At 39.0% G+C, this 53760-nt stretch overlaps 1 protein-coding gene across 2 annotated transcripts, besides 1 other annotated feature; it reads right to left on the bottom strand.

Moving 5' to 3' along the window:
- Window positions 1–13538: 13538 nt before the first annotated feature.
- Window positions 13539–33041, bottom strand: RND3 (Rho family GTPase 3). 2 transcript variants are annotated; one of them, NM_005168.5, is made up of 6 exons: window positions 32895–33013; window positions 32614–32801; window positions 32040–32127; window positions 20221–20330; window positions 16973–17107; window positions 13541–15584 (listed from the first exon to the last, which is right to left on the bottom strand). In NM_005168.5, exons 2-6 carry the CDS (start codon window positions 32761–32763, stop codon window positions 15333–15335), a joined length of 735 nt encoding a protein of 244 aa, NP_005159.1. In that variant the 5' UTR covers window positions 32764–32801; window positions 32895–33013; the 3' UTR covers window positions 13541–15332. The 2 variants fall into 2 exon arrangements, with proteins under 2 accessions (NP_001241667.1, NP_005159.1); NM_001254738.1 differs by having other exon boundaries at window positions 13539–15584; window positions 32614–33041.
- Window positions 23561–23855: a silencer, noted in NCBI's record as "tiled region #9612; K562 Repressive non-DNase unmatched - State 24:Quies". NCBI's record gives its function as "represses a minimal TATA promoter and a strong SV40 promoter by Sharpr-MPRA in K562 cells {active_cell/tissue: K562}" and the evidence as "EXISTENCE:reporter gene assay evidence [ECO:0000049][PMID:27701403]".
- Window positions 33042–53760: the final 20719 nt, after the last annotated feature.

Here is a 53760-nt window from a genome sequence, read left to right on the forward strand (position 1 = left end):
GATTTGATTAAGCTTAATACCAAGAGTTTACGTTATTTTATTTACTAGAGAAAAGCAAGCTGGATCTCTTATTCATATTAGTTCTACAAAATATGGAGTGAGACAAAAGTTAGTCTAGGTTACAGCCATAACATATCTTTCAGTGTTTTTACTTGGTGGATTCCTAGACACTCAGCTCAAGTGATAATAATAATAATAATGTTATTTTCCTGTGGGGACAATAGGAGAAATTTCCTAGCCAAGATATGGCATTGCCAAGAGGCTAGACACTGAACTGAGCATGTGCTATGGTATGTCTCTTAACCTTTAGTCATGGATGTATTCATTCATTCAACCAAAATTTATTGAGCACCTATTAGGTTCCAGGTACTGGGCTGGGACACACATTAATCAAAGAATCACTTTTAGGCCAGGCGCATTGGCTCATGCCTGTAATCCCAGCAGTTTGGGAGGCCGAGGCGGGCAGATCACTTGAGGCCAGGAGTTTGAGACCAGCCTGGCCAACATGTCAAAACCCTAAAAATACCAAAATTAGCTGGGCCTGGTTGTGCGCGCCTATAATCCCAGCTACTCAGGAGGCTGAGGCAGGAAAATCGCTTGAACCTGGGAGGCAGGGGTTACAGTGAGCCAAGTTCACACCACTGTACTCCAGCCTGGGCAACAGAGTGAGACTCTGTCTATAAAAAAAAGAAGAAAAAAAGAATCGCAAATATAAAGTTACAGCTGTGATAAATACCAAGAAGGAAGGGCACAAGGTTCTCTGAGAGTGTCTGATGGGGAAAGTAACGTTGTCAAACAGGTTAAGAATAGTTTTCCTGGGATGATGCTAATCATGCTAAGATTAAAAAGAAGTTACTCTGTTCATAGCAAATGTATGTGATGTTATCATACCCACCTCTAGAAGAGAGAAATGCATCTCAGGTATATCTAGCAATGGAGGAGTGGGTGAGCCAAGATTTAAACCTGTCTGTGATTTTTACAATCCAGTGTGTGTCCATCACATTGTGTAACTGTGCCTCCTTCAATTAGCATGTTCTTGCTCTGTTAGAATTTTGTGTACACATCGGTTCTCCCAATTAGACAGAAATGTCCTAAAGGGCAGGAACTGTAGTTTATATAACACAGTTCCAGATACATAAGTGTAATTCTCTAAAAGTTGACTAGATGATAAATAATCAACATATTCACTGCAAGTCAGTTTATTTTAAAGATCCTTTTTTAGGGGAAGGTGATTTGAATAATTTTTGTATTGTAAAACAAAATGTCCATGAAATTTTGAACTGATACTGTTTCTTTTCTTTTCATTGAATTATAGAAGTATTTATTCAAATTCATTCTATTGACATTTAAAGTTGTATTATTCTTTTAAAATGGCCTCTGTGGCCCATAGTAATGTGAAAGCTCCTCTCTTTGTTTGATTTACTAGAAAAATCAAGGCAAAATTGTCATTTATTTTAAAGCAATTACAGATCTGTGTGATATAGGCCTTGATTCTATTTATTTTCCTGTCCCCATTTTTTTCATTTATTTATTTTATTATCTTGTTTTGTGTATTTCTTACAAATCACCTTTAATTCTTCTTGGAATGTGGCAAGACATAAATAAATACATAGTATTTTAGAAGGCCTAGCAGACTAATTCAGATTTAGGGAACTAAACTTCCATAAGACTATTATTCCCATTATCATTCTTCTATGGTTTATTTTTATTTTAATCTCTTTATCTGGGAAAAACTTAAGGAAAGCCCTTAAAAAGAAAAGAAAATAGAAAAGAGGAGCTGAAAGGGATGTCTAGAGACAGAGATATAGCAGCAGTTAAGTCAGTGTCTTGATGATGGTGATGATGGTGGAGGTGATGGTGATGAAGGGGGTTTATGGGATCATTGTGTGGGTATATTCTGTAAGACCTTTGTACCAACAGTAAATGGTTCTGTCATCTAGTTGATTCACTGCCAAGTGCCAAAATAGTATGGATAAATAAAGGTAATAAAAAATGAAGTATATGAGTAGTAAGGCAGGTGAATGAGCAAAGTAAAATGTGAAAAAAGAGACAAAGCTAAAATCTAGACAGGAAGAGGAAGAGAGGATGGCCCTTGCGTGAGGCTGATGTTTTAAGGGACTTTGTTGTCTATGTCGTATTTTCCTAAAAGAAGAATACATTCATTAATTTCCTACATAATTAATTTATTTCTAGAGCAGATGCCTGCAGAGCAAGCTTTGTGGCTAGGCTTTCTATATCTTAGAAGTTCACTGGCATCACAGTCATTCCATAAACAGCAGTTTAATAAGAGGTCAGACCTTATTTTCTCTAAAATCTCCAGGCAATTTTAAATCTTAAACTGAGCATCCCCAGTTCTCAAAACTGTTAAATCTGGTCTCATAGTAGAGATACATAACTAGGTCTTCTAAAACCAAACAGCACCTAGAAAAAACCTGACCTAAGAGAAGGTTAGTTTCTAAGTCAGATGCAAGATTTTGGCAGAACTCAGTCATTACAGGAAGATTTTAAACACAAAATAATTCATTCAGAATCACCAAACAGAGGAGACAGTACTGGTTTAAACGGAGAAAAGAACTTGAGTTTCCCTCTTGACTAATTTCACTGTCTAGTTTTATACATAGCTATACTGAAAAAACTGAAAGGAAAAATCAGGACTTTCTTCAGTGGTATTTTATATTAATGTGTGAACAAACAATCCTCATGCCATGGAAGATTTGTCTTGATTCTGTAACAAGCCCATATCGAACCATTCCCTTAAAGAGGAAATGCCAGCTAATGGTTTCCGTCAAATCACATTGTTCGTAAAAGCAGAAAGGACAAGGAGGTAGACGAGAAAAGATGGGTAAATCAACTCAGGGAAATTCCTCTGCATTATTTATTCATCAACCAATAAACCAATATTTAGTGAACATGCATGAAAGATGCTACTGAGGAGTATAAAAAAGAATGCGACCCAGTAACTTGAAGTAAGGGCACAGTTCTCACTCTTGAGCACTCTCAATCAATGCTCTATGCTTTAATTTTAGTAATGATCTTAATAACAATTGAAATCCCTTGTAAACTGTCTCATAAATTTCTTATATCCTTGGGAGAGGTATGATTTTTGCCTTTCTTTGTTACTCTTTGCTTTGGTGACCATGAAAAGGTAGGGCTGGAAAACTTCAGAATTCCTTTCCATCTCTAAAATACTGTACTATGCTATACTACAATGTAATATAACTCAATTCTTTTTCACATAGAGCATAAGTGCATGCATCCATTTTTTATTTTATTCAAATGTACTTCTTTGATAAAATATACTTTCTATAAAGAAGACCCATGTTTTCAGTGTATAATAATTTTTATTGTTCATTTAGCTAATACAGATTGAGTAAGCATTATCCAATACACTTGATTCTGTGGTCAGTGCTGGAATATAACATAGATCTTAAAATTCAGTGTTTTTTTTTTTTGTTTTTTTGTTTTTTTTTTGAGACAGGGTCTCACTCTGTCACCCAGACTGGAGTGCAATGGCGTGAACATGGCTTACTGCAGCCTCAACCTCCTGTGCTCAAGTGATCCTTCCACCTCAGCCTCCTGTGTAGTTGGGACCACAGGCACATGTTGCCATGCCCAACTAATTTTTTAAATTATTCATTTATTTATTTATTTTGAGATGGAGTCTCACTCTTTTACCTAGGCTAGAGTGCAGTGGTGCAATCTTGGCTCACTGCAACCTCCAACTCTTGGGTTCAAGCAATTTTCTTGCATCAACCTCAAGTAACTGGGATTACAGGCACATGCTACCACACCCAGCTAATTTTTTGTACTTTTAGTAGAGATGGGGTTTTACCATGTTGGTCAGGCTTATCTTGAACTCCTGATCTCAAGTGACAATCCCACCCCGGCCTCCCAGAGTTTTGGGGTTACAGGCGTAAGCCACTGTGCTGGGCCATTTTTTTTTTTTTTTTTTTGGTAGAGACAGGGTCTCACTATGTTGCCCAGACTGGTCTCAAACCCCTGAGCTCAAGTGATCCTCCCATCTCAGCCTCCCAAAGTGTTGGGATTACAGGTGTGAGCCACTGTGCCTAGCTGTAGTGGTCTTTTTTGTTTGTTTGTGTTGTTTTGTTTTTTGAAAGAGTCTCTCTCTATCACCCAGGTTGGAGTGCAGTGGCATGATCTTGGCTCATGGCAACCTCCATCTCCCAGGCTCAAATGATTCTCATGCCTCAGCCTCCTGAGTAGCTGGAACTACAGGCATGGGCCACCATGCCTGGCTAATTTTTGTATTTTCAGTAGAGATGGGGTTTCACCTTGTTGGCCAGGCTGGTCTCAAACTCCTGACTTCATGTGATCCGCCGGCTTTGGCCTTCCAAAGTGTTGGGATTATAGGCGTGAGCCAACACACCCAACCGTGTAGTGGCCTTTATTACAGCAATACACGTGACAGATTTTGCGAGGCCTCACAAAGGAACTCAGATTTTGAGAGCCATGTTCTCAAGAATTTAGTTCTAACCTGCTTTGAAAAACATTGTTAATTTCTTTATTCTGTAAAAACAACAATTAGAAAAACCATGATCTTCGTTTAGACTCAACATTACACTAAGGCACTACGAGAATGTTATAAAACAGAGAGACATAAAACTATGGTGAGTTAAACATAGTAAGAGAAGCAGCTACTTTGGGTTAAAAGAACAATGACCATGAGACAGTGAGAAAAAAGCAGGGTGGATGAAAAATTATAGATATGCTAGCCAGAAAAAAAGTCACTACTGTGTAATTATCTGTTACTAAAGGATGTGGGCCCTGTGGTTTTGGGTAGACTTGTTTGAGGCATGTTTGTCTGTAGGGTTGGCTGAAGTTGTAGGCAGGGATGGAAGGACAAAGAAAGATAAATCTCTTTGGGAGCAAACACAGAAGAAACTATTGCGAAGTCTTCCAGCTTCTGAACACTTGCAGTTTTCTGCTGGACTATCTTGTGGGCAGCTACAGAAGTTACATACATTTCTGAAGAAGCAAGCAAGCAAACAAACCAAAAAAAAAGTCCTGATGGTATATTCCCATGGAAAAAAAAAATGGGAGAATTTGCCTAGCAAACGATATGGCTTCAACCAAGAGCTGCAAGGGACCTTGCTTTGGGAAAGCTTCATCAACCTCACCTCTGGACAGGTGGGAGCCTGTTTTTGAATTCTAACACTTTCCTCAATGTCCTTGCTGCCATTTAATATTTTCCATTGGCAAGCTCTCCTTTGCAGAAAATTGTATTTTAATTGCTTTTCTGTTGGCCTCAATTATTTATTTCCTAACCACTCTCTCATAGTGGAATAATGACAATATTGCAATAAAGCAGAATTGCATGAGCCACCTTTGCAAGACAAGTCTTGTTACTGCCCTTTCCCATTCTGAAATCACATGGATTACCTGAAAGCCATAATGAGGATACTTCTCATTTTTTAAATATTCTCATTTGCCTTGAGCTTGTTCTATAATGAGGTCTACTCTGGGTCTTTCTAATCCCTCTTTTGTTTGAGAGGTCTGATTCCAGTGTTACATGTTGCCCTGAAATGTCCCTCTGAAAATTTAGTGTAAGGTGAGGTCTGGCTTTCCTGAAGGGAGACTTTTTTTCTTACTGTTACCTCGCACTCCAAGGTTGAATGTATTTTCTTAGACAAAATTGCTTATTTTTTAATGTATTCACTTAGGGTCATATTAAAAATACCCTAGTTTCTTTACTTATTTTCTCAAATGTAGTTAATTGTTCTATTTTTATAGTTTTTTATACTCCCTCACCCAACCCCAATTCTATGTTCAACTAGTACTGCATTTCCAACTCTTGGCTTTAGATGAGCGATGAGCATAGCCATGGCTTATCTCCTCCATTCTGCTGGAGTGGGCTAGAGGGAAAATGACAGGGTTATACTAGTTTTGCTGTTTATTTAATAAACACATATTTATTAAAGACCTAGGATGCGCCAGAAACCAGGCCAGATAGTTGGTTATAATGAGGAATAAGGCATGTATGTTCCTCTTATGCTGCAATGTACCCTATGGTATGAAAAGTACCATAGATCCAGATAACAGGAACATCTAACTCAATTTGTAGAGTCAGTAGGAAAATATCTGAATTTATGATATCTAAGTTGAACCATGAAGGATCAGAATGATTTTTCCAGGTAGCCATTGCCAACCATGAGAAGAGAGAAGAGTATTTCTGGCAGAAGGAACAGCATGTGTAAAGGTCAAAAGTGAGAGAACACAGTGGCTGGGCCCTACTTTGTCTTTGCTTTATTAATTTTCATGCAAGCTAAGGAACGTAGAATAGTAAACATTAATACTTTACTGTTTTATTTGGGAGGGAAAATACTTTTACCTTGTGTATTGTATTAGTCTGTTCTCATGCTGCTATGAAGAACTGCCTGAGCCTGGGTAATGTATAAAGGAAAGAGTTTTAATTGACTCACAGTTCCTAAGGGATAGGGAGGCCTCAGGAAACTTGTAATCACAGTGGAAGGGGAAGCAAACAGCCTTCTTCACATGGCAGCAGGAAGAAAAAGTGCAAAGCAAAAGGGGGAAAAGCCCCTTCTAAAACCATCTGATATTGAGATAATTCACTCACTATCACAAGAACAGCATGAGGATAACCACCCCCATGATTAAATTACCTCTTACTGATCCCTCCCTTGACACATGGGGAATATGGGCACTACAATTCAAGGTGAGATTTGGGTGGGGACAAGGAGCCAAACCATATTATTTGTAGTATAAATGATTTCCTTATCAATTGCCTATAAGGTTTGAGATCAGATTATGATTCATTTGTAGGTTCCACTTGGAGGGAGTAGTGTTCCATGGACCATGAATGCTACAGATTTAGGAGAATTTAAAGAAACATTTTAAAGGCTGGAGCAAAGATCACAAGGAGAGGGAGGGAAAGGATGAATGTGGTAAGAGATGAGGCTCGGCTGGTGAACAAGGAGCAGCTAGGCCTGAACCTTATAAGCCATGCGAATAGGTTTGAGCATGATTATAAGAGTAATGGGAAGCCACAATTTTAAGTCAATTTTTGTTGTTTAATTTGGAAAAATAGCAGCGGTTGTATTCCTTTCATCCCTTCTTCTCTTATCAAGACCTTTTCTCTAACTTAAACAGTAAATAACAGCAATACAAATGAATTGACATGATATTTTCTCCTGTCTCAATTTTCCAGGGAATAGCCCTGTGATGGTTAATACTGAGTATCAACTTGGTTGGATTGAAGGATACAAAGTATTGATCCTGAGTGCGTCTTTGTGGGGGTTGCCAAAAGAGATTAACATTTGAGACAATGGGCTGGGGAAGGCAAATCCACCCTTAATCTGAGAGGCACAATCTAATCAGCTGCCAGCGATTATAAAGCAGGCAGAAAAACGTGGAAAGGAGAGAGATGGGCCTAGCCTCCCAGCCTGCATCTTTCTCCTGTGCTGGATGCTTCCTGCCCTTGAACATCGGACTCCAAGTTCTTCAGTTTTGGGACTCGGACTGGTTCTCCTTGCTCCTCAGCTTTGCAGAAAGCCTATTGTGTGTGATCGTGTAAGTTAATACTTAATAAACTCCCATATATATATTTTATATATATGTATACACACACACACACACACACACATATATATCCTATTAGTTCTGTCCCTCTAAGAGAACACTGACTAATATAAGCCCCATTGATGATTCTAGGTTTTTTGATTAATTTAAACAAAACCATATTTAAATTATCATCAAAAAGATTTTATCAGTATCTAATTGTGGGCAGCACTTAAGGGAATAACACATACAAAAACTAGAACCATCTAGGGTCTACTGTTTAAAAACTTACGACTTATGGCCAGGTGTAATGGCTCACACCTGTAATCCCAATACTTTGGGAGGCCCAGGCAGGCAGATAACAACGTCAAGAGATCAAGACCATCCTAGCCAACATAGTGAAACCCCATCTCTACTAAAAATACAAAAAATTAGCTGGGCATGGTGGCGGGCACCTGTAGTCCCAGCTATTTGGGAGGCTGAGGCAGGAGGATCACTTGAACCCGGGAGGCGGAGGTTGCAGTGAGCTGAGATTGCGCCACTGCACTCCAGCTTGGCAATAGAGTGAGACTCCATCAAAACAAACAAACAAGCAAACAAAAACAAAACAACAACAAAAAAACTTATCATTTACTGTTCTGCCTGTGTCTTTCCCAAACTGACATAATTCCTCTGCCTTTCCTCAATCTGTTTTGTCTCATTAGGGAACTGGAAATGCAACCCAATTTTTCTCTCGAGTGATGTCAAGAGATGGCAAGGAAGGTGTTGCAACATTCTAGCCAGAAAGCTATTTTCTTCCCACTTTGGAAGGGCCTCAGAGAATGACAGAAGTGGCCATGATATGAAAGGAACAACTGACAGATTTTGATTTCTCTTGGCTGACAGCTTCATTTTAGGACTTTGTTTGTCAACGACATCCAGACCTATGCAGCTGGAAGACTGACTTCAACAAATCTAAATGTCTCTTTAAGAGTCTAAGCAACCTATTCCTTTTTTTCCAGGTACCCATTTATCTATAATTAAGTCAGCATTAAAGGGATTTCCCACCAACTTCTATCTAAAGCTGCAAAAAGGATGACTAGCTACTGCCTGAAGTGGGTTTAACAGATCCTGGGGTGAGCACTAGGAAAGCCTTCCATAGAAAAATGGCTGGGTATGAAACATGAAGAAAGATGTCATTCACATTGTCCCTCATTACTGAATTGATTATTTTGATTTGAATTTCTGAATTCTGTTCCTTTGGACAGCTCTGTTCCTTAGGATTCTGTTCCTTAGAATAGCAGGTGTTACTGCTATTATGCTCTTGAGGTTAATTGGTCCTATCATATAGATACATACATATGTGTGTGTGTGTGTGTGTATCTCCTTCCTTCCTCACCAATACACGCTCACACTATAGGCTTGATGTCTTTATTGAGAAAACATGTTACTCCTTTTATTACTGATTGTGAAAAGTAATACCCGCCTGCTTCTGCACATGGCATTAGGAGAACACCTGAACCTTCTCCCTTTGAATCCCAGGCAGAATGCGAGCTTGCATTTGGAGGATAAAGAAACACATTTTTTTCATCAGCAGAATTGGACTATTAATTATCCTCCATAGAATTACAGAGGGAAAAAAATCAACTAAGTGCAATCTGATCTCATCTTATTTGTTCTTTAATCCTTCTAAGAATCAGTCTTTGATATTTAGGACATGAGCAGAGAAGAGCAACAACAATAATGACGGAGGAGAGGACTGTCTATTTATACTCCCCCAACATTTCTTATCACTCTGAATTGTGATTTTATTTGTATTTGTCTTTCTCACCCTAGACAGGCATCTATAGAACAAGGACAGGGTCTAATTCATCTCTCTGTATGCCCAGCACAGAACACAGCATCTGAGACATAGAAAATACTCAGAGAGTATTTGTTGACTAAGTAAATGACTGGGTCTGCAAAAGCAAAAGGCATCACCCAAACAACTATTTCCATTGTATTATTTTCTACTCTCAGAAAAACTCCACTGCACTTGCCAGCAGTACCATATCTGGATTTGGAGGAAACCACACATTCTAATCCCATCAAATGGCAAATACACATTTGATTGGGCCTCTGCAAGCAATAGCCTCCTCGTTGGCCAGGGTCAGGGAGAACAGAGATTGAGAATCTGAAGGCCTGTTTTTAGTCTCTGCCATTAGCTTAGCCACCCTGGGCAAGTCCCTGAATGTAACTAAACTTCCATATTCTTCTTTGTAAAATAGAGAAGTTTGACACAGAAATATTTGATCTGGGTACTATAGGTTCATGAATGAATATCAAGGGAAGTCTGTGAACTTCCTGAAATTGTGTGTAAAATGTTATGGCTATCTGAGTCATATGTATTTTTGCATTTTTAAGGAACAAAGGGTTTATAGCTGTCATTAAGTTTTTTAAAGGAAACCAACTTTTAAAAACAAGAGGTTAAGAAACTCCTGAATAGTTAATTTTGATATCTCTTTTTTCTATAAAATGTCTACACTTCTAAGAAAACATCTAAAACTGCTTTAGCCCACAATATATATTTTTTCCTCTGATTGTCCATTCTCCCCATGATCAGTCACCACCTCAATATACTTGAAACATTTATGCAAGGCCAGGGTAAACGTCATCTACCTTAGCTGAATCTGGAGCTAGGTCTTTGACTTCTCCAAATTCCACACAGTAATTATCACAGTCATGCCCATAGTAAATATTGGATGAAAACTTTCACAGATTTATTTTATCCCAGAACACTGACTCTTTTTCCCTCCAATATTCTATGCCTTGCAGGACCAGGACCATAATTATCATCTATCTCAAAGGTGCTCAGGAGGCAGATATTAGAGGGAATATTTACTATGAATGTTCTCATAAAAGGCCAACAGGATGAGGTGATTGTCCAGGAGCTTTGAGGGCACTAAGTGAAAAGAGAGTGATTTCTGATCTACTCAGGTGCGGCAGGGAGGCCATGTGTGAAGGGAGTGCCCAGGGTCTGTGGTAGCAGCTCCATGAGTAAAAACCATTGCCTCATCATCTAAAGAAGCCAAAAGCAAGGGGTGAAGGAAGAAAATAGTTTTGTTAGTGTACCTGTATTAGTTTCCTATTGTTCCTGTAACAAATTATCACAAATGTAGTGGATTAAAACAATATAAATTAATAATCTTACAGTTCTTGAGGTCAGAAATCTAAAGTAGGTCCACAGGGCTGCAACTCTTCTGGAGGCCCTGGGGGAGAATTCCTTTCCTTGACCGTTCCAGCTTCCAGAGGCCAACTGTATCCTTTGGCTCATGGCCCCCTTTTTCTGTCTTCAAAGACAGCAGCATAAGCCAGGCATGGTGGCTCATACCTGTAATCCCAGCACTTTGAGAGGTGGAGACCAGGAGTTTGAGACTAGCCTGGATAACATAGCAAGACTCCATCTCCACCAAAAAAAAAAAAAAAAAAAATTAAAAATTAGCCAGGTATGGTAACATAGACCTGTAGTCTCAGCTGTTCAGAAGGCTGAGGCAGGAGGGTCACTTGAGCTCAGGAGTTCAAGGCTGCAGTGAGCTATGATCATATTACTGCACTCCAGCCTGAGTGACAGAGAGTGAGACTCTGCCAAAAAAAAAAAAATCCAGCAGCATAGCATCTTCAAATCTCTCTCCATCCTTCTGCCTGACCCTCTGTCATCTCTGTCATCACATTGCCACTGTCTGACTCTGATTCCTCCTACATAATTGTTATAAAGGTCTGTGACTACATGGGCCCTCTCTGGATAATCCAGAATAATCTTTCCATCACAAGATCTTTAATTTGATCACAACTGCAAAGTCCTTTTTGCTATACAAGGAAACATTCACAGTTTCTGGGATTAGGAGGTGGACATGCTTGGGGAGTCATTATGCAGCCCACCACAATACTTTATGTTGCTTGAGTCTATTTATTTATATGCTGTAGTTTTGTAGAAAGAGTCATATTCATGGAGATTATGTTCAGGAAAGGAGAAAACAGAAAGGGAATTTATGTAGCCAAGTATATGAACAAGTGGTAAGAGGCAAGAACTATGTTCCCAGAGCTGAGAGGAACCTAAAGTTGTAAATAAGTTACCAACTGCCTCTGGGAGACATAAAGAACGAAGGGAGCGTCCTCTCACTAGCAATTGATCATCTTCCGTATGTGGTGTAACATATGCGGCTATTGCATTAATGTGCCTGGCTATGTATTGGAATATTTAGTGCCTACTCACTTTCTTTGATTCAGTTTATGTCAATGGAAATGACAACCAGTTCTGGTGTACTATAGTTTGGTAGTGACTGTCTCCCACTACTACATTATAAATTCCCCATGTGAGAGACTGTATTTAATTCATGATTATGAGCCAAACTCAGAAAAGTGACAGGCATGTAGTAGGCACTCAATAAATATTTGGTGAATAGAAAAATGATAAAAATAAAAACTTTGAGGTTAAAACAGAATGCTGGTGTCAAAATAACCCAGTAGAAAAAGGATAAGCAGCTTTAAGAGTTTCAGGAGAGTTAGAAGATGAGGTCATTTAAAAAAATTCTTTCTAATAAAAATAACTCCCTGAGTTATTTCTAAGTTTGTACTCAAGACAGACTCCCTGCAAGACTAGAATCTTCTAAGAAACTATTCCTGTAAAAGATTAAAATGAGAGAGACACAGTGTAAGTCTTACTCAGAGTTTGAAAACCACCTTTTAGTATTTAAAAAGGCATTAACCATGATCATTAATCAATAGAAAGGAATGTTCACAGAATGCTTAGAAGAAATGTTTGCTAAGGCAAGAAGTCAGAGAAAACGAAGGCATCCATGCCCAAGGCTGAAGACAAACGTTTTTCTTTTGCTTCAACAAATTAAAGCTGCTAGGAAAGAACAATTGACCAGAGAGGAACATTACTGTACAGCATATAAAATACTGCCAAGGTCAGCAAAACCTCAGCTTTTTATTTATTTTTTTATTTTTCTGTGCCAGTGATTGTTGAGAAATGAGTTTCTTGCAAGCCTGACTTAGACATTATGCTCCGAAGTTACTCAACACGAAGGATTTGGAAAGTACTTTTATTTCCTTTACTATTTGATGACGAGAATGAGTTACAGACATTTTCAGTAAATCTCTGTGCTTAAAATTGTTTATAAGGCCATTTCATAATGTCAGTGTGCTTTAATTTGTTCACTCATGCTGGATTCTCTGCTTCCCCCTTTGCTTTGGGCTTCTGAGAATTATTTCCAAGCAAATAACTATACCTCCAAGATTCCCAAAGCCACTCAGAAAAAAAGAAGCCACAAGGATGCATTTTTTTATATGAAGTGACTTAGCTGTGTAAAAAGAAGCACTGTTTTAAAATCCCACAGAGTATCTTTGGACACTTATGTAAAACTTATATGTAAGTATTTTAGCTGAAGACTGAGAATCAACTGGATTTATGGGGAGATAGTCCTCTCTTTTAAGCTGTTCCATGCTTACTGTACATCTCCCAGATCAGTGGGGTAACTTGTATTATGTTGTGCTGTGTTATTTATCCTTCCACGAATTGCTGCAAAAGCTGTGTTCTGGGTCATCCCCACAACTGCTGTGAACAAGGGCATGCCTTGCGAGGTGGCATGGGTTAAGGACCAAGGCTTAGGACCCCACAGGGCAGAGAGGCAAACTAGGCTTATATTAGTATTAAACCTGTGACTTGAGACTGCATCATATTGCTTCATTCTTAAAGACTTGAAGGATTTCCATCTTTTCTACAAGTTAATCTTAGGCAGTATCATAGCTCTTTTTTGTATATGATCAAATCACTTAATCTAATTATGCCCCATTTTTTTCTTGTGATTTGAAAGCATCATGAAAACTTTTATATATGCAGGTTTATCTGTTACTACTATGAAGAATCAAAAAATTCCAAAGCCTTCTAGTTCAGAAAACGTTAGGCCAGATTCTGTAATCACCTATGTTAAAGAACAAAGCTAAACAGCTAAATCAGGAAGTAGATAATAAAAGACAGATCACATTTAGACAAAGACATGGTTACTTTTTTATTTGAAGAAAAAAAAAGTATGTTTTAATAAATACTGCGGAAACATTGACCAAACAAACATACACAGTGACTTCAACAGTTTAAAAAATGCAACAAAAGTTCTGCTTTATAACAGTTATAACTTATTTTCTTTTTACAATATTTAAATACAGAAAGCACTCGCCAGCTATTTTGTAATACTGCCCAAAGCATAATGCTGCATCAATCAAAGCATATTATGTTGGTAAAATGTCTGTATTTTATGGGAAATGACTGGAATCGAATTTTCTTGCAGAGACAAGACAAAGTGCTTGTAAGACATAGAACTGAGTGTTGTAATTACCTTAATCTCTCCTGCCACGATTTAAGGGGAGCACAGCTTCAACACTTCAAAAACGAAGCACTATCATGGGAAAGAAAGCTCGTTTTCAACAAGCGCCAACAATAAACAGGTCAGATCTGGTTTCTTCTCTGAAAGAATCTCTAAAAGGAACTGGTCAAAAATATCTGTAAACTATTTTAAATGCTTATTATTTTACGTAACAACAGAGACCAAGTGCTGAACACAGACCTTGGCTGCATCTGTTCAGTGAGGTTTTAGCAATGACACTCTAGAAATGCCCTAGTGTTATGTCAGGACTGAAAGTTTATCATATAATCTTCCACTAGGGATTCTCTAAAGCTTGGGTAAGTGGCATCTTCTCTCATCAATGTTCATTTAATGAAAAGTGAAATAAACCAACAGATTATCAGATGCTGTCAGTTTTGGAGCTTCAACCCAAAATAATAGTCCTTTTGCTTTGTATTTTTGGTAACTTAATTCCAGACAGCTTTACTCACAAACTGTGCTTTCTGCTACTATTCTTTCCTTCACTCATTACCTTTTCTGGTGAAAACAGTAACTACCTTTTTTCTCTCCTTGGATCATTCTATGACATCAAACCAAGACACCTTTTATTTGACTTTGCATTTTTATCAACGATGGCAAAAAATCACACAACTTCTAAACAGCGCACAAAAATATTACATTGAGCAATTTACCACTTTTTAATGACAATCACAATGAAGAACAGAACCATCAGACTGAATAAAAATCGACATTTTTTTTCCTATTTGATCTATGCGATCTTTGTAGTGCTGGTCTACAAATCTTGCAAGATTGCAAAGGCTTTCCTTAGAACCATCCTACTCAGCTATCTTCAGGAAGGCAAGATTTCAAAGCCTCATAAAGTTTGCCTCTGGATATATCCCATGGGTCCTGATACAATTTCCTTTTTAATGATGAGCTAGAAAGAAATTAGATCACATCCTCTAGAAAACTAAATGCTAAGGTCACAGTGCCAGTTCCCCCTTGAGGACGGTATATTAACGTATACTTTTTGTAAAGGAGATTAAAACATTTAAAAATTAAATCAAAGTGGAGATCCATGAATAGATTATAACAAAAAAAAAAAACCCAAAAATGCAAGCACCATTCAGAGTGTGATTTTTCTTCTTGGAGGTACTCGCATCCCCCCTCATCTTCCTCTAGCTCATTTGTATCTCTCATTTTTTGGCATATTTTTCAAGTCACACTTAAAAACTCTTCCATGTATTCACTTCTCATCACTTGGTCTACATGCCGAACCTAAGGTCAGGATTCCAAAAAGATGAGTATCCTCTCAAACGCCTCCTAAGCCTCTGGTATACATGACTTTGGCTGTGCACTTCATTTAGACTTCACCTTTTTGTTTGCTGTTGTTTTTTACACTAGATTCCTTTGTCTTCATTAAAGATAATGAAAGATTCACATCACAGTGCAGCTCTTCGCTTTGTCCTTTCGTAAGTCCGTAGCAACTGCCGAGAGTTCTGGTCTGCTAGGCATGTGTGAAATCCGCTTTGTGGCTCTCTGTGATTTGTTCCGCTTAACGTTTTTATTTGTCTTATTTACACATGCCAAGGTGGCAACGTGAAAAATGTCTCTGACGCTATTTTCCGACTGTAAAGCTGAGCATTCGATATAAGTAGCTGCTCCAATCTGTTTGGCCATATTTGCCCCCTGAGAAGCAAAAGAAGGGATTTTAACCAGCAATAAGACTTTGGGGGAAAGTTAGCTAGCATCTTCTAATACCACAAAATAATAACACATTGCAAAACGTTTGCTGATATGTTAACTGAATTTTCCAAGTGTCATTGCAAAAAAAAAAAGTTGTTAAAATGTAAACTGCCTTATTTATTACTTCATAACTATTTGCAGTCCAGAGCCCATCCCTAAGATGCCCAACTCTCATGGCTCATTAGAGGTGTTAGAGCTCTGAATAAATGCTAAAGGCTGATCTTAACAAAGGAAGACCCTGGTTATCAAACACTTAACATGAGGTGATTCAAAGAAGTGTAGAGTGGAGCTAACGAAGTGATTCATCTTCACTATCAACTGCAAGCAAGAGTTAACTGGTTATTCAGGTTTTCCAGGGTCACAGCAAGCATGGAATGGCGCAGAGAAGCTTACTAGTGAAGTAAGTTAGCTGAAGGTCATGAACATAAACTCTGCATTTTCCACACAGCTCTGGCCGTGGCGATGTGGCCTTGAGAACCTGTTCCAGCGCCTCATGGTGCACTTCATTTCTCTTTTCTTGAGGGTAAATGGCATTCAAGACTAGTGACTAGGTTGTACCAAAAACAGGGGCAATGAATGAAATTTAAAATCGATTTTGAAATGTATGTGATTGTGTCTTACTTAGGGCCGAAATGCGTTGAGGAAAGGAATAATACTATTGTAACATCTGTTACTTTATGAAACACAACATATGTAATTTCTAAGTGTGAACCATACCACCAACGTACACAACAATAAGCATGTGCACATTAACCAAAACTACTTATTTAAAATACCAAATTTTTTGCTAATGAGAAATGGAAGACTAAGAAGACTGCGGTATTTAAAATGATGATTCTTAATAAAATTTTGGTATTTCAACATGAACTCTCTTTAGAATCTGGTTGTAGGTTTTATGAGAATGAGCTTTTGAAACTGATTCTCATTTCTAAATACTTGGGGGAAATGCTTACAGAAATGAAGACTCTCTGAAAGATGGTGTTATGGAGTGTTCCACTTTACTGGCAACAGCCTTATTATTGTACTGCCGACTGTAAAATCAGATTACCCCTCTTAAAGAGTATTACTGATTTTGACCACATTCTCTCTTAAACCTATTTAACTTTAAACCTACTGGGAGGTGCAGAAATATACAAGGTTAGCATATCAACTGTTTATGTACCCGAATATCATGTAATTACACTAATAAATGACAGCATTTTAAATTTCACAACTGACCACTGGGTGAGCCTTTAGAAAAGCAGCTACTTTTTATTTTATTTATTATGAGTGATAGTCCATTTCTTTCACTCTTTCTAAAATCCAGTTTTGCACATGGGCAACATACATACCTGGTCATAGGACACTGGCGTCTGCCTGTGATTGGAGAGCTCTACTAATGTACTAACATCTGTCCGCAGATCAGACTTGCAGCCGACCAAGAGCATTTTGGTATTTGGACAAAATTCCTGGATTTCACCTTTCCACTATGAAAGAAAAAAAAAAAAGATTAAAAATGAACAAAGTAACGGTATCCATATCATGAAAACCATTTCTCCACTGGCTGACATTAGAATGAAACTCAGAAAAGATGTTAAAAATGGAGTGTCCCTTGAGATGAAGAAGCAAACTTTGCATTTATCTCCTGAACAGATGTGAAGTTTTACTACTTTTTAAGCATTAGAGAATAATTATGTATATTATGATTGATTCTCCCTCTCTGTGACTCATCTGTTGCTACTGAAAGAGACTTGGTAGATGTTGTCCAAAGGTAGCTTCAATAATGTCTTAATTATTGGTGTGTCTCTTAAAGATAAATGTGTCTTAAGAATAATTATATATCCTAACAAGTGACCACATCCTTCGATGTGTGGATCTGATCCTCCTTCACTAGAAGGCTGGGGATAAGGCAGAGGCAACACTAGCACAAGTATGCATTCCCTGATCCCATCATGAAACACTGAAGCATGCCACCACGAGCTGAGGCTCTATTTTAAGTACCTGAGATAGTTAATAAAACAGAACATCCTGCCTTGAAGGAGTTTCTGTTCACATGGTTGCATCAACACAGACCATGACATTTGCAAAGGAACATCTCTTGGGTCATCGGGAAGGCAGCTGGTCCTGTAGCTCATATGCCTTCAAGTTAGTTTAAAACTATTTCAATCTATTCCAATTTGTCTAGTTGTTTCATGATCTAACAAGAATTATTAGAACCTTCAGCAATGCCTGGCTTGGAATTCCAACTGTCCTCTTTAAGAACAAGCAAGCAGCTTTTTGTGGCTTCATTTCCTCAAGCTTGAGCTCTGCAACAGCATGGGAGTCAAGAGTTCAGGGCGGTCACAGGAGATCTTTGGCCTTTGAGGGCAGGGCCTAGAGAGGCTGAGATGGGGAAGTGGCGCCTGACTCTTCCCACCCACATTCACAAATATGTAAGTGTTCTACTAAGTACTGTGGCAGTGACAATGATGACTAAGACATAGCTGTGTCTTCTGGAAGGAAATTCACAGAATACTGGGGGTGATGAAGTCATGTATTAAGTATAACACTAGATAAGAGGGACATCCTGCAAGAATAACTTAAAAGATCACTAGAGGAGACATCTCCAAATCTAGGGGTGTACTTTGGGTAACGAACTCTAGTGCAAACTACACCAGAGGATTCAAAGGAGTAATATACTTTCCATAAGAGCCCATTTTGTCCACTTATTCCTCCCTTCCTCCCTCCCTCCCTCCCTTCCTTCCTTCCTTCTTTCCTTCTTTCCTCCCTCCCTTCCTCTCTCCCTCTCTCCCTCACTCCTTTCAGAATTATGTAGGAACACCTACCACATGCTAGGTGGCACTGGCATTAGAAGTGGAAGGTGAACTGGAAAAAAAAAAAAAAGAAATCCTCCCTACTTCAAGTCATTCTAACCTCCTCTTTGATAGTGAAGGACTTAAAGGGTTCCATTAATCAAGACAAACCGCAGGGGTTATCATGAGCCTTAAACCTCACAGGAATGTAAAACATACTCATTAATATCTATAAGCCCAAAGTCACTATTCATTTGGTCTTAGAAGACAAAAGCAAAATAAAACAGGAGAAAGGCTTTTCATCATAAATTATGCATAGCCTGATACTACATCAAGTAAAATCTCTAGTAAATAAGCAACCCCTTTTATCTCCAGACAGAACTAGACATGTTGTTATGTTGCTCTTCAGCTGTGTAATGACTTTGGCCTCCCTCTGCATGTCTAGCAATTGTTTACAAGCATTAAAGACAGGAAAGGTGTATTCCTGCCTGGATTTGACAAGCATTAGCATTATTTGTGTTAGATATGTATTACTCAAAATTGAAAGGAGCTAAAAAGGAAAAAAGAGTCTTTGATCTATTAAGAAAGAGATCTACTAAGAGTTTTATTGAACTCTGTTTGTAATATTTAGTAGAGACAGAAGGATTATTATACTTCAAATCCTGATTTCACAATGACACACAAGCCAAGCAATCAAATATAATAGGGGAATGTAAACTAATAAAAACACACAAAATACAAATAAATTCCACTAAAAATTAAAATGAAAAAAACAAAACCAACCTAGCCACACCTGCATGTTTGTCTTTCTCAATCCATACCATACTCAGACTGGGCTGCATGGGTCACCCCTCAGTTGACACTGCCTTGCTCTCAGCCACATCCGGTGTTGAAGCCAGTGTGTGGAGGAGAGGGAGTGCTCCAACAAGGATCTGATTCTGAAACCCCACAGCACACAGGCCAGGGCTGAGAAAATAGCTAGTGGCTAATAAATGCTGATCCATGGACTAACACGGCATGTGCCTTCTACAACTACCTGGAGGCTGAGTCTCAACTGCTGAAGGTCAAGAAACGCCCCTTCCTCCCACTGGCCTCCCTAGTTCCTGTGACCCATCCTGTAATAGGTCCTCTTCCTCTTGATCTCCCCCTGGTTCCTTCCAACCATAGCTTCCTTAGTTAGGTTCCTACGGAACCTGACTTACCTTTGCCTCCATAAACTATGTGTACATTATAATATATAACATGTTTACAAGCACTGCTTCCATATTACTAGAAAGATACCTGGTCATAATTACTAGACAGATACCTGATCATCAGACAATTCACATTGGACACATCCCTATTCCTCCTACACTAGTTCCATTTCTGTTTCTAATAACACCATAACTAAAACACAGCTTCTTTGTTAAAATAGCCATTATTGCATTCCTTTCACTATCTGACTTGAGGTCAAATGTAAATCTGTAAACTAAGATGCAATCTGTTGAGTCACTGAAAGAAGGAAGGAACACATGAATATGATAGTAATCAAATATAACTGTTGTTAGCTGTACCATTTTTCTCCCAAAGGACAAACATGAAGGCCCTTAAAAGGTATTTTGTTTCAGAGCTTCATGAAATAAAATTTCAAGCAAGTTCATCATCAAAAAGTGGAAACCCCATTTTGGTGTGAAAGGGTTCTTTCTAGTGTTTAATTACAAATTGTAAGGCAGGGAATTGATTAGAGTCTTTGAGCTTCCCAACAAACCCCACGTTTCTATTTATACATCACCCAGTACTGAAGTGTGTCATCATTTCCCAGCACTTGCCTTTTTGAGGACACTGTCCAGGGTCTCTGGTCTACTGATGTCAAAGCAAATCAGCACAGCATCCGAATCAGGGTAAGAGAGGGGGCGGACATTGTCATAGTAAGGAGAACCTGAGAAGAAACAAAGACACACAAATTTTCAGATGAGAGTCCCCTTGTCTGTCATGCATTAACTCTACCCTTTCCGGCTAAGTCCTTTGACTGTCACATCACGACCCAACTCCCACTTCCCCTAATTCTTGGAAAAGAATTCAAACAGACACACAAAAGCCTGCTTAGAAATATATGATGAATGAAGCCTCACATGTGTCTGACATAAATTCAAGAAGAGGGCCAGGATCTTAAGTGAAATCTGTATGGTTCAAAGACTAGGGCCTGAAGTTACCTGGGTGAAGTAGGGAAGCACCTGGGGCCAGGTGGTCTTGTGTGTAAACCTGCCTCCACCACTAAAAAGGGAGGGGGCAAGGTAGCTTTAGGACCCTGTGCCTCTGATTCTTCACTCATAAAATGAAGATGCTGACAACATACATACCTGAGATTAAGTAAACCCAGGCAGGGCCTGGCTTTTAGTAAGGGATCAATACGTATTAACTATGGGCATTATGGTTGTATTACTGCTGTTAAAAGCTGAGTGGTAGCAAGAACCATAAACTGAACTACTTCTTGGGAAAGAGACCAAAACTCAAGATCAATTCTGACAGCAGGATAGGGGTGAATGAGGGAGAGAGGAAGAGGAAGGGTTCAACTATGCAAAGAGAAACCACATCAGTGTTACCCATCTCCAAGATGTAAGTTTACATAGGCCATTGACCTTTGAGCTTGCTTATTTTAACTTATCGCCAAACCCTATATAGATTTTCTTCCTGTTACAATCAAGAATGTAATAAATGTCGTATAGGATCATGTCGCTTTTTTACAGAGTCCCATCTCTGAGAGTGACACTGAGGCATGATCTAAGGATCTTAACCTGAATTAAGTCCAGGGTACCCTAAAGGTTCAAGGCACCAGCCAATTAATTTAACCACAGAACTCTCTAGTCAATCAAGGAAGTTTCTTCTATTTCTTTAAGAATTCCAAAGGATGGGCAATTACATGAGGCCTATAGTTATGAAATGATTGACTAGAAAACTAAATACAGCCTGCCAAATGCCGCTTGTTTAAGAAATCATTTTCCGTATGCTGACATTTCACAAGCATCACATGAAAATGATTTTACTAGGCAAATATATACACACGTATGTATCTGACTCCAGAGTAGAAAAAGAAAATCTAAACCACCAAACTCTTTTTAAAAGTCTATTTCATTTTGACATCACTTTCCATTTTGAGCAGAAAAACAGGACATGTTGTCCCTTGATAAATCAAAACCTCAATAGGCAAAGTCAGGAAGAGAGACTTAAAAAGCAGCTTTAGAAAAAATGTCACTGTTTATATTTCTATCAAAACAACATTTGCTTGGAGGCTGTTCTTGTGATCTAAAAGGCACTATAGTCAGGGGGCATCGCCCTCTATTCACACAGTACACTCTGGGTCCCTGGCATCTGCTATGGAACCCCAGGCAACAGTGCAGCTTTTTCTCTAGCTCCTTTACGATGGAGAGTGACAACTTCAAGCCACGTGTGTCTGCTAAGCAAGGAAGAAAAGAATGTTACAAGAATCAGGAAGAAAAGTGTGAATAAATAGAGAATTAAGTCAGAGCTGTTCATGAGCTGCAGCAGCTGCCTACCCACATCTGGAACCAGGACCCTGGTAGAGCAGAGGCTGACAGCTGAAAGATATTTCCCAGAAGCTTAAAGCGTTTAGAGTTTAAAAAGTCAAGTCATTTTAAGTATGAAGGTATATTAGAATGAGGCCGTCTCTGAAAATGACAAGCTGTGGCTGCCTTTTCAGTCGCTGAAAGTACTCTGAGGTGAAGAGAATAATTCACAAATAGTTCACCCATTTGAACATTCGAAAGGCATCAGAAACGAGATGGTTGAACACTATTTATGGCTACATTAGTATTTCCATATTAGTTCTAAGAAGTTCACACTTTCTCAACTAGAACCTTTCCTGTTTCTGTGTCCAAAGTCTAACTCTAGCACGGCACCTGCTGTAAACATTTGAATGACTCTTTCCAAACAGGCAGTCAGAAAATTCTAGATCATAGAGTGGAGCTCCAAATACTGGACATATAAATGAGAGTTTCCTCTACTCCTCAAAGTCCGCGAGAGACAACCTGATCCCAGACCCAGGAAGGCAAAGCTGCCAACAGTTAGGATTGTCAGAAACCTAACGAGGCTTCAGAGATCTCCTTTCCCAGAAATCACTCACATTAGGAAAAACCACTCTCTCCCTGTGGAGAGCTTCCAGTACAAGCAGACCTGGTATCTTTAGAGAACTGTTCCAGGTGCCTACCAGCTCCTTTCAGGATACGATTTGTATGATGTTAGAGTACTCACTGCTAATTCCAGATGTAATACTGCTCTATGACAATGGAGACCATCTTTTCCAAATAAAAAAATTAGGAAAAGCGATTGAAGAAATACAAAGAGGATAAAAGAGTTTAATTAAAATTGAGACTGCCAGGAAAATCCTGAGGAATGGTTTCAACATTCAGGCCACCACATGACTGCTGGGAATACCCCTCCCCCCTTTGTGGACTATGTTTCCCGTCCCCCACCCATTTTATGGCCACAAAGGAGATCTGGCTTTGTGCTCAGCCCTGAGTCACCTGCTGGAGACTGCTACCTACTAAAATCAAGTGGGCTGGCTTCTGTGCTTAGTGCATATATCTAAATATCTGCAAAATTTAGACTCTGGCCTGATTTTAAAATGAAACGGAGTTCTCCAGTTAAACCAGATTTTCAGGGAAGTTTGTATCTGCTTTTGTTTTTATCCGGTTAACAGTATAAGTGAAAATACATATGTAGTGCAAAGGTTTATGAGAAATAAACCACCGTGCTTGTGGAGGTAGACAGGTAATTTTTAAGAGGTTTAACATGATCTAATTAGGGATGACACTTTGATCCCATTCTATTACTTTTGCTAATGAACAGTGCTGCTTTTAGATCAACACGAGTGTCCAAAGGTAATAGTAAAACTGATTCCCATATTTCTTAGTTATAAGCATAATTTGACTGCCAATGACAAGAGTAATTTATTTAAAATAACAAGACCATTTATTCACTATATTTTTGATAGGTTAAGTTTATCTTGTCTTAGATAGAAATATCTATTGTCTCTATTTATTCACAGTGAAAAATATTGATATAGAATTATCAAGAACTGTCCCACCAGGAAAGATGTAAGTCATCAGCTCAGCAGGACTTTCAGGATAAAAAAAAAAACAAAGCAAAACAAAAAACAAAAACACTCACACACAAAAACACCTCCTGTGTAACTTTACAGTGTTTACTCTGTGTTTAAGCACTTGGAATCCTTCCTTTTCTTCCCCATAAAGCCCAAGAGACTGCACAAAGGAAGTAAGGCAAGCAAAGCTGGAGAGGGCACGGTGGAATCACAGGTATGCGTGAGACAACGCATGCCAAAAAAAAAGGAAGAGGAATTCCAGAAATGACTCTGTGAAGTGAGAAGCAATAAAGAGGGGCAGAAATGACACCAAAGGAAGGAGCTGAAAGTAAGTGGGTAAAGCAGGAACAATACCTGCCCCTAACTCCTATATCCCTCCAGAAAAGTCTTACAACACCCTGTGAAGCCAAACGGCAAAAAAAAAAAAAAAAAATTAACTTCTATAGGTGTTTTTAAAAGATGCACATGAAAAACTCCCAAGGTGCTAACTGTAGAACTAAACACAGCACAAGCAGGAGGGCTCAACAATTTTTACTAAGTATGAAAGTATTCAACTTTAACTGCAGTACATGGTAGGTATTGATATACACAGAGTATGTGCTCTAGTACCTAAGAATGCACTAAAGTCCAATAACATTTAGGGACTGCGTTTGGCTTGTCAAATGAAACTCTTTTTCAGCATGTGGAATAGGCTTCATGCATATGGAAATTCTCAGATGCAGCATTTCTCTGGTACTATATGAAACTTTTAAGCTCGCAACCCTATTCCAAGGTCCTTTTTAAGTAACCTGCCACACCTCTGAAGGAAAAACTTAGGGAAACTCTATATTGTAAAGAAACAACTACACTATATATGCAAAATGTGTACCCCGCTCACCCAGAAAATATAGTTGAAAGGCTTTGCTGGGGGTAGATTGGAACAAGTGTACACTTGGGGTTCTCTGAGTTGCTCAAGTTTGGCAAACATCAGCAAAGTTCTAGAGAGCTTTTGAAATTTCAGATCTACCCATCTTTGTATTCAAGATCATTAATTCTGGGTGAGAGCAAAATTTCCAGCCAAAGAATAGTCACAACGTGCCTCACCCAGAAACTAATTCTTCAGACACATACCTGCCTGCTGAAGTCACCCTTTCGCAAATATAGAACACACCATATATGTACATAATTAAATGTATATGTAAGAAGATTCATGCCCAAAAGGAAGGCTTTATGGAACCTTTTGCAAAGTACCAGTTTAAACACTGTGAGGCTTTAGAGGAGTTGGAGAACTGAAAACTCTTCTTGTTGAATATTTCATAAATATAATTTATTTAACTTGAACCTTCATCTGAAAAGCTTCCCTTTCCCCCTTAAGAAATTTTTACCAAGAAGAGTAAGCTAAAGCTATTGCATATTTTTGGCAGAGAAAAGTAGATTAACTTTTGGTATATTTAGTGACCACCATGAGCACATCTGAACGCAGCAGCAGCTAACATGTGAGAGGGCATGATCTGCCCAATTATTACAAGATTGCATTTCCTCATGCCATCTCTAATCAGAGGAAAAGGTTTAAATTAGCAGCAATCTCAAGAATGTGAATCAAGTCTGGGCAGAACTTTTGTATCTGACTCAGTGTAAGACTGTTTAGTTCTTGTTTCAAGTAGTCTGCACAACAAATACCATGCCTGCAAATATGCAACAAACACTCCCAGGAAGAATATGTTTGTTTCTTCCATGGATTCAGGTAATAGGAACTATGAACAGATCTTATAAAATTTTGTGGGCATTTATGTGTTGCTATTAAAATGGAATAAAGATTTTCTATTTCTGGGGGCAATGTAGATACAAAATTAGAAAGTCAGACAGGTAGATATGTTTGGCCTTTAAATAAAGTTTAGCTTTAAACTCCTAATCTTATTGAGGTACTTAAAAATATGTAAGAATCAAAATATTTTACTGACAGTGGAACCATGGTTAAGTCAAGAGCTTTAGGGAAAAGAGTATATGTATATGAATATGCCTAAAAGTAAATAGGGATAATGGATTCAAGTTTTTGTTTCATATGATATCTAAGAATCAGATTTCTTGGAGTAGAATCCCATGAGTGAATTCATCTTTCCACAAACTATGTCATCAGGCTCATTTTTCAAAACCAATGTGCACAACACCTGGTCAAACTTCTGCGTCAACTACATTCCGTGTCAATAAAATGTTTGCTTTGCCAAGGGAGACTCTGAGAAAGTGACCAATATGTAGCAACTGAGAAGTCATTTAAAGGACATCAGAAAATGACTGAGCCACGACTAATTCATTTGGCAGAGCCCGCCAGGCACCATGAGCTAACTGGAGAAAGTATTGGTTCTTGGTGTCATATTTACATGCAAAAGAACTGGATTAATGAGGAAACATCTGGTTATTTCGGGTGTTATCAGAATGACCAATTTGGATGCTTCATTGAAATGTGCAACTTAGCAAGAAACCAGATTGGAAAAAAAACAGCACTAAATGCGGCTAAAAAAAAAAAATCTACAGACAGATGTAGACTTAGAAAGAGCATTCATACTGCCCCCTCCCCTTTTTAGGAGGTTCCTTGGTTTAAATGGAAATTACTGCATGGTGGACAAATCTCCAAATGCAGTTTTATGTACTGCTTATTGGAAACCACCATACAAACTATCTGTTTTACCTTAACCCAGGTCTTTTACATAAGAGTTTCAGTGTGAAAACTCGTTAAGAATTAAACCTAGTTTTGAAACCCTAAGCTCCAATGGATCATTACTACCTGATGAAATGCTTGGTTTCCTGCAATTTCACAGTTGATATTCAAATCCCAAGCATCCATGCTTCTCTGGCTCCTTCATAAATTCTTAACCTCTTCCTTTCTCCAAGAACGTTAATTTAAGTTATAATTCTCAGCTTCCAGAATCTTGTTTTATCTGAGAGCCACTAAATGTAAGCGAGTTTCCACGTGGAAGAAACGTTAAAAACTTCTTAGAACTTAGTCAACTTCTAGAAAGGAAGGGAATTGTGGTGGGCCTCAATGACCATTAAGTCATGAGTTAGGGAGCCTGGGCTGCCCTTGTGGCCTTCAAGAACTCTTTGGATCTTGTTGCTCCTTGAAAAATCCAGGTTTAGAACCTCCGGGCTCACCATCCTATAAACAGGTATTACAGCACTAGACAGGAGGAAGTCTTTCTATGTCCTCTGTTTGTCCTGTGGGTATTCAAAGAAGGTTGTCAGGGAAGAAGGATGTCTTTACCCTGTTCAAATCTCAGTCTACTGGCATCTCCTCTCACCTAAACACCTGACACTTAATCCGGGCTTCTCATTTGATTTCTTTTGTTAGTTTGGGAAAGCCTGAATATTTTAAATTTTATTGTCACTCATGTTTTCACCATGTCTGTCTTATCACATGGTGAAACTGTGAGTACCTAAGGGCAGAAGCTGCTCTCACCCAGCTCTGTACTCCTCCCATAGCATCTAGCAGATTGTATGCACACAGAAAGCACTAAACCATGTTTACTGGTTTTATAATCATTTTTATGTCTTGTCTAGATGTGTTCATTTATATGCTAAATCACCAAAAAAAAAGGGGAGGGGGAGAGAGAGAGCAGTGATCCCCTTTTAAGCTGCTTTTCTGGATTAATTATATACTAATCTCCAATACTGCTGAACCATTTCCATCCCTGTTAAGAAATATTTCATTAGAGAGCTTGTCACCAAGACCATTCTTCATACTTGATGTACAATAATCTAAATATAACAGCTTAGATAGACTTCTGTTTATAGAGAAGTTTGTCCTCATATTAAGGCCATTAGGTAACTAAGATATTTTTCCTCTCTTTTTCTCTAAGAAATAAAGGATACCACCTTAAGTGTTAGTAATGCTAAAAACTAAAATAGGAAGTACTAACTTTAGCACTCAGGGCTTAAAAGAAACTTGGATCATGACAAGATTCGAAAGAGTGTTCATGAGGCAATAGCATAGTTATTGTGGGGAATTTAGCAGCTGAATTGAATATGTTAAAAGTAATAATAAGCCTTAAATAAAATGTGCATTAACTTGCCTTGGTTAAAAAGCTGGAATGAATGATTATTACTCCCTAAATCACATGTGCTGAAATTACACTGCAATCAAATCTCTTAGGAAAAGATACAGTGATCCTTAAATGACTACATTTCTATTATTAGTAGGCATTTGGCTTCATGCTACAAATTACTTCTATGCTTGGCAAATGTGGCCAATTTTGAAGCACAAGATATTAGAATTACTTTGGTCTTACTTATTACTTCACAATTGAAACTATTACCCATTGTTTGGCAGAAACTCATTGGGTGAAATTTGAAAATCAATGGGAGCATTTCTGCAACTATTAAGAATGTTCATTTTATAATGAAAAATATTTTTTAGGAAAATGAAGAAGTTATGGGCCTTAAAAATTCCCTCTTTTAGATGATTCCTACAGCATTTTTACAAAGGTTTTGTTTACTTTTGTTGGGGGGGCTGGAGTACTGTAGCCCTAAGAATTGACTGGCAAAATGCCTTTTGTAGTTGCTTTAACTGGTGTGTGCAATGGGCGGGGGTGGGGGGGGCGGTGCGGGGGTAGCTGTTTCCTATCTGAAGAGGATCCAGAGGATCTATAAGCCCTAGGATGTCTGACAAAGGAAAAACATTGCAACCAAGTGGAAAAGGGCACTGGGGTTCAAGGACCTGACAAAATTAGGTGCATCATGAGTTGTTAATGAAATACACGCTAAACCAGAAGAGCTTCTTTTTCTCCATTACCCCACCTGAACTGTCTGCTTCTTAGGAGCAGGACCATGCTTAATTAACACTGTATCTCTAAGGTCTTGACAGAGGGCCTGTTTATAGTGGATGCGGGAAAAAAGGAAGAGATGGATGGAGAAAGGGAGAAAGGAAGGAAATATTAAGTTACTGTGCCTTAAAAAGCAGGAAATTATTTTTTTTTCTTGGTGCAAAGAGACTTCACATATCCTACTTTCACTTGGTAGTCTTTCTCACATCCAAATTGGCAGAGTTTGCCTATGCATGATCATGACTGCTGGGGGCAAAAGTAGACCCCTTATGAGAAGCTGTCCAACTAAAGAGGCCAGATAAGAGAGGAACTGTTTCTGTCTTCTAAATGGTTGCCCTTCTGCTAGGAGGGTAAACAGGACAGGAAATATCATTCAAAGGACAATGTTCATCCCGTATCTCTCCCTATATAAGAGCAGTCAGGCACACCCAATTTTTCCTATATAAGTCTCTTTCACAAAGTTCTAGGAGGGAAATAAAAAGTGCAATTTATCTGACATTTAGAACTTTACAGACTTGGCTGGGATCTTTTCTCCAGAGTTATATTGATGGCCTTTGGAAAAAATAAATGTATCAAGAGGCATAAGGCATATGCAATTATTTTTACAATCTGAACTAAATAAATGTTTTAGTGGGCAAAGAAAATGTCAAACATTTACCAAAAAATAGTCCTGTCCAGAAATTTGCCATGAAAAGCTTGGAATTAAATGGAAAAATGTTAAAGATCCTTGAAATAATTAGTTGCTGATTCAATGGTTCCTGCTAGATATAAACAACAAATCACTTTTGATGGAAACAGGCTATTCTTAGAATTTAAGTAAGCAGTGCTTGGTGACTGTGTTTAACTAACTAACATTTCACCTCATGAACAACATAATGGAATTCTAAATAATTCCCTTATGCCTCTTTTTTCCATTTGTTTAAATCTAAATTCTAACTAAGATTTCATTACCGGATAATTTTGCAGTACAAAATTTTCTTCATCACATTTTCAAACCTTTATATTTTAGTTAAACATACATAAGTTTTGGTTTCATTAAATAAAAAGACAAGTGATTATTTCACTACAAATTCATTTCAGATGATTATCTTTAATTCGATGAAAGGCAATGTTTATAAAGTTGCCATTCTTTGTGCACAGGTAATTCAGTGTGAATAAATGTCAGGGAACCTCATCTCCTTGGCAACTATGCATATCATTACTCATTTACTCATTCATCAGATTTTATTGGATAACTGCTGTATGCAAGGCATTGTGCTATGTGTGCAGAGTCTACGAACTGCAGAGTTTTGATTAAATGCATGAAGATACCTGAAGTGGTATTTACCTGCACATACGAAGGACAGCCTCCAACTACAAACTGCCCACATTTTGGTTTATGTTCTAGCCTTTATCAAACAATGTGCCTTTTCTCCCCTAAAAGAATCAATTTAGCCCTTTAGGCATCTATTCCGAAATATCCATTGGTGGTCCTGTCACTCTTGAAGCTTGAGATAGGAAATGTATAGCCCAGCATTCCTATAAGCCCACCCATTCCCCCTCCCTGTCCAGATGGGTTTCATTCCTAAATCCACCAGGAAGCCTGGCTCTGCCCAGAACCTGGCTTGCTTTGCAGGCTGTGAAAACCCCAGCACGGGATGCCAGATCCCCTAAGACTAAGAGCTGAAGCCAACCAACATCCTGGGAAACAAAAAGACCTGCCTGTCCAGCGTAATAAAGCCAAGAAGTGTACAGCTGGGAGAGATCCTGCACATCATCTAGCTCAGTGTCCTCTTTTTACAGATGATGAAAATGAGACCCAGGGAGATAGGGGATTTGCACACAGAAATCCATGGTAACCAGGAGCTAAGATCTAAACACAGCTTTGTATCAACGACTGGTTCAGACACACTGCTCCACCCCGTGCCAAAATAATTTTTATCGTGCATTAGGTCCAAACAGGGCTGCCGGTTGGGGCAGGGAGTACTGGTGCTTATTATCGGTACCACACCAGCTGTGCCATCCAGTAGGCATAACAAATACATACCATGATATGTCTGGGAATCAGAGCCCATTAAGTACCAGGCTGTAAAATAATTCTGATAGGAACTACTGAAATAAGGAACCACTTGAATTCTGTCTACCAACACCTTCTCCAGAGTTTCGAGTCTGTGTACCATCCCCAACAGAAAACACGGCGGCAAAGTCCTGATTCTGCTGCCCTTGGAACGGCTGAGAAAGAGCCTGACTCCAGGGGGAAACAAAATCAGCCCTTCTCACTGCAGCAGTCGGAGCATCTGGCACCGACCATGAGAGGCGCTCGCTCGTGCGAGACTTCTCGCTTGCCTTTGTGCTGGGACTGCCTCTGGCGACCCTGTCAGTCTGGTTCCTTCCTCTTGCTCTCTGAACCCCCGCGTCCCTCGGGGGCTCCAGCGGTTCAAGCCCAGCGGTTCTGTGGGAAGCTCACAGAAACACCTCCACGAGGCCACTCCCCGCTGGGCGCGGCTCCACCTCGGGGCCTCCCCGCCTAACAGCAAACCTGCTTGTTGGCACTTGCGCGTTCCTCCTCGCCAGTTTCACCCGGATTTGGCTCGGTCCGCCAGCAACCCAGCTCCTTGCTAAATTCCCAGCCCTAAGCGCAGGGGCCTTTACCCAGCCTTCCCAGTGGGTCCTGCTTTTCCATAGCCGACACCCTTCTTGGAAACAAACTCGCTAGACACCGCTGGTTAGGGCGGCGGGTGCCTATGTCCCAGCCCAAGACCTCAGATGGTGCCCCCCTGCCACTCCCCGGCCTTTGACCTGGCCTAAACCCCTAACTCAGCCGGGGGGCCGGATGCCTTCCCACCGGGAGGGTACCTAGCCCTCCCTACCACCGCGCGCCAGGTAGGTGGGTGGGCGCATGGGAAAGCAATAACCCGGCCTTGAACCTCAGACCCATGAATATAACCCACCGCGGCGCCAATAATTCAAGTAGACTGGAAGGTCAAAGGCGAATAGTGTTGCCCGCGGCCTTGGAGGCAAGCCGAGTGGGGGATGCAATAGAGGTCAGGAGGGGCTGGTGTGGTGAAGGGGAAACGGACGTGATCACTGGGATGGAGTGGGGGAAAAAGGGAAAAGCTCGGTACAGGTGGGCACCGAGGCACCGCGGGCGGCCGGCAGCGCGAAGAGGAGGTTCAGCTGCTGCCCGGCCCCTGCGCCACCAGCGCATTCCTGGGTGTAGGCGTCACGGGCGCCGCGGCTGCCTGCGCTCAGTTTCTTTCCCTCAACAGCGGCAATTGCACGTAACCGCGTCGCCTCTGGGATTTTCTCCCGCCTCCCATCACCCCCGCGGCGCTCCCCGCCTCCCCGCCAACCAGCAGGTTAGATCTAGGAGGGGCGCCCGCCTTGAGCCGGGTGGTTCCGCCGAGGCGCACGCAGCGCCCATGCAACACCCCACAGTATCGGGCCACCTCGGCCGACCCAAGGCGACTTGACCACGACTCCGCGGGCGGACTGCGCCTGGCCACTAGTGGCTCCAACCGCGGGGTCACCCTGCGGGCACACAGCGCTCTCCTCTCCCCACTGCTATCTCCTCGTCCACGCTGTCGTCTGCCGCCCCCACCCAGAAGGGATACAATTTTCGCCCAACAGGGACCGTGGGAATCCCTTGGGAGGGGCGCAGACGGCTTGTAGCGCGCGGTTTCCCGAGACCCGCCGCGCATCCCCCAGCGACTGGAAACCCGCCCCAAGCGCCACGCGGTCCTCCCACTCTTACCCGAAGTGTCCCACAGGCTCAACTCTATTCTTTGTGTGTCGATTTCAAAACTGGCCGTGTAATTCTCAAACACTGTAGGAACGTAATTCTGGATAGACAAAATGGGCAAAAGAGGAAGGAAAGAGGGCAAAGAGGTTACGTTTAAACGCACGACACCCATTGAACACCCTTCCCCTCCCCGCTCCCCAGTTAAGAAAGAAAACCTTCACACATCAGACCACACACTAAGCACATGGACCCTTTCCGAAACCCCTGTCCTACTCCCCACTCACCCCACCCGGCTCTCACAGATCTGCTGACCCGAATCTCCCAACCCCAGGTTATGCACACAGGAACGAACAAGTTTCAGGAGCTAACCAGCCCATGTGCAGGCGCGTCCCAACCCTAAAAGCTTCCAGCGCACTTTCCCTTTCCCCGCAGTCTAATCAGGGGAAAGTAGTAAGGACCGAGAAAGACTTTTTTTTTTCTTTTTTTTTTTTTTTAAGGGAAAACGGATGAAAGCGGGGAGGCCCACCTCGGGACTGGGATCCCACTGGCCGACCCCCTCGTGGAAGCCGCGGCCGGCCACACTCACCTCGGGGAAGCAGTCCTTGGCGAAGACATGGAGCAGCGCAGTTTTTCCACACTGACTGTCTCCCACCACAACTATCTTGCATTTCACGTTCTGATTAGGATCCATGATAGATTTGCTGGATAATTTCTGGCTGGCTCTTCTCTCCTTCATTGATGTTGCCTTATTTTCTCTTGGAACAGGAATTTTCTCTTAAGAAGAAAAAAAAAAATATATATATATATATATATTTCTCTCTTTATAAAAAGCAGATATAAAAATAAATCACAAGGCTGATGGGCAACCTCTGAAACGCGGCGCAGACGAGGAGGAGAGCGAGAGGAGCAGGCTGGTTACTCCCCTCCAACAAGTTTTAAGCCTGACTCCTCACCGCGCCTCCCAAGTCCAATTCCGAGCCGACTGCTTTGTTTCACGCTCTCTGCGCGGCTTTATACGCCCGGCCTTCCAATCCTCTTCTTTCTCAATGAGAGGAGGAAACTGATCTGCCTCCTCCCCTTTTATGGAGCCTGGGAGCGAGCGCTGTTGGCGTTGCATGCCGAAAATGTAAGCAGTGCGCCCTCTAGGGTGCCCATTCGGGATCTATTTTAGACCAAGGCTCTTAGACAACATGAAGATCCCAAAGATGCTTTGCTGACAAGTCCACAGGGCAAGGTGGGAAACTGGTATCTGTGCATACTGATTTGAACTACAATCCCTTTAAATATAGTTTAATAGGGGCTTATCTGTAGAAGCCTCATGAGCATTTATGAAAACAAAAACATTTCCCACCCAAGTTAAAGGACAGTGATAAAACATAGGAAGCAAATCTTGGGTGGAGAATAGTTGAGTGGTTCTATTTTTTTTTTTAATGGTTTGTATCAGGTACATAGGCCATGGACCAATAGATCAGCCTCTTTATTCCAGATGCAAGAACAGGCTTGCCTGGGTCACGGTAGTAGACTGGCTTCTGAAACCTGTCAGTTTCAGTCGTACAAGTGGAGGCAGAAAGGTTTCGAGGGGTGGGTACAGGAGGTGGGAGGGGAGAAGAAAGAGAAGTGGAAGATGCCCATGACTGAGTGACAAAGGCCATTGGAAACTCAACCCTACTGCGCTAGGGACCCAAACACTTGTCAGCTTAGTTGCACCTCCCCACATTTGCAGTGAGGGGACTGGTGGGGGGGCAGATTTTGATACTATTAATTCTTTATCTATAGCCTCCATCTTCCCGGAATCAAAGCACCCTAGACTGGACTCAGAAGGCACAAACATCTTTAGCTGAAAAATGCAGATACAACCCTCCACCCTCTCTTCTGTCCTCCTCCACATCCATCTCCCTAGCCCTCCAACTCTTCCCCGCAAGCAAAAATCTTAGAAAGGACCAGAATAGCCCGCACATTTGTTCTTTTTCTATGAGAAGTCTTTCTTTTTCTCATCTTCAGCTCCTGCACCCTAAATGCTCAGGAGGTTTCAATTGTTACAATGTAGTAGCACACTGGCCAAAACCAGCTTATATGGTCCCCTGTGGAGACTCCTAGGCTTGTAAATGAGAAGATAAGGTGAAAACAAACAAATCAGAAAGTTTAACATGGGAAGTGAAAAGGCACAATGAAGAGTTGTCAAAAGCACTGATGTAAGTAGTGGACTGGTAGGGCCCCTGAAGCCTAGGGGATCCAGGAATGATGTCCTATTTGGGGCTGAGAAAATTGGAGCCCCCTCAAAGATCATTGACTCAGACTCCATCGGTGGGTCTGTGTTTACACAAGGGGAGGGTTGACCCACAGAGAAGCGGGTTGCTGGCCCTGCTAGGGTTCCTAGAGCAGCCTTTGCCAATGTTTGTTCTTCTGAGCTTTAGTTCCCTCCTGACACAAAGGGTGCCATGGCCCAATTAGTGAGGGCGACACTGTACCCACATCACTCACTGAAGATTCGCCAAGCACACTAATGTTACAAACATTTAAAAATCCCAGAGAAAAGCAGACTATTTAACATAGTTTAACCTAGCATTTCCCAAAACTACTTAACACAGGAAACATTAATCAAATTATTCACGTTTGTTTACTTGTTTAAAGAGCAATGGGCATAGTAGTTGGGGCAGGAGATCACAAAGAGGTGTATTTGGGTCCCCAACTTCACATTTTCTGTATGACTTTGGATGGATTATTTAGCCTCTCTGAGCCTCAATTTCATCATCTGTAAAATAGGAGTCATAATGGTAATTATGAGGAAATGCAAGTGACGTTTGCAGAATGGTTTCTGGCACAATAAAGAGTCCTTGACCTGTGTTATAGTTTGCATGTAAAATCTTATTTGCACTTTTCAGAACTGTTGAATGTGTCTTGAGAAATTCTGGCTTCATTGGTGGACTCACTAATTGGAGCTGTGTCCATCCTATCTTTTGTCTTATTTTTAACTTAATGAAATTACCCCTTTCCAGAGATATGATTTGACCTCCCATATTTCAGAATTGATGTAGTTTATATGGTTAAATCACTTTAACAGAAATAATTAAGAATGTTTATGAATTGGCTGATCAATGAATAGGGTAACCACATAATTTATCATCTAAGCTGGGATTTGAGAGCAAAAGGGGCACTACCAATGATTGTGGCTGGACAACAGAGGTAAACAGGGTCTATCCCAGGCAAAACAAGATGCATAATCACTTCACCATAGAATCATCTGGAATCATAGTGGATGACTATTTTTGGAAATCAGGTGACCTGAATTTCCAGGAATCTGCCAGTTGCTGAGCAAAATTTAATGGATGTATAACAGAGTAGAAAAACCAACTGCCTGAAGTCACCAGGATTTGAATCCCTCTAGGGTAAACATTCTTCCTTTTCCTTTTTAAAATCTCTAGTGTTCAGTGTGAAGTGGATACTTAATATATTTTAAAATTCATCTAACATTTAGTTTAACAATTACTTACTCAGCATCTGCTGTAAACCAGGCACTGTTCTAGGAACTGCAGATAGAGCAGTAAACAAGACAGATCTGTTTGCTACTCTCAAAAAGCATACATTCCAGGCAGGAGATAGACAGTAAATAAAGAAGTAAGATCACCCCATGTTTTTCTTCATAGAAAACATGGCACGGCATTATTAAAGCATAGTAAGGTAGGGATCAGACCCATGGTCCAGCAGAAGGATGCTCACAGACAGTGGAAAGGTTACAGGCTGGAGGGAAAGGGCTTGGTAGGTTTGAGGAATAGAAGAAAGGCCAGAATGACTAGGGCCTGCTGAAGGAGGGAGAGTGTAGGTCGGGGAGCAAAAGGAAGCAGGCAGGGGCTGAATAATTGGCTGTAGAATTTGGATTTCATTCTCAGGGTAATGTGAAGTCAGTCATGGCAGGACTTGGAACAGGGTAGCAGCATGATTACATGAATGAATGAATGAATGAATGAATGAATGACTCCAGTTCTTCGTCTGCACTGTCACTCACTAGCTGTGAAACCTTGATGAAACTGCTCATCTTCAATGAGAATATGGGATCCAAGTATACCTAAATTCCTGGAAAAGACTAAAATTTTAGACTGCAATAAAAGGTTTTCCCCTAAGAAACACGTTCATTTAGAAAATGTGACGCCTTACCTGGGAGGATCGTATATTACCTAGCGTGCTTCCTTTTGTGATTCTTGCTTGTCTTCCTATTACTCTCTCCTTTTTCTCATTTATCCTTAAGACCAAGAGAACAGAAAACCAATAGTAAATATTTCTCTATGATTTAGTTAATAGAACACATTCAGGTGCCCTAAAAGGTTTGAGTTCAAAAATTATTTTCTTTGTGGCTAACCCTTTACTTACCAGAGGAAATCTCCCCTCCCATAGAAACTACATACCCTTTGACACAAAAAGGGCTGATTCCAGGCCTGGAGAGAGAACCAATTGAGAAAGAGTACCCATCTACTTCCCATCTAGGGATAGCACAAGACTGATAAACAATTGTTTCTGAGATTTGAGTGACTACAAGTCAGGGACTTGGGTTTTAGTCCAGGCTAAACCAATGAACTATCTGTCCTTGGGCGAACACTGACTAAATTCTTTTCCGCAGTTTCATCCTTATGTGAGGATGATAACATCTGCCTCCTTTAAGCTGCACAATAGCACTGCTTAAAAAATCACGTGCCCTGCACTTTCCAAAATTATTCTTTAGAAACACACTAAAGGCACCCCCCTTTTCATGTTCAGTGTATTTATGGAGATCTTGGCCCACAGTGGAATATTGTAAGGCATAATCCCAATAGTTTATTCACAGTCACCTGCCTCTCTTCAGACTCCAGCAGAAGTGTTTGAAGGAGCAAGTGCATAATAAGGAGGAAGCACAGGTTTCTTATAGGCATCATCAATGGAGCAGAGAGATGGCTGACATCAAAGCAAGAAAACGTGCAGGATGCCTTCATAGATGTTATGTCACAAAATATGGATATGAGTCATGGGCATTCTCTTTGAGAATTTAATAAGATGACAGATATTAAATAGTTTCAAATATAGGCATTTCAATACAAAATTAAAGACAAGCGTGTAAACTTGTAAACTGCTCTGTACTGAAAGGTGGCAATTTCACAATTGTCTCTTTTTGGGGTGGTCAGAAGAGGGTGATCACTCAGTCTTATAAAACATCAACAAAATAGAAGGCATTTTTTTTTGAAGTGAGGAATTGAGGAAAGAACATTCATACAATTTAATGGATTGAACTGGTTATTTAGGAAGAATCTGTTTTCTTGGAAGAGAATCTTTTCCTTTATTTTCTCTTAAAATTATGCCTATTTGCCCTCTCAAGGACACTGCACTAAGTTGTCTAGGCTGTGTGGTAAGAGCACTCCAGTCTGGGTTGAAACATTCAGCCTTGTTTTTTCTCATGAATGCTAACTGCGAATATGATTTAACTGCTGCTGTATTGACTTAGTCCTCACTCTTTAGCCAAGAGGAAATGACACAACTTTGTGAGTACTGAATAATAAGTCATTTTGAAATTGATCATCCCTTTCTCTGTTTATAGTTAATTTAACAAATAGTCCGTTGCATTCTTTAGAAACCCAGACCACATGATTTTGGTTCTGTGTATTATAGGGCACAAATAACCCTTTCCACCTGCCTCTTCAAATTTCAGATCTTTGATGCCTGATGCCATTTGTTTATACTTCAGTATTTCCTAAGTAAAGAAAACAAACAAAAATATAAAACTATCAGACCCATTGATTACTTTATCTACTAAACACCCAATTATACTTTATGTCAATTTGTCAGTGAGATATGAAAAATATTTAAGGAATTGCCCTAAGAAAACATTTTTAAGGATGAGTTCTTTATACATTATTCTCTTGAAGCATGTAGTATGTTCCAAAGATACACCTTTTCCAGTATTTTAGGAGTAGTCAAAGGAAAACAGAGATTATTACTGAGCACCATTTAGAACTTCTTTTGGAGACTGCCAGAGCTTCACTGCCAAGCTGATGAGATGCACTGAGGGGAGTTATTTATGGCTATGTGCACAGTCAAGTGGCATTTAATATTTTAATCTAAGGCTTAAAAGAAAGATTTAAAGATGTCCTATCAAGTTTCTAGAAAGATCTTATGTGGAAATTTTTGCCCCTTCTGTTGAAATAACAACAACAAAAAATGTGAAAACTTGGTTGAGGTCAGTGTTACTTTAATTAAAAAAAGCAGTAATTGTTAGATCAAGCTTACTTAAAAAAAAACTTAGTAGCCACTACTTTAATATTATTGAACTCAAAGTGAGGAAACAGAAAACAATGGCTAGGATACCTTGAAGAGAGTCATTAGCTTGGGCAAAGGCAGAGAGTAGATTTTAAAGCATTTAACTCAACATGTTCTGTAGAAGAGTAGTTGTCAAATACGTTTGGGCCATGGGCTACTACTTTGACTGGCAAAACTAACCAACCAACAAAGAAAAAATACAGATGATCTCTAGGACACCATACCCAGGATGAGAGGGGAGACTGCAAAAATTTTGATGGCAAACCTATAAAGAGATGTCTAAACCTTGTACTCTGTCATATTTATTTAAAAGTCAGTATTATAACTTAAATCCTGAGTAACCTGTGAACAAAGGTTATAATGGCTCACTAGCGTTTCCTGGCACTGAATTTGAAAATCATTGCTCTAGACAAGTTGTTTATTATTATTATTATTATTATTATTATCATCATCATCATCATTGAGACGGAGTCTCTCTCTGTTGCCCAGGGTGGAGTGCAGTGGGGCAATCTTGTCTCACTGCAAGCTCCGCCTCCTGGGTTCACACCATTCTCCTGCCTCAGCCTCCAGAGTAGCTGGGACTACAGGCGCCCGCCACCATGCCCAGCTAATTTTTTGTATTGTTAGTAGAGACGGGGTTTCATCATGTTAGTCAGGATGGTCTCGATCTCCTGACCTCATGATCCGCCCGCCTCGGCCTCCCAAAGTGCTGGGATTATAGGCGTGAGCCACTGCACCCGGCCAGTTTATTATTCTTTTGGTGGGCGGAGGGTAATGTTTCCTTTTGACACAACTGATTTGACTTCAGCAGAGCTGATTCAGTAATTCAGATCATAGTTTCAACTAAATTGGTAGCAGCCAGCTACACTTACCAATCAGTTTATGACTTACCTGATAAAGACAGTAGAAATATGACAGTATTGATTCGTTCTTTTTGTCACAGAAATGGGAACAAAATTATTTTATTTTCTTTTAATTATTAAAATACTTTGTTTTTATTTTAAATTATCTGGTTAAATTTTCTTTATATCCAGGCTATATAATAAAACCCCAAATCTTATTCTTTCCTTTGAAGGACACCAGTTTGGGGGAAGAGGGCATCATGGAAAATATACCCAAATGCTCAAAATAGCACTCAAGAATATCTAAGGTAATGTAGATCTAGATAAGGCTTGCAACCACTTATTTTTGAAAAAGTATGTCAGGGAGAAGAAAAGTATTCTTTCATCAGTGGCCGACAATAATCTTGCATTCTATAAACATCTTCTAGTCTTGGGGGTCTGCTGTGCCCTTTTCCATCACAAGCTCCTAGTAATGCTCTCTGAAAAGCTGTGTAGACTTAGTCCTCACTGATTTTTACAGTGCTAGCTGAGGTATTACTTATTGATAACTGTTGGATATGATTATGAACTGACTGTTAACACCTTAACACTGGCCACATAAGCAGAGGTCAAATGATTCATCACAATCTGATTCTGGCTCTTATGTAAGACATTTCTGTAGGTCACGTCGTTGTTACCAACCCATGGCAGACTGGCCATAGATTAAAGGAATATGAAAGCATTTTGATGCCATTTCTGGTGACTAGGAAGGTATATAAGTTATATGAGAAAAAAAACTACTGTCCTGTGCTTTAAAAGCAAAGAGGAGGTCCTAATACATCAATAATACAATTTATCTTAATTCTAACAGAGCAAAAAGCTATCGTGAGGACATTGTATGAAGCCATTGATCTTAATAAATATTTACTGAGGATTTATGCCAGTACATTTTGTTCAGGCTTATACAGCCTTCATGCTGCCTCTAAACGCCCCATAGTGCTTCCACACTGTCACAGCTACACTATGGAATCAATCAAATGACTGCTTTCCTGAGTACCACATGTCATCAAGTCCCACATATAGAAGTCTAAGTTAGTAATAGATGAAGTCACTCATGGCTCTTAACACATTGGCACCAGGGCACATAAGGTGGTTCATGTAGAATTAAGACAGACATATGAAACTGGATTTTGTGGTACATCAGAAATCTTGGCATGGTGAGGAAAGGAAAAAACCAAGAAATGTGAACGCATTTTTTTTATTAAAAAACAAGAATCAAGCATCTTGTTTTTACTAAAAAACAAGAAAGGCAAATATTAGCATTCCAAAAGAGAAGTTCATTTATTATAAACTACAATGGAAGTCGTTCAACTTTGATGCATTTTCCAAAAAAGCTAACTAGCTGTTGCTCAATTAATATATCTTGGGAACTTTCCAAGAATGGTGCTTCCCAGAAAAGTCTGAAATACATGAATTCATATTTTAATTTTCCCCCCAGACTTTTCAGTTTGCATTTTCAACAGTCTTGTTGAATGCTTCCCAGCCTATGTTTCTTGGTCCTCCTTCTTCTCCCCTGCTATTCCCTGCTAAGCCTCTCTCTGTTTATGTGCCTTCTTCACAACACCTGCTTATAGAAAATTAACATGGAAGTCCTGGAAAACCCTTCCATTTTAATTAACATGGAAGGTGAGGTCAAAAAGCATTGGAAAAAAGAGAATCAGAAGACTTTGCAGTTTTCTGGAGCTCACCTACCTGAGATTGCCTATGGACTATAAGACACCTTGAGTCCTCCAAAACTGGCTGATGTGGATATAATTTTTCACAGGGCTCTCAAACATTCCCCGGTGAATAAATAAACTCTGGAAACTGCAATTCTAATCATAAAAGTCTCTTTCTGTAACAGTCCAGAATGGCTGGGGCATAGGCTAGGGCATGGGTGCAAGAATAACAGAAATCCTCTGGAGAGCAAATTATTTGGGTAATTCCAGGTCCCCGATGTTCACTGTTCCCATATACACAACAGCCCTGGAGTCCTTCACTACTGTGGAAAAAAAATTAGTTTGCATTAAAATATAAGCAAAGTATTAGACTGCAAATTCAGTCTTCCAAAGGAAATTTGGGATGTAAGCAAGATCTCTACGTTTTCTAAAATTACACAATGACTGCAAAAAATGAGGTTATAATTTGGAGAGTAAAATTTTGCTTGTATCTTGAAAATGTAAATGATCCTTAAATTCCTTCCAGAAAAAGAAAAAGTCAACCTTATTACAATGAGTACAGTAATCGCAAATGAATTTTTGTGCTCACGTCATGGAATAGATGCATGCCAGTTGCATTCAGTGATGCACTGCATTCCACTGTCTGATTTTAAAACCTCTGTAGGGAAGTTGCTGTAAGAAACTGAAATGCAATTTCCTTGCAATAAAATTCTTTCTTAGTCATGACCCAGCCCTAAAGGGTTATGGGCTCCGGCAAGCAGTTAGTTACTCACTCTCTCCTTTCTGGTCTAAATTGGGTTGGAATATATATCAAAGGAAGCCAGAAAGTGGTTGGGGAGATTAAAAAAAACAACAACAACAACGTTTAGACTGAATGTCTTGACGGTCCATCCATTCACTTCTGCTTTGAAAATGGTGAGTAATTACAGCTGTAAGACTCATACAGATACAGTGACTTCACGTGGTGTTAGGAGTAAGGATATTTGGATTTTAGCCTGAGCTTTCCACTAACAAGCTGTGTGTTCCTGGGCAAATATTTAACCTCTCTGGGTGTCAAGTTCTCCACCTGTACAGTTAGTGGGCTGACCTGGAAGACCTCTGAGATCTTATATGGCTCTCATATGCCGTGGGCTATTACTTAGATTGTTTTTTAGCTCAATTGAAATAATTGTATCCTCTATTGCCTGCCTCCCCAAAGCTCACAGCATGCAGGCTCCCAAATGCAAGATTTGGGGCACCTGCTTCATTTTCCTAGGCCCCAGATTTTCTGCAAGCAGTTCTACATTTGGGCTTACGAATTCAACTATATGACATGTTGAGATCATTGGTCAAAAGGCATTGGATTTCTGTCTTATCTAGATATTTATAAGGCATTGAAAAAATTCATTCAAATCCAATTCAAAAGAGTAGATTCTAACGTGGGCAAGCAAACTGGTTTCTTCATATGCGCACACACAAATACAACTGCATAAATATGACATACCATACATGCTAGATTTGGGGGTTTGAAGAGCTTCTTTTTATACTTTATGTCATTGAGGTACAGATCTTGAGTGTACCAACAAATGAATTTTGACAAATGTGTATGATCCTGTTATCAATATCCCAAGCAAGACACAAACCACTGCCCAGAAAGTTTTCTCATGCCCCTTCCTAGTCAAACTGTCTTCTTCCAGGAACAACAATTATTATCCCCACAAATTAGTTTTGCCTATTTTCTTTTTTTTTTTTTTTTTTTTTTTTGAGATGGAGTCTTGCTCTGTCTCCCAGGCTGGAGTGCAGTGGTGCGATCTTGGCTCACCACAAGCTCCGCCTCCTGGGTTCACGCCATTCTCCTGCTTCAGCGTTCCCAGTAGCCGGGACTACAGGCGCTCGCCACCACACCTGACTAATTTTTTTGTGTGTTTTTTAGTAGAGACGGGGTTTCACCGTGTTAGCCAGGATGGTCTCGATCTCCTGACATCGTGATCCGCCCGCCTCGGCCTCCCAAAGTCCTGAGATTACAGGCGTGAGCCACTGCGCCTGGCCCGGTTTTGCCTATTCTTGAACTGGATGTATTGCATAATATAAATATCTTGGGTAGATGCATTCATGTGATTGCATGTATTTTTAGTTTGTTCCTTTTTTGCTGAGTAGTATTTCATTGTGTGAACATACCACAATTTGCTTATCTATGCTTCTGTTGAAAGACATTCGGATTAATTCCAAGTTTTTATGATTATAAATTAAGTGGAGTAACAATTTCTTTACACAACTTTTTGGACATCTTTTTACTTTTGTGTGTAAATACCTACAATTAGAATTGCTAGGTCAAAGATTATGTGTATGTTTAACTTTAAGAGAAATTGCCAGTTTTCCAAAGTGGTTGTACTATTTTACTTTCCACCAGCAATATGTGAGTAATCCATAGCTCTACCTTCTCTCTGACACTGAGTAGTTTTAATCTTAGGAATTCTAATGGATATATGATTTTTTTTGTAGTTTTAATTTGCATTTCCCTAATGTATTTCATATATTTTCATGTGTTTATTGGCTATCATGAATATTTTATCCTGGTATGTGGCTATACTTTTTTTTTTTAATGTCTTGAATTTTTTTTTTTTTTTTTTTTGAGACAAAGTCTTCCTCTGTTGCCCAGGCTGGAGTACAGTGACACAATCTTGGCTCACTGCAGCCTTCTGCCTTCCGGGTTCCAGCGATTCTCCTGCCTCAGCCTCCTGGGTAGCTGGGATTACAGGTGCATGTCACCACGCCAGGCTAATTTTTGTATTTTTAGTAGAGACAGGGTTTCACCGTGTTGGTCAGGCTAGTCTCAAACTCCTGACCTCAGAGGATCCGCCCGCCTCAGCTTCCCAAAGTGCTGGGATTACAGGCATGAGCCACCGCATCCGGCCAATGTCTTGAATTTTGATAAGTCCTGTTTATCCACTTTTCCCTTTATAGTCAGTACTCTTTGCATTTTGTCTATAAATTGTTGCCAGATCATAAGTTCACAAAGATAGTCTCCAGTTGTTTATTTTATAGATTTAAATTTTACATTATGTCTATAATACTTCTCTGCTTAATTTCTGTGTATCATATAATAAGTTAGTCATATCTCTCACTTTTTCTTGATATGGATATCCACTTTATCCACCCTCTTTTGTCGAAAAAAATCATTTTACCAATAAATTTTATTGACAGTTTGTAAAAAAAAAAAAAAAACTTGACCATAAATGGATGGGACTGTTTCTGGGCTTTGTTTATTATACCATTAATCTATTATCTAGCCTTCTATGAATACCACATTCTCTTGATTGCTATAGCATTATACTAAGTCTTAAAATTATGGAGAGTAAGTACTCCCAGTTTGTTATTCTTTTGCAAGAGTGTTTTACTGATTCTAGGCCTTTTACATTTCTGTTTAAATTTTAGTTTTAAAAAATATTCCTGCTGGGCATGTGATTGGAATTGCATTGAATCTATAGATTAATTTGAGGACAGTTGGGATATTCACAATATTGAGTCTTGTAATCCAGGTATATGGTATATCCCTCCATTTATTTATTTATTTTTAATTGAAAAAGTATGTTTATTTGGGTAAAATCAAAGTATTTATCAGTAAAGTCATCTGAGATGTTCATATAAAAAGACACTATAGACACATAAAATATCATTATTGTTATTATCATCATTAATAGCTAGCCTGGTACTTTAATGATTTTCTTTTTTTTTTCCTTGTTCTCTTTAAAAAAAATTTTTTTTATTTCCATAGGTTTTTGAGGAACATGTGTTTGGTTACATGAGTAAGTTCTTTAGTGGTCACTCCTGATATTTTGGTGCACCCATCACCCGAGCAGTATACACTGAACCCAATTTGTAGTCTTCTATCCCTCACCTGCCTCCCACCCTTTCCCCTGAGTCCCCAAAGTCCATTGTATCATTTTTATGCCTTTCCATATTCTCAGCAATATTGTGTAGTTTCCAATGTACACATCTTCCACATATATTGTTAAATGTACCCCTAAAGTATGTTATGTTTTGTGCTATTGTATTTTAATTTCCAATTGTTGATTGATAGCACATAGAAATAGAATTGATATTTGTATATTTGTCTTGAATTCCCAAACTTTGATCAAATCATGTCATCACTTCTTATGTAGTAGATCTAGTGGATATTATGGGGTTTTTTGGCTTTTTTTGTGGGGGTAGATTCCTTAGGATTTTCTTCATATACAATCATGTCAAAAATGAAAACAATTTTAATTCCTCTTTTCTAACTTTTATGTCTATTGCAATGATTAAGGCAAGTACAATGTTGAATCAAATTAGTGAAATAAACATACTTTTTATTTGTCTTAGTGGAAAATGTTTAGTATTTCACCATTAAGTATAATGTTAGCTGGAGATTTTTCATAGATTCCTTTTATCGTATTGAGGATCCTCTATCCCAAGTTCGCTGAGAGTTTAATTTTGTTAAATGCTCTTTCCATATCTGTTGAAATGAACATGGGATTTTTTCCTTTTTGATTTACATACAAAAATCAACAAATTAAAGTTTTCTCAAAAAGTTAATGAAATTGGCTGGGCGCGGTGGCTCATGCCTGTAATCCCAGCACTTTGGGAGGCCGAGGCGGGCAGATCATGAGGTCAGGAGATCAAGACCATCCTGGCTAACATGGTGAAACCCTGTCCCTACTAAAAACACACAAACAAAATTAGCTGGGCATGGTAGTGGGTGCCTGTAGTCCCAGTTACTCGGGAGGCTGAGGCAGGAGAATGGTGTGAACCCGGGAGGCAGAGCTTGCAGTGAGCCAAGATCACGCCACTGCACTCCAGCCTGGGCGACAGAGCAAGACCCTGTCCCGGCCTCGCCACCAAAAAAAAAAAAAAAAAAAAAGTTAATAAACCTCTAGCAAGATTAAGAAAAAACAAATCACAAAATATCAGAGTCAAGAATAAAAGAGGAACTACCACCACAGATCCTACAGACATTAGAAGGATAATAAAAAAATATGTTATGAGCAGGTCTATGCCAACAATTTTGACAACATAGATGATTTACATTGATTGTTGTTTGAATGTAAACCAATACTGTATTTTTTTTTTTGACACAGTCTTGCTCCAGGCTGGAGTGCAGTAGCATGATCTCAGCTCACTGCAACCTCTGCCTCCCAGGTTCAAGTGATTCTCCTGCCTCAGCCTCCCGAGTAGCTGGGATTGCAGGCATGCACCACCACGCCCAGCTAATTTTTGTATTTTTAGTAGAGACGAGGTTTCACCATGTTGGCCAGGCTGGTCTTGAACTCCTTACCTTAGGTGGTCCACCCACCTCGGCTTCTCAAAGTGCTGGGATTACCGGCATGAGCCACCATACCCAGCCCAATATTGTATTAAGATAAGCACTATTTGGTCATGATGTACTGTCCTTTTTATATATTGCAGGAATTTAGTTACTAATATTTTGTTAGGGATTTTTTCTTTGTATGTTAATGGGAAATATTGCCTTGTAAATTCTTTTGTAAGAATTTACAAAAGAATCCCTTTTCAGATTTTGGTATTAGGGTTATATGGCCTCATAAAACTAATTGAGATGTGTGCACTACCCATCACCACCACCCCCGACCCCTGCCCACCGTCTACTTTCTAGAAAAGTTTGTGTAAGGTTGATTTTTGTTTCCTTTTTCTTAAATGTTTGGTAGAATTCACTTCTAAAGGCACCTGGCCCAGGAGATTTTTGTTTTGTTTCTTTTTTTTTTTTGTGGGAAGGTTATAAATTACAAGTTCAATTTTTAAAATATGTACACTATTATACAGATTGTATATTCCTTCTTTTATCATTTTGGAAATTATATTTTTCTTTTTTTTTTTTTTTTTTTTTGAGACAGAGTCTTGCTCTGTCTCCCAGGCTGGAGTACAGTGGTGTGATCTCGGCTCACTGCTACCTTCGCCTCCCAGGTCAAGTGATTCTCCTGCTTCAGCCTCCCAAGTACCTGGGATTACAGGCGTGTGCTGCCACACTTGGCTAATTTTTGTATTTTTAGTAGAGACGGGGTTTCACTATGTTGGCTAGGCTGGTCTTGAACTCCTGACTTCGTGATCTACCCGCCTCGGCCTCCCAAAGTGCTGAGATTACAGGTGTGAGCCACTACGCCTGGCCGGAAATTGTATTTTTCAAGGCATCTGTCCTTTTCGTCTATATTGTCAACATTGTTGACAAAGTGCTGTTCATAATATATATTTTTATTATCCTTCTAATGTCTGTAGGATCTGTGGTGATAGTTCTTCTTTTATTCTTGACTTTGATATTTTGTGATTTCTTTATTTTTTCTAAACCTTGCTAGAGGTTTATTAATTTTATTAACTTTTTGAAAAAACTTCATTTGTTGATTTTTGTATTATTTGAGATTAATTCATTTCTGTTCTTTACTTCCTTTCAATTACTTAAAACAATTTGCATTTCTTTTTACAGATTTTTAAGGTGGAAGAGATTATTGATTTTAGAAATAACTGTTTTCTAATATAAGCATGAAAAGCTATGAATTTCCTTTTAAGTGCTGTTTTAGCTGTGTCTTACAAATTCCAATTTGTTGTATTTTTTATTGCTCAGGTCAAAATATTTTCTAATTTCTTTTGCGATTTCCTCTTTGACCAATGGATTATTTAGAAATATGTTGCTTAGTTTCCAAATATTTGGAAATTTATTGATTTTTTTTATTACTGATTTTTACTTTAATTCTGTTGGGGGTCAGAAAAAATATTCTGTGATTTCCATACTTTAAAATTTATTGAAAGTTTGTAATATTGTCTTTTTTGTTAATTTTTTTTTTTTTGAGAGGGAGTCTTGCTCAGTTGCCCAGGCTGGAGTGCAGTGGCGGGATCTCGGCTCACCGCAAGCTCTGCCTCTTGGGTTCCCACCATTCTCCCACCTCAGCCTCCTGAGTAGCTAGGACTACAGGCGCCCACCACCACACCCAGCTAATTTTTTGCGTGTGTTTTTAGTAGAGACAGGGTTTCACCATGTTAGCCAGGATGGTCTCGATCTCCTGATCTTGTGATCCACCTGCCTTGGCCTCCCAAAGTGCTGGGATTACAGGTGTGAGCCACCATGCCCAGCTGTTAATATTATATGTATGCTTGAAAAGAAAGTATATTCTGCATCTCTTGGATAACAGACTAGATAAAAGTCCATTAGATCACATGTTGATGGTGCTGTTCAAATATAATATAATGCTATTGGCTTTAAAAAATCTACTTGTTTTATCATTTGCTAAAAATGAGGTGTTGAAGTCTCCAGTAATGACTGTGAACTTGTCTATTTCTCCCTTTAGTTTTGTCAATTTGTTTTATGTACTTTGAGGCTCTGTTATCAGATGTAAATTTAAATTTACACATTTAAATTTTTTTGAATAAATTCAACCTTTTATTATCATAAAATATTTCTCTTTATCTTGGACATTGACTCTTGTTTGAAGACTATTTTCTCTGATATAAATGTAGTCACAATGGCTTTCTTGTGATTAGTATTTACATGATTTTTTTTTACTTTTATATTGTTTGTGTCTTTATAATTAAAGTGGATTTCTTATTGATGGCATATAGTTGTCTTGTGTTGTTACCCATTCTGATAATCTCTGTTTGTAAATGGAGTTTTTGAGCTCTTTGTATTTAATGTAGATTGACAGAGTTCAGCTGGCTATAGTTTTTATTGCCTTTTTTCCCCCTTCCGTGTGAAGTTTTCTTTTGTCATATATTTTCTAAATAGATTCCTAGGTGTCATACTCTCAGCTTGAGCTGCTTTCTATCTCTCAAGGAAAGGAGATCAATGAAACATATTGCACTAAATAGAAGCAAATAAACTGGGAAGTGTAAAATAAGTCAGTTGGGTACATAGGTTCTAGGGTGGATCACACAATTCATGGTCATTTTAAAGAGAGGACTTATCAGAGGATCAGTGTCAACACTGGTGGTTCTTTTCCAGGGCCAGCACCACCCCTGACAATGCTAAATATTTTCTTTGTTGATTTGTGGGAATAATAATTAAGGAAGTAAATGATGTATTGTTAGATGGAAAGGTTAGCCAATTGTTGTGCAGATCATATACATAATGATATGTTGGAGGAATAATCATTAGTAAACAAAAGGCATGTCAATAAGTATATCTTCAGCTGATGCATTGAAAAACAAAGTTAAACATTTCAAAGCTCATAAAGATGAGCAAGATTAGCAGAAACAAAACATGTTGAAGTCAACATGGATAATAAAATGATTATTTCACTGCAGGAGTCCAATAATTTGAAAACACTATTTTGAGACTACAATTCAGACATAGTAGTAAAACACTTCAGAATAATGACATTACTTATATACTTAGCACCAGCATACTGTGTCCAGTTCTGGATTCCCTGATTAATGTGGGGGAACTACATAAATTCAGAGAAGAATTAGAACTTTGATTTTAGATGCACAAGAATAATTACAGATAACTGTCAAAACTTCACATTTAACTGATATTAAGACTCAGAAAGGTTGAAGCAAGTTATTGGAAGCCACATAGTTAATATATGGCAGAATTGTGACTACAGCCTTGACTCTTAATCTCTTGTCTATTGCTCCTTCCAGTTCTCAATGTGAATTAGTAATTCTGAAATTAAAGGAGATGAGAAAATATGCAGGGTAGTGAGATTATTTATTTTAGAAAGAAAATGACAGCTCAGATACAATATCTATCATTGGATTAGTCTGTTCTCATGCCGCTATTAAGAAGTACCCGAGGCTGGGTAATTTCTAAGGGGAAGATGTTTAATTGACTCACAATTCCACAAGGCTAGGGATGCTTCAGGAAACTTAACAATCATGGCGGAAGGGGAAGCAAACACATCCTTCTTCACATGGCAGCAGGAGAGAGAACTGCCAAGCAAAGGGGGGAGAGCCCCTTATAATAGCAACAGATCTCATGAGAACTCACTATCACAAGAACAGCATGGAGTGTAGATAACCACTCCCATGATTAAATTACTTTCAACTGGATCCCTGCCATGACACGTTGGGATTATGGGAACTACAATTCAAGATGAGATTTGGATGGGGACACAACCAAACTATATCAATTATCAAGCCTATGAAATATTCTAATTTAAAAGATAGTGACTAGACATTCTTTATCTTCTTTAACAAAGAACTTCATTTCCACTGAGGACTAAACAAGAGGAAATGCACAAAAATGTGCAAGAGGCAGAATTTAAGAAACACATGAAAGAACTATTCCAAATAGGAATTATTACTAAAATTAATATGGTAGTATATAATATCTGGTCCCCAGAGGTTTGATTCTTTTAAAAATTAGGATATAGTTTCACCTATCTAAGATGGTAAAACTTACAGATAAGAGAAGTAAACAAAATATTTGTTCAAAATCCCTAAAATTTCGTACTAGATATTTTTATTTGCTCGTATTTTTTGCTTGTTTCTATTTTTCTTGCAAGATCATTCCAAGAAAGATAAACAAAACTTGAGGTCAACTGAATGTTCTTGGTCTTAGTACTATCTAATGCCATTCCTAGAGTGAGCTGATTTCCTGCTAAGCCTTTATTGTGATATTACTGCTTCTATCTTTTATTGTAAACTACAGAGTTGTGGTGTTAAGTGGGAGAATTTACTTAAGCATTCATCTTGGCTGACCAAAATGTGGTCACAAGATTTATTAGAGAGTGTGATATTGCTTGTCAATGGCAAATGGAATTTTTGATAAATACTGTAGCAAAATTTTAAATTGTCAGATTGCTAATGATTCAAAATAATAACTTATTATTAGTTTATGGGAGAAATAAGATCCTCATGCCACAAACTACATAAAAAACTAATTAAAGCTAAATTACTTGTAGTGACTTTTGCTTACATGACAGTTTTAAAATGAAAAGCAAAATCAAGTAACATTAAAATCTGTATTACATAATTTAAAAGATATATAAACTGGAACAACTTCAATGATCTTAGAAATTAAAGATTTCTTTTTGTTATTTATCTTTTCCCAGAAAAGAGTCCCTACTATGAGTAAAACAATACAGCATCTTTGATAATTAAAAGTAAATTTAAGTTCTTTTATTTTTGTTTTTTTGAGAAGGAGTCTCACTCTGTCACCCAGGCTGGAGTGCAGTGGTGCAATCTCGGCTCACTACAACCTCTGCCTCCTGGGTTCAAGTGATTCTCCTGCCTCAGCCTCCAGAGTAGCTGGGACTATAGGCACATGCCACCACGCCTGGCTAATTTTTTTGTATTTTTAGTAGAGATGGGGTTTCACTATGTTGGCCAGGCTTGTCTCAAACTCCTGACCTCATGATCCACCCGCCTTGGCCTCCCAAAGTGTTGGGATTACAGGCGTGAGCCACCGAGCCCCGCCTGAAGTTCGTTTTTAGACAAATACTTTCAACCAAGAAAAAGAACTGTGTTTTAGTTTATTTCGAGGTTGATTCTTTTCTATTAGAGTGTTTACAGATAATTCTGACAAAGGTCACACAACAAAAGCATTATTTTTCTTCCAAGAATGCACCTCTGTAAGAGATAATAACAAAATGAGAATCAATGAAGGGAAAAAAATGTTTGTTTTCTTGAATATACGTGGGGTCCATATGTTACCAAATTTATAAAGAACGAAAAACATTCACTCTATAACATCTGGTTGTTTTGGGTGGCATAAGTGTTTTCAAAAATATCTAATATTTTAGTTTTTTTTTTCCATTGAGGAAATGTGCACCCATTTTAATATATTCTAAAGTATTGTGCTATGTCATAGAATCTGTGGCATTCATGTTTTAGGCCCAGTTATATCTCCATATAGAGAGAGGAATTTTGTGTAGTTGACTGGATAAAAGCTTGAACAATGGAGTGAATATTTGATGGAGAGCTGGTTTCGGATTTTGACTCTTCCTCTGAATGAGCACTGTGGGCGAGTCACTTAACCTTTCTCTTCTTTGTGCTTGTGGACAATGGCTCAATTACATTTTTTTGATTCTGGTAACAAGAAAAGTAACATTCATCTCTGACTTACCTAATATCTTTGCTTGTCCCTATGCTTACTCACTGTGAGAGAGGGCAGAACACCCTGGCAAATGCAGGAAAGCTTGGAGTGACCACATGGCAGCCCTGTAGGATGTCCACAGTATTCTTCCACCCTGCAGGGGACACCTATACCCGTCTCTATTTTGGACAAAATGAATCTTAAGAGATCATCTTTAATGGTTGTAAATAGATGAATATTGCCATTGTTCAGTTTAAAACTATACATGTGGTAAACATTATCTGAATATTAATTCCACAATGCCTTATGATAATTAGAACTACACCAGAGTAAGATCTTCCCTCCTGCAACCTAATAGAGTGAATTTTTTAAGATGGTACTATTTCCAGACAGTCAAATATTTCAGACGCAATAGCACCAGATCTATTTTGAGGACTCCCATGAACTTCCACAGCATAATATTTTATTTACTTCTGATACTTTTAATAAATATGGAGAATGTCTTAGCTCAGACTGCCATAATAAAATACCACAGACTGCATGGTTTAAACAACAGAAATTAATCTTCTCACAGTTCTGGAGGCTGGAAAATCAAAAATTGAGATCTGGCAAGGTTCAGTTTTTGGTAAGGTCTATCTTCCTTGCTTGTAGTTGGCCACCTTGTTAACGTGTCCTCACATGGCCTGTCCTCTGTGCATGTGCAAGGAGATATTTCTCTCTCTCTTCCTCTTCTTAGAAGCCCACCAGTTTTATTGGATTAGGGCCCCAACTTGGTAACCTCATTTAACCTTAATTACCTCCTAAAGACATTATCTCTAAATATGATCACATTAGGGGTTAGAGCTTCAACATATGAACTTGGGATAGAGGAGGGCACAGTTCAGTCTATAACAGAAAATAAATATGGAGATTTATTGGCAGTGTCTCAACTGCTGAAATCTTTTTTTTTTTTGAGATAGAAAATTACTTAAATGTGTAACTAAATGTGACTTGATCTTTAAATTTTGGTAGTGTTTTTAAAGATAAAATACTTTTGTGTCTTTGCCCAGCTTTGACAGACTTTTATATTTACAAAATACATTCAGATATTTCATAGATTAGAAAACAACCTTTGTGACATTACTAGCTTTTGGGTTCAGAAAATCACCATAGCCTTAGAGTGCCTTTATAAGAACTACATGAGGTGCAAGAAACATCAACATGATATACAGTCAGAGAGATTGAGTTCTGTACCTTCACTATAAAAATTATAAAACCGAGGTTTAAAGAAAGCCACAGGCAAATTAGCAACTAAGGCACTTACACAAGCTTGACCAGCCTTCTGACTCTCAACTTCACCTTGCTTTCATCAGTACTCCGTCCAGCAATCTTTCTTGCTTCTATCCAGGTTTTTTTAAAGTCTAGAATTAAATTTAAAACTCTGCTGCAGGATGCTTGCCAACGTAACCTGGGTCTATAGCTGAGCAGATTTTTATGCCTGTGAAGTGGTAGCACAACTTTGACTTTATAAATTGATCCAATAAATCTGAATTTCAAAGTAAATAGAGATTCTGAGGAATTAAAAAGGTCATAAGATGACCTTATTCAGAAGAATTATGTAATAAATATGACATTATTGTTGGCAGGTTTAATGCTCATCAGATGGACTATAATACTGATAAAATATTGTATAGGTTATTTTATGAAATACATTGATAGCAGTTAAGTAATCAACAATGATTGTCACTTATTCAGTACCTATCAGGAACACAGCATTAAATAGAAAAATGACACAATGACTCTGCTTCCCAAATTGCAGACAACCTTTCAATGGCACTTAAAGTATTTTAAACAAATATGAAATATATTCATTGTCTCATAAACTAAGGATGTTTATAACAAGAACAACATAATTAAAATTGAAAATAAAATCACAAATA

Source organism: Homo sapiens, chromosome 2 (genome assembly GCF_000001405.40).
Source record: "Homo sapiens chromosome 2, GRCh38.p14 Primary Assembly".
NCBI lineage: Eukaryota > Metazoa > Chordata > Mammalia > Primates > Hominidae > Homo > Homo sapiens.

Bases quoted from the DNA above. Each gene is read 5' to 3' on its own strand.
- RND3 (NM_001254738.1), bottom strand. From the start codon at position 32,763: ATGAAGGAGAGAAGAGCCAGCCAGAAATTATCCAGCAAATCTATCATG. The intron at 32,128-32,613 runs GTGAGTGTGGCC...TTGTCTATCCAG, and splicing joins CCAAGGACTGCTTCCCCGAG to AATTACGTTCCTACAGTGTT. The intron at 15,585-16,972 runs GTATGTATGTTG...TTTGCTTCTCAG, and splicing joins CGCCAGTGTCCTATGACCAG to GGGGCAAATATGGCCAAACA.